The sequence below is a fragment of the Perna viridis genome, chromosome 1 (assembly GCF_037379345.1).
Source record: "Perna viridis isolate PV_CMFRI_1.1 ecotype Kerala chromosome 1, ASM3737934v1, whole genome shotgun sequence".
NCBI lineage: Eukaryota > Metazoa > Mollusca > Bivalvia > Mytilida > Mytilidae > Perna > Perna viridis.
In genome coordinates this window covers 28,783,753-28,844,700 of record NC_142445.1, presented here as the reverse complement: position 1 = coordinate 28,844,700, position 60,948 = coordinate 28,783,753, and the positions used below count along the sequence as shown (strand labels likewise).

The window sequence follows — 60,948 nt, the reverse complement described above, 5'->3', positions numbered from 1 at the left end:
GGAAAAATGCAGGGACTTTATGTATATCAATAATTAAGTGAGTACATCATGTATTCCTTGGGAAAGTATTTTTTTATCAATTTAAACCGAATTAAGATCGGAATTGATATAGCAGCTCGCCAGAGCCGATAAGTTCGTAAAGTTTTTTAGCATATGCAACTTTCCCTGACAACGCGCCGCGAAAAAGTTCTATTGACTTACCCCGTTAAAGTTCAAATGCAAAAATTTAGGCCCCCTTTACAATTATTTTTAAAATATCAAGTTTAATTCCTTGTAATTTAGCGCCAATAAACAAAACCAATTAACAATTTTTACACACATTTTTAACACTAAATATGTTGATTAATTTAGTTTGAATTAACAACGATCCAATTAAAAACAGTTGGCCTGTAACCTCTTATCAGGACCTGTTACTGGTCATTTACTTTCGATATCCAAGCAACCGAAAATACCCGGCCTGTTTTGCAACACCAAGGATTTAATTTACAGTCTACCATTAAAATCCTTGAATACACGGAGAATGAAATTTTTAGTTAAACGGAAATGGCCGAGTATTTTTTTATTGAATTAGAGGACTCGATGCATTCATCCAAACAAACTGAATGTTGCGCAAACTGGCACACTGCTACGATCCAGGTGAATTTTTTAGTGATATTTTAAAGATTAATTGAATGTAATTCGTAATCAGAAGGTGAATTAAACTTCAATCAAAGACTTTGACGTTTCATGTAACAACAGCTATTCAAAATTAAAAGACAGCGTCTAAAAGGCCCGAAGTACCATGAACCACGCTCCATAAATTGGAATTATAACTTTCAAGTTCTTATGGATGCCGTGGGGAACTACGCAAGAAAATAAACAGAACGAGAATACAACGACATTGATTCTCTGTCAAAGTGGGTAAAGACCGTGAGGTTTTTAATTTTGAAACGTATGAAAGTTTTAAGAAAGTCATTGACTGTCAACGATTGCTACATCAGTTTTCAAAGACCTCGATGTAGCAAAAACATTGTCTACTACACATGACAAATATGTTGTCGTACCAGCAGACAAAACCCAAAACAACATTGTTTTTGTCTGCAAAACGTATTACATCCAATGTTTATTATCAGAGGTAGATGCGGAAAATATTGTCAGTAATAAGACCTATAGCTGCCACTTCACTCTACAAAGAAGCGATAGTGGGAAACTATGTGATATCCTCTTTGGTCTCTGTACCAAAGACGATGAATGTGATCTACCTACTGGATTCCTAATCATCACAAGAATCCATATAAACAACGCTTCATAGCTGGATCTGCAAACGTCTTTCAAGACTTCTAACTTCTATACTCACAGCCGTGAAAGAGGGACCCCAGTCCTACCACGATATTTGTTACTATCGTATTAATCCAATGCATGTGCATATCCAGAAGAAATTCAAAAAAATCTTATGGAACTCCCAGTTCAAGGCACCTAGAAACAAATATGTTGTTCTTGGTAGACTTAGATTCCTCACGCTTTGATAAAAAAAAATAATTCCAAATCATCTTCGTAACATACCGAAAAAGATGTTTAAAAATGCTAAAGTTTTTGATCGACAACATATTTTTCCAGTATGGCGGACGCGTTTTTCAACAAACGATAAAAAATATTACAAACACTGGATAGTCAGCATCATATCTTAACCTATACACTTAGAGATCGATGGTATAGGAAACTATTTACCAAACGATACGACAAACGCGATGACTTTTCGTTCCCTATTGTCAACTTTCCTTGCATCTGTCGTAACATCCCTTTAGCACCTGTGTATGTAGTTTTCATATCAAAACTCATACGTTATGCCAGAGCTTGCCGTAAAGTTCTACTCAAACTTTTTGTATCGCGCTTGACTTCTTACAATTAGGCTTCTGTAACATGTCTGTTCCCGGGTTATAGGTTGCTACAAGAATCACTAAAGAAGTTTTGTGGTCGTCACCATGAACTCGTGGATCGTTGCAATGTATCCATCTGCACCATGAAAACTGATTTGTTCAACGTGTCAGTTTTCCTTTCCTCTTGATTACTCTTTCATTTATTTATTTTTAATCAAGGAGTTAAATATAATCTACAACAAAAATCCTTGATTTAATTTTAATACAAATGTATACATACTAAATTTCTATGGCATTCTAGATCTCCAAGGTTACTCTATAGGCTTATAAAAAGTTATTTATATATTTTTAAAAGTGTATTTAGTATTTATATATCATGTTTGTGACCAAGACAAAAAAAAAGATCTTCTAGAACCCTCCTCGGTCGGAATATGTGTTCTACGTCAACGAAGTCACACCGGATATGACAAACATCGCATTGATAGCCTTTCTCGTGACCAATACTTGCAGTATCATTTAGCATTTTAAAGTTTGTGCGGTCGACCATTTGTCAAATTTAATATCAGATTGTCGACACTGACTGTATGTATTCTACTCGAAGGATGTAAATTTAAAAGGTATTCGTTGGTCAATGGTAAATTCAGAACTGCTCCAAAAACAATGAACATACGCCCCTTCCGACACCGTGCTGGCTCGCTATTTTCTTAAACAGTGCAATCTCTAGATTGTTGTACAGGGAACGGAATTTAATCCCTTTATGTTTTAGGAATATATATTCCTTTCTTCTTTTGCCTACCCTGAACTTGACCTTTTTATAAGCGACTCGACTGGTGTTTCCAAAAAAGACAGAAGAGGACGCTTACTTACTTACTGCCCTTTACGCCACTGGCATGTAGGGCAGCAACGAAGTTCCTCCACTCTTGTCTATCATTGGCAAGTTTCTGTAATGTGCCCCAAGTCTTCTTATGTTCTTTGACTTCTGCTTCAATGGTGCGTCTCCAGGTGATCTTTGGGCGTCCTCTCCTGCGTTTTCCCTCAGATGTCCAGAATAGGGCTGTTTTTGTGTTGTCTTTTGGGTCTTTTCGCAGGACATGTCCTAACCACTTCCATCTTCGTTTCATAATGATGGTGGCCATGTCTTCTTGTTGGCATCTATTAAGGAGGTCCTGATTACTGATCTTAAGAGGCCAAAATATTCTTAGGATCCTCCTCAGACTCCTGGTGTGAAAGGTTGAGAGTTTGTGTTGGTCTAACTCTGTTATCCTCCAGCACTCTGACCCATAAAGCAGGATAGGCAAGACGCAACTGTTATACAATTTTAGTTTGGTGCGGATAGTGTACTGTCCTGATCTCCAGACAGGTTGCAAGCTATTAAATGCTCCTCTTGCTTTTGAGAGTCTAAGGTGGATGTCGCTCTCCGCACCTCCATCAGTTGTAACTATACTACCGAGGTATGTGAATTTGTTGGTAAAAGGTAGACATTGTTCGTGCAGTTTGATAGGTGTTGGTGTGTTTACATTCAACATCATAACCTCGGTTTTCTTTTTGTTGATGTTTAGCCCAATTTGTCCTGCAAAATTCTGAAGTTTCTTGGTCTTTTCTTGTATGTGTTGGTGGGTGTGAGAAAGCAAAGCTATGTCATCGGCAAAGTCTAGATCTTCCAGGATGGAGAAGGTATTCCATCTGATGCCTCTTGGTGTATCTTTCGTTGTTTGTCGCATCACCCAATCAATGGCTATGATGAAAAGTGTTGATGACATAACACAGCCTTGACGGACACCAGTTTTTACATTGAAATACATGTCGCTGTTGTTTCCGACTCTGCATCTGAAGTTTGTGTAGAAACTTTTGATGACATCTATAAGTTGTTGTGGTATTCCGTATGATCTAATTATTTTCCATAAACTTTCTCTATGTATGCTATCAAAAGCTTTTTCAAAATCTATATAGTTAATATAGAGTTGTCTCCGCCATTCAGTGCTCTGCTCAATAATATTATGTAGCGTGAAAATTTGGTCGATGCAGCCTCTACCTGGTCTAAATCCAGCTTGTTCTTTTCTCAATAGTTCATCTACAGATCTTGCAATTCTTTTGATGACAACTTTGGCTAGTATCTTACTTGGGATAGAAATCAAAGTAATACCTCGCCAGTTATTACAATCATTTAATGATCCTTTCTTTGGTAATTTTATGATGGTTCCTTTGTTCCACTCATCTGGTACTTTGGTCTTATTCCAGATATCTTGGAAGATGGGATGGAGAATTTTTGCGGATAGGTATGGATCGTTTTTAAAGAGTTCTGCATTGAGATTATCACTACCTGGTGCTTTGCCACTTTTCAGACTTTTGATTGCTGTTATGATTTCAGATATTTCTGGTGGTTCTATATCTATGTCAAGCTCTACTTCTGCATCTTTAATTTCCGGTTCTTGAGAAGGTGGTGGCCTGTTAAGTAACTCTTCAAAATGTTTTGTCCACCTTTTTTCTTGAGCGCTTTCTGAGGTTAATATGTTACCCTGTTTGTCTTTGACAGGTAAATTTGGAGATGATCTATTCTTCCCACATATAGTTCTTGTAATTTTGTATAATTTACTCTGTTCTCCTTTCTGTGCTGTTTCTTCTGCATTATTTGCTAGCTCTTCCATAAAATTCTGTTTGTCTGTTCGAACTAGTTTCTTAACTTCTTTTTGTATTGAGCTGTATTCTTGTTGGAGTCTTTCTTTTAGCCGAGGTGATTTGGTCTTATCTCTTTTGGCTTTAATCTGTCTTCTATTATTTATTGTTTTCCAAGTTTCAGGTGTTATCCAGTCCTTATGTTTTTGCTTTTGTCGCAAACCTAAACACTCTTTGCTTGTTTTTGTATATATGTCGGTTATTTTGTTCCATTTTTCATCAATATCATCCACAACATCTTCCAAGATATTTAACGCTTCATAGCAATTCTTGAGTGTTATTGAAAAGTCATTTTTTACCTTCAAGAGGACGCTTATCCACCGGTAAACCTAGTCCATTTTCCCAGGACCCAGTTTTTGGTGGGCTCCGAATTGCTAATTTACTTTTTGTTTTTTTTATATGTATTATTTTGGTTATTTTATGTATTTTGTTGCGTGTGTCTGTTTTCCCAGTCTGGTCTACATTCTTTTGATCTCCGCTAGAATCTTAAGGCCATGTGAGCTGATGCTGTCACTCTGCGTCAAGTCATTGCCTGTAGGTGTCATTGGCATAAACTTTTTCATACAAACTACTTGAACAATTGCAATCAAATATGGTTTGAATGTTCCTTTTTTATTTGCTAAAAAAATGCCCGCCATTACTAAAGATATACTATAGAGGTCAGACAGAAGCTTTCAAAAGCTTCTAAAACTGTTAGATTTAGCAAAATCTTAACATGGTTAGAAGTGCTCAGCATGATGAGATCTGTCTGTGGTCAAATTTTTGTAGTACTCTGTTAAGCCTTGTTGGAGTTATTGCCCTTTTTCAACATTTCTTTTCACTAGATTATTTATGTTATTACTTTAGAAAATCTTTTTCCTGGACACTTCCAGACCAATTAGAACCAAACTTGGTATGAATGTTCCCTAGGTATCCTCAATAGAACTGACACTGGGATTTATGATTCACTGTTACTAAAAATAGAACATAGGGGTCATATTGCAGAATTTTGCAAATAATGAGTTTATTGGACCTATGTGGAAATTATTAGGAAGATCTGTTGACAGATGAATAAGAACTATAGGTCTATATTTCTCTTCCTTAAAGACTACTGGGTGGATTGAAACAAAACTTAGCATGAATGTTCCTCAGAACAAATTTAATCTGTTTTTTTTTCATTTTGTTGTTTGTTTCAGCTAACTCCATGTTTGGCTGTGGCCACTCAAAGTTGCAATTGAAACCTTATGGAGAAACACATTTTGGCCTATATCTTTGCTTTTACTAAGACAAAAGTGATAAAAATAGGCAGAAATAATAAAAGGGTTAGCTTTAAGGAGGTAGACCTAGGGTAAGGGACATAACTTTTGAAATCAGTGATATGTTTGTTTCATATTCAATTTCACCCCAGCTTTTCAAGCTTTCCTTTGAAACAGAAAGAAATCAGTCCAAGTTACTTTGATGCTTACATGAGATTGATGTAAAATTGATGAATACAAACGTTCCAGTGATTTGTGAGACTTGTGTCCCTTACCATAGATCTACTTCCATAAAACCCAAAAGAATTTTGTCTCCACTTGATTAAACAAGATGGCCTTCAGAGGCCATTTAAGCCTCTGATTGGCCAGTTTTCAAAGATCAACTACTCTGAACCTCTGGTGCCAATGTCTTGAAACTTTATAGGGTTAATGACTCAATACCTTCTACAAACAATTCTTTTTAGTGTGGCTCAGGTGGCTCATTGGGTGGCTGTGGCCACTCAAAAGTTGCTATTGAAACCTGTAGGCGAAACACATTTTGGCCTACATATATTTTGCTCTTACGAAGCCAATAATGTGAATGACCAAGCTTAGCAGAAATAATAAAAGGGACTTCAATATCTGATAAAATTTTAGTTCTGCTTGATTGAACAAGATGGCCACCAGTGGCCATTTAAGCTTTTAATGATCAAATGATATGACCACATGATTTCAAGTTTTTCCGGTGAGCGATTCACTCTCTCTAGAGCTTATAGACGTTTAAAATTTTTAAAACAGCTTGGGCTAGCAGGCTCGTGGAAGTATCAAACTTTGTGAGGTTAAAATGCAGCTAAGGGTTTTAAATGTAATTCTACCAGATTTGCAAAAAAGAAAACGCTTGATTTTGTTACGTACATTAAGTATTTTACTATTGTGTATTTGGTAGGGGTTAACAATCCACTGGTGCCCATGCGTTGGTGCATCATGATCTTGTAATTTAAATTGATACCTGGGCCTTTTTATGATTTTGATCCAATGTCTCATTAATGACCACAAAAAATTTTGTTTCTCAATCACTGATCCATTTATCTGCTTTAGATTTGCTTCAAGTGTAATGGATTAATGCTATTCAATACCTATTGACATGTCTTAATGCCTTTTTTTGTACTTTATTGAAAGAGTAATCAAGGGAACCAAGGTTATAGGGGTAATCAAAAGAATGTAATCCAGGTAAAAAGACCAGACATGGAAAACAGACATACACAACAAAGAACATAAAGTAACTAAAAGCATACATACAAAGTAACAAAAGCAAATGAGCAGCTCAGACTCCACTAGTAAAAACTGGGAGCATGGACCGGTAGGATAAACATCCTCCGCTTTTCTAGAATCTTTTCTTGAAAAGTAAATGAAATAACACAAACAAGCCATGTCTGTAAAAATGGTGATACGAATCAGTTCATAAGCCAAGAATTGTGATATGTATCAGATTGTGGCAGAGTGAAATTGTTACATCCCTAGTATTTGGATTATATGGGTGTTTTTGATTATTTGTTATTTCACCCATAAAACTTGAGCATGTTCAGGACACAGAGGTAAAAAAAAGGTTTTGTTAGGGAGAAGGAAACAAGCATATTCTTATTTATTTTATTTTTTAAGCCTTTTTCATATCATTAAATTTTTTTTGCCTTATGGTGAAGGTAGAGTCAGTCATTGCATTGATGAACAAGTTCATAACACTTGAATTGCCCGAGAACAATGATGATTTTTAAAATTCTTGAATTAATAGAACTCTACTCTGTTAATAAGTTCCATCATTATGAATAATGTGATAAACAGAATTGTTCATGAAAATAAATATTAACAAAATTGAATTGATATCCTGAAAAGCAAAAATATGTAAGTATCCATTAAAGTAAATTAGTTGGCATTGTTTTGTTACCTAAAGATTGCCAATAATTTTACATGTACTTGTTAATATTTTTAGAGACATCAAATGCCCAATATGTCAGACCAAACATTCCAAGTGCCTGGGATTCCCCCAGATCTCAGAAAAGAGGAGACAATTCACCAAATAGCTGATTCTTTGGAATACTTGAATAAAATGGCGAATGATGTATTCCGAGGAATTAGTTCAAGAGTGGCAGGCAACAGAGCAAGAATCCAAAAGATCAATGACAGAGTCAACTTAGCCCAAGCCAAAGTCGAAAAGATAAAAGGTGGCAAAAACAAAGCCACAAAAGTATTCGCTTTATCAAAATATCCAGCAAATGTGAATTTAGAGGAGTATAAAATACTCTTTCCTAGTCATAATAAAAATGGTGTTAATGATGTGAAAAGACCTCATTACAAAGTGCAGGCAAAGCATAAACCTTCTGATGATAAAACATTGAAAGAAAAGTTACAGTTTTATAGTGTAGACTTTAATTCAAAGAAGAAACAAAAAGATGATGAAAATGTACTTGAAGGTCTTGGTGGATTGCCAAAGTCTGTGTCATCAATCAGTTCCCTACTGCTGTTTAATACTCCTGAGAATTTGTGAGTACCTCAAATACAAGGTGTACATGTACTTATACATGTACATTTTTATGTAAATCATAAATCAAAATCTGTCTGCAGTGTGTCTTGTCACGGAACTTTAAGATGCAGTAAGTTCTTCAGAAGGAGTTTGTCACACTGTCACAATTTTTTTCACATGTCCCACCATTTAGCAAAAAATGGTAACCGAAGGTGCCACCACCTTTTTTTTTTTGGTCATAATGTTTTCATTGTTTATTTTTCAAGAATGTACACCAATGAATAAAGACAAAATAGTTGACCCATTGAAACAGTATAAAAAAATCTTGTTCCCCATTCAAGAAAAAATCTTTTTACTCTTTTACTTAGTTAGCATTAAACCTGAAACCTTAACCCTCCCCCTTTTTGCCTTAACACAATGTTGTAAATCATAAATTAAAACCAGGGCTTGTTCCAAGAGTAATCAAGGGAACCAAGGTTAAAGTGGTAATCAAGAGAATGTAATTCAGGGGCAAAGACAGACATGGAAAACAGACATACACAGCGAAGCACATAAAGTGACTGAAATCATACAAAGTAACAAAAGCAAATGAGCAACTCAGACTCCACTAAAAACTGGGAGCATGGACCAGGTGCACCAATTATGTGTATTGTCATTATTTGATAGCACTAACACATGTATTTTAGGCCATATTTGTCTACTTGTGTCTTCTATAACCTGATAAACTCATGAAATTGGTCTGCAGAACATTAAACAAAAACACGATTCTCTACAAAGCTCCAACTGTGACTGAAAATTTCATAAAAAAACAAAAAAGTCAATAATATTATAATTTTGATATTTATTTACATGTAATATTTGTATTTGATATTTGTGTATTTTTATGAAAAAAACTGATATGACATGCATCATGTAATGTAAACAGATGTTGCATGTGTACATACATGTTCTTGTACATGTATTTGTCAGGGAAGCCTTAAAAGCTTTCTTCATGGTAAATGCAAATACCTGTAAATCTGATTAGAATCTGATAAGAATATTAGACAGACAGCATGGCATGGGGGTTTTGATCAATTAGTGAGAAATTATTATCTGAAAGACATTGATTTTATATAGGTCTTGTCTACCCTGACCGTCCATCTGTTTGTATACAGCCTTGGTGATCTTGTGATAGTGTGAATCCCTTCAGTGTTGGAAGTCCTAGTTTTGATCGATTTCATGGTCGTTAAGCCCCTCTGCCAAGCATGCAGCAAATAAGAGAATAATGACAGGTTTATTCAGAGTCAGAATGTGGTGTTCTGCCTACCTGCATGCTGTTGCTTCTGTGAGCTGGAGCATTAAAAATCAAACTAAGTGTGTTGAACTATTGCAAAGCAAGGCCTATTTGATCAATCCAGTGATCTTTTCGAGAAATTCAATATAATCTGCCATAGGAAATACACTACAATACAGTGCTCGCCTTGAACCACTAGACCAAAAGCCCAGGGCTGGTAAAATGATGTAAAAGTTTTTTTGGGGGCTTGTTGAATCCTATACTGTGCTCTATGTTAGTCATTGAGAATTTTAAAGAAAAGAACTAACAAGTAGTCAATCATCTGTTATCACAAAGTACATGTACATTTTATGTGCTCCTGTTAGTGGCCATGTTATTTACATGCATCTAATTGGATTGAAACTTGTATAAATGTGTACAGTTGGATGTGCAAGATACATTCAATTTCTCCTAAATTTATTTTTTCTTCTTTTTCCACTTAAGATGAGGAATATGATATGAATAACTGACATGATGTAGACTTTGAATTATATATACTGTGAAAGTGTGGTGGATACCAATTTTTGTTGATTATGGAATAAACACAATTTTGTGGATTTTTGAGGTTTTCAGTATACACATCAATGGGAATCTCCTTTTCAATGGGAACCAAATTTCGTGGTTGGACCTACCCACGAAAACCATGAAAATTGGTACCCCAGGAATAATAGTACTTTTACAGTAGTGTATTCTTTAAATATTTAAGTAGCACTCCATCTAAGAATTGTGCAAAATGTTATTCAAGGTTGGAAAGCCTGCATATTTTTATTTTTTATGTTTTGTTTAAAATGCTTAAGTAAACAGACAGTAACATGTGGCTTCTTGTATAATCATTGTTCATAATTAATATGAACTATCTAGAATGTACTGTAGAATTCAAAATAAACGGAAATACATTTTAACTCTGTAAATGAAACTAAAATACAATAGAAACTGCTGGATTTTCGATGTGAATTATCTCCTAAGAGCAGACAGATTGGAATGAATAATCATTTCTGTTTTATCTATAGACCTGTAAAGCATCTTAATAACAAAAATAAAATTTTGTAGCCTTTTTTAGGGTGTATCACATATTACAGAATTTGCATGATTCTTAAGACTGCTACTTAAAACAAAATCTTACTTTCAGATACAAAAAGTATGTAATGTTAGATCCTCTTGGCATTGTAACAAAGACACGAGCCGCAATAGAGGATGAAGATGATTTAGCCGATGCTCCAAGCACCATAGCTCACAGAGAGGAGATGCAGAGACTACAGGCGGAGAATTACTTCTACATGCCAGATATTGGAAATGTCCCAGAAATAGCTGTACCGGATTTCTTACCAAACTTACTGGGTAATATGTCTTAAATAGCAGGTTATTTTAAGGAAGAATGGGTAAAATGAGATATTTTTCATGGGCCTCTTTTGGTATTTGTGACTTGTAAGTTTTAATTTCTTTTTTTTACTGGATATATATACATGAGTAGTGAAGGAATATTAATCAGACACTTTTGTTGAATATTAATAGCTTTTTTCAGAAGAGATCTGACACATGGCAAGTCTACAGGGACAGAAAAGCATGAAATACATTGTAACAAAATTTTAAGGAATACTGACTTTTAGATTAAGTTAACAAAACAATTCGATAAAACCATTTCTAATGCAAAAAAAAAAAATCAGCAGTCCTTTTCACAAAAGTTCATAAGTTTACAATATAATACTTTTATCCATTATGACATCATAACTTCTGACTAATTTACACACTGCTGTTCCTTTGGGATATTGTTTTGTGGTCTTAACAAATAATTGGCTATTTTTTCTATTTGCAATATTAAGAATGCTGTACTGGTGCATATAAAATAATAAACTTAATCTCTTTCTAGGAGTGGCAGATGATTTATCATACAGTGCTGACCAAGGACCATCTATTGCACCATCAGTGTTCGGATCCAACATACCTGACCTACCCTCGGTTGTTCCAGAATCAGAAACAATACCCTCCGTACCAGACATTGTTCCTTCGGGAGCCCCAGGTCCTGCAGATTCTGCCCCTCCTCCCCCACCTCCGCCAAGTGGGGCACCACCACCACCCCCACCCCCTGCACCTCCTGCTGGAGCACCACCACCACCTCCTCCTCCCCCACCACCCCCAGCAGACATGCCTCCTCCACCTCCACCTGCTCCTCCTGGAGAGGATGGTGGAGCTGCTCCTCCCCCACCTGCAGATGTGCCTGCAGAAGTTTCTGATGGTGGTCGTTCAAGCTTGATGGATGCAATACGAAAAGTTGGAGGTGCAGGAAAAGCCAAATTAAAGAGTGTGTCAGAGAGGAAGGCAGAGAAAAAGAAGGAAAAAGAAAAGGCTAAATCTTCAGGAGGTGGAGAAGTTAGTTTAATGGATGCTTTAAAAAACAGACTGACAGACAGAAGAAAAGGAATTTCTGGTGGGGGCGGTGGTGCTAAAAATTCTGGTGACAAGCCAGAAAGTAGTCAACCATCTAGTAATAGTAGTGGTGGTGTAATGGACATAATATCTTCCAAAATTCCTCCTCCTCCTGCTCCACCAGGGGGTCATGATGAGGAGGATGATTGGGAGTAAACTTGGGTCAAGAAAATGTGATAAAAGTTCTATATATTTACTTGTTAAATGTTTCCAAGTTTGTCATGCTGTTGAAACAAACACTATTATTTGCTTTTTCTTTTCATTAGCACTTGGTTATTCTAGTAAGTTATATCAAAAGGACTGTGTTCCATTAAATGTGAAAAACTGTATTGAAGAGAATGATGTTTATAGTACATATACTTGGAATAGACTTTATTTTGTTGAGCAGTATTTTTGGATTGACATAACTTATTTCAGAATTTAAATTTCTGGTTTACAGTAACTTGAGAGCACAAACCAAGAAAATTTGAAGGAACTTTCGTTCTTTTTTAAAATTTTGTTGTATCTTTAAATATGAATCATAGTGTTTCAAGGAGCTTTTCTGTGTATCCTGTATTGGGTAATTTTCTAATAAGAAAAATAAACCTTATGTCACATAATGTGAGGGATGTAGATTGTAATTTTGTTAAATAACAAAACAAATACTTAATCCTAATGAAACAAATACTCTCACTGTATTAATTTCAAGTCAAGAGTATCAAAAAAATTTATAAAATTAGAGTTACATGAAACAAATGCTTTTGCACGATTTACAGTAACACAAGGTCCAAGAAACTTTTCATCTGAACCTGTATATATGAAGTTTTATGGGCTTTTACAATACATAAAATGTCTGTTTTTATTGACATTTGCCTTTGTTACTCTGTTAACTGTAGTATGTGTAAGGAGCATTGCTTTGATCATGCTTGGCATATATTAGTAGTACTCTTTTAATTGATTTGTATGGGATGGGAGTATGAAAAAAGTCAGTTTTGTCTTACTGGTATCACTTATATGTGAACTTTTTACCAGTCAGTAATGTTTAATGAAAGTAGCTTCATTATCTTATCTTGGGTTGTCATTCAAAACTGATTTAAGTTGACTGTTGATTTTATAGCCTTAAGAGAACAAAAGCATTAATTGTCTTGTTGCTGTAAGTTAATATTTCAAGTGTAATTGTTGAGCATATTTATGTTGAACATGTAATCGTAGAGCATATTTATATTGAACATGCCATTGACTTGAGCATATTTATGTTGAACATGCCATTGACTTTCATCATTAGAGAATAATGTACTGTAATTATAAATGTTATTTTATTTTGTTGAAGTACTATATGATTGTTGAAATAAAATATGAAATATGTTATTTATGTAATACTGGTAGTAGTGTGAACCTTCTTGTTCTCATGGTAGCATGCTTGCCTCAAGTGTGGGAGGTCATGGGTTGAATCTTCACTGGAGTGAGTCCGAGTCACACCAAAGACTTTAAAATTGTAGTCACTTCTTTTCGTATAGTAGCATACTCGTGTCAAGTGTTGGAGGTCATGGGATAAATCACTGCCCGAGTCACACTAAAGACTTTAAAAGTGGTAGTTATTGCTTTTCTGCCTTACATGTGATGGAAATAAAGTGATGATCAAGCGATCAATGAGTGCTTTGTAGTTTTGTGAATTTATTGAGTAATTTTCCTATGATACGAATTTTACCAATTCATTTAAGTAGCAGTCATTATAAAAATCAGATAGGAGGTGATTTATGCATTTAAAAAACCCAACAAATACACTCTTGATTTCTAAGTCAGAAACAGTTACAGACCACATAACCAGTTTTAGTTTGTCATTTGTTTTTTCCACTTTTGAGATATAAATGATATAGATTTTGTATGATATTTTAGTAGGAGGTGAATGTTTAGTTTTATCAAAGATAGAAACCTGAAGGAGTATTGTTACTTAAAAATGTATCATATGTAGATCGAAAAAGCATTGTTTATTTGGTGGGTTTTCTACACCATGAATCACCTCTACCATAGGCAGTTTCTGAATTTTACATTTACAGGAAACAAGCATCATATGTAGATTATTATTTTTATTGCCCAATACCTGCAAAGGGAGATAATCAAGCCTTGTATATTTAACTAATTAAAGAAATATGATAAATCTTCATAGAAATATTAGTTAGCATATATAGGTGTGCATGAAGAAATTTAGTTTGTTCGATGCCTGCAAAGGTAAATAATCAAATTGAAGGGTTGAACATATGAAAACATTCTAGGTGCAACTCTTACCACTCAGGAATTTGAAGGATTTTTTAAAAAAGATTGGGCATCATATATATATGTGTGTGAAGGTCTCCAAGAGAGATAATCTAACTCCATTTAAAGCAAGGTCAGCCAGGTATTCTGTTTTGTTTTAGCTTTCACTTAAATTGAATTTACCTTGGCCCTGAGACTCCATGTACATGTATAAATAAGGCAACATTACATCTTTATTATACCCCCTGCTGACAAAGTATGGAGTTATATAGAAATCACAGTGTATGTTTGTTCATTTGTCCACTTATCTTGTAAGGACAACTATCAAATTACTCGCTGGATGTTAATGACACTTTATACCAAGGTTAGGGATCATATATCATATATATGAAGGAATATTATTTACTCAAAAGGGAGATAGTCCAGTTTATGTATTCACATATTTTAACCTCATTCAAGGGTTTTTTATTTTATAGGAATGTAGAGTATCTCATGTACTATAGATGTCCATGAGGTAATATAGTTCGTACCATAGGACTTCAAAGGGAGATATTTCACATATTGAGGGACTTGGATGAAACCTAATAGGAGGGTTAGGCACCAATTTAAGACGAGTGTAATAAATGGCGATTTTAAGACAAAAAGGTTTATGAAATATTTTAGCCTTTCTTATATCAGATGCTAAGTGGTACACAAAGTACTTGATCCAAGAATAAATACTTTGCAGAATTTATTTTGGCCTTTTAAAGACAAATCATTTAAAATATGCCAAAGTATGCATCCTTTAAAATCAATGCTATACAGTGTGTTGATGGGCTATATATATATATATATAATTAAAGGTTTCTTTATTTAACATATACTTCATTTGAAGGTTTGAGTATTTTCTTTGTCTACTTGATCAGGGTGTCTTTAATTTCAATTGCTATCACATGACCAAACAATTTTGTAGTGCTTAAAAATTATTTGATATTATGTGCCTTTCAAGTAAATTGTTAAAAGAGTCTCATCCACGCATTGATAATGATTAAAGAAGTTAACATTCTGTTAGGGTAAAAATGACTGTGCTCCTAGTCCAAATACCCTGTTTTTATCTTGGATAAAGTCACACAATAACTCATAGTCAACCATGAATTTTTTGTCTCAGTTTTCATAGCTGTCTTTTTTTTTTCGATTGACCTAAAAGTTTGATTGCAATCATATTTTTGCTGTTTCTTCCTTTCTTATAGTATATAGATATTCTGATCACTAAAGGCCATAAAACATACAATATAAAAAAAAAAAACTAATACATTTTATTCAAAAAGATTGTGACCAATTACCATAACATATTTTAATAAATTAACATCAAAATACCATAATATAAACAAATACAGTGAAAAGTGTCAAAACAAGTCCTGAATAATCTGAATATTTGTCTAAACACTGAACTCCAAACAAGTCTTTTTAGTCACGATATAAATGAAAATATATTATGAACCTTTGTAAACGAAACTAATTTTAAAATTCAAAAGGGACCTGTATTTAGGCAGTTTTCATTGGAATAGATCAGACTTATACAAAAAATAATTTTTCAAGATTTTTAAATCAAATAAGACATAGAAAGAACTTCAGTTAAAAATGTACCAATTGTTCAGATTCATTAAAAACATAGATCAAAACTCCTAACCAAATGTAAAATATCGAAGAAAAATTTTGAACTCCAATGATATGTACTTGTAACAAGTGAAGTTTTGGAAACTAAAATAAACCACAAATGAAAAAAGACTATAAGTGGTCAATAACAGAACTAGTACCAAATTGGCAGATACAAAAAAAATGGTAAGTTCTGCAGATCATTGACAAAAAGGAGCCCACCCAGCATCCCCATTAAATTTACTTGTAATAATCCCTGAAAAGTCTGCTTTATTGTTATTTTTAGGTGTAATTTTGTCATTACAGAGGATGGCTCAAGAAAGTAAACTGCATAGAGGTAGACTTTCTATTATAAAGATTTAAAATCTTTGTTACACTCTGCCTCTTCATGTAAATTATTTTAGTACATAAGGGGATGACCATTTGATACTGACCAGAAGAAAGGCAAAAGGGGGGAGGGGGTGCTTGGAAGGTTTCGTTGGTTAAAACATTTATTTTTCACATTAATCAAATCTGATTATTTTTTTTCATTATGTAAATGCATTACGCTTGGATAAGTATCAACATTTTTCAAAAAGGTTGGACAAGTGGTCTTTATATAAGATGGTAAATTTTACATGGAATGCACTATAAAGGAATAATATAATAATTTGTCGGAAAGAGTGAATAACCAAAATTTGATCACAAGTGCTAAAGAATGTCTGATTTAAACCTTCAAGCATTCTTGCCAATGGTAATCATATTTTGATTATTCACAATAAAAAATTAATGATCCTTATTTATAATCCAGATCTCCTGTATAACTTCTTGCTTTTTCAACATAAATTAAATTTTGTGATTGGCAGATTGTTAATTGCATTATAACATTTTAGTGTGAGATTAACCGCAAGAGTGAAATTACCAAATTTATTTCAGTGCGAATTATTGCAATTTTTTTTAAACAGAAAACATTCAAAAAATCACTGCAATCTACATAATAAATTTTAATCATTGTCTTTTAATGCAGGTTACTTCTGGGTATATAGGGGTTTGACTGAAAAATATAAAGCAGTTATCTGGTCTACAGAAGAGACTTGGTATACCGTATATAGGTAAAAAAGATACAGATCAATGAAAGAGCAGTGCAATACAATGCAAGTACAGAGGTCTAGATAGCTTTTAAAATTGAAAAACTGTAATAACAAATACATAAATGTAAAATTGTTTGATGGATTGGCTGATTAGAAAGGTCACCAGAACAGAAAGTAGAATGGAGTGTTGTTAGATCCTACATGCAATGACTGAATGGAATAATCAATAGGTCTAATTTTAATTAGATTGATGTGAAGCAATGCATCCAAATAACATTCTGATAAACTACAAATGAACACTGTATTTGCTAAATGCATTTATCTTTGACACCAACCATTTTTTATACTGAGGTGGGATTATTTTGGAAAAAATATAATTATTCCAAATTTGAGCCAAAAATTTGTTTACCCATCCATGGAAAGAAAAAAATAATTATGAATCAATATTTCCCCCCAAACTTTACAATGTAGATTTTCAAATCAACTTTGGCTGCTGCTGAAAAAAAGAAAAATTTTTTTGGTGCTTGTGTGAAAAAAAATTCTAACTCAATATATAATCACAGCCCCCAACCCCCCTCAAGAAAAAAATAGTCTGTGCCTTACCCTTATTTAAACATATATAGAAATAAAACACCCAAATGAATTAAGACCAAAGAACTTTGAAAAAAAGAAATGTTTCAGTTATTGATATGGATATCTTTTTAGGGGCACACAAAACATGTACCTTCCTTATCTTAGTACTTTTAATGTAAACAAACTAACAGATAAAAATGTAATTTTAAAATATATATAAAAATGACAAATGTGCTACAAATTTTATATTTTAAATATCATAAAAACTAAGTTTTATGTGATGTAGAAAAATACAAATATCTTTAAACTTATACAGATTATATATGTATGGATTATTGTTGATGCACATAGAATACAGGAATGCAGGACTAGTTTCTTATAATAAGTAACTGCATTAATTCGCTGTCTGTGTGACATATAGTAGCAATATTAGCGATGTTGGAAGAGTTGTGCATACAAGAAATGTTGACAGAGTGATTCCTAAGAACCTATATACATACCAAAACTGTATGTGGAGGTAAAACAACTAGAGGCTCTAGATAGCCTGAATTGCTCACCTTGCCAAAAATAGTCTTTTTAGCCATCTAAAGTTCAACTCTTGACCCTACTGTACTATTGTAACAAGAATCTCTTAATCAATAGAGAGTATCAAATTTACACAAAGCATTGTGATGGCCAACCCCTGGTGTTGATGCAATTTGATTTCTGCAATTATAGAATAACTTTCCTAAGGTAGCCAAATGCCTCGTCTAATTAGTGGTGCACATGATTAAACTGAAGAGATTCCTTGACCCACAACTCATTCATCCATTAATGAATCTTTTTGAAAATTTTGGCATAGTTCATCCCAGCATACTGCACAATTTCACCCCAGCAGATATGAGCCAAATTCTGCAAGTTGATCGCTATGGTCTATTTTTAGAAATGGTGGCCATGTTTTTCGCAAGATAAAAAATCCCCCAAAAAAGATTGTTGAAAATACCATAAGGAAAATTCATGCAAAACTTGGTAACAATCTGTCCAGTACTTTTAGAGGAGATGTTTGAAAAAGTTAACAGACAACGACAAACACAAAGTGATAACAATAACTCACCTGGCCTTTCGGCCGGGTGAGTTGTTAATAAAAATATTAAAAATACAAATTCTACCAAAATAAGACATTTACATTGGTCCCAATAAATGCATCGATTAATCAATCCCTTTTTCACTAACCTACATAACATCCTACTTATACAATAAGGTGATATATATTGTGTACAAATACTAGCATTGTCATACATTCATTTAAGTGCTTCTATGTCTACAAATCAAGGAAAATGTGTATAGGGTGAAGCACATAAAGAAAAGAAACGCAGATATTTTATTACATTGTCCAAGTATTTTTATGGCATAACCCCCAGAAATAACATTAGAAGTGTTTGTAAATATTGCCTTTTATGATACTGATTTGTAAAGTTAAGTTAAAATACACTATGAAAAAAATGGCGGGAAAATATTAAAGAGATGATTTCAACTCTGTTCCATTATCCATGTTTTACAAAACAAAGCTGTTTATGCTCATAAGGAATAAATGGGATTGAATAAATAGTTTGGATTTGATCCATCATTGCATTTCAAATAAAATATTTAGTCAATATTTTTTTTGTCTGAGCCATTCAAATATTTATAGCCCTAACACTTAACAAATAGCATCATATGATTAGTATCATAAGCTTCCCCATCATACCAGTCAAACTCTCATGAAAAATACATATAGACGATGCGAATACCTACTGCCAAATAATAATATGCATGTTTCTTTCCTATTACATTTTTTAAAAAAAAAGGTAGGCAGGGGTTTTAAACTGCTTTACATTTTTTTAAATTGAGTCTTTTGGTGAAATATAGTGCATACTGACAGATAACAACAATATTTCCACTGCCTCGTCATCAGTAAATGCATAGTAAAATCATTTAATATCAATGGTAATGAAGACAGATGAATCTTTGCAACAATTGCACAAAAATATGCACCATATTAAAAGAACAAAATAAATTTGAAAAATTGCACTACATTATTCAAATAAAGATTAGGGACTTAATTATCAATAACGATGTTTTTCATAAGTAAATATAACAATAAATTTTGTAAAAATTTTGGGTTCTATAATTTAAAAATAGTTTTTAGACGTAGCCAAAAATGACTTTATGAGTAGGGCATTCTTAAATTATAATAAACTTGGATATTTTTTACTGCATATGAAAGAAAGATATGGCACTTAAAATCATAAATCATAACAATATATGTATTACATGTCAAAAAAATTAACACCACAATTGTAAAATGGAATTCAATACATTAAAAAAAGAGGCTCCCAGGAGCCTAAATTGCTCACCTTGTTAAATTTTTGCCTTTCAAGGTCAAATACTCTAACAAGGAGTTGTCCAACAATTTTGACTCAAAGAACACTTAGGTCCAACTCATCATAACGACCATTTCATCAATTGAAAGTTTCTTTCTATATATTGAAGTTGTCAAAATATTGGTTGAAAACAGCTTAAAACATATTTTTTCGCCTTTCAAGGGTAACAATACTAACAAAAAGTCGTTTGACAAGTTTAATCTAAAGCAGACTTTAGTAGGCCTTATAATAAGGACCAATTCGGCAATTGAACAAATTTGGCTAAGCCTAACAGTTTTGGAGATGTATGAGAAAAAATTTTGACTGACTCTTTCATTCTGTTTTTTTATAACATGGCCCATATTTTCAAAGGCTCAAAAATTCCCAAATCAGTTCTAAACTAGATACCCAAGGAACATGGCAAGTTTGCTTTAATTGGTCAAGGAGTATCAGAGGAGAAGATTTTTTGAAAGAAATAACATTAAAATTAGGGATAAAACATTGAAAAAGGGCAATAACTCCAACTTGGCTTAATAGATTATAATGAAAATATGACCACAGATAGATCTCATCATGCTGAACACTTACACCAGGTTTCAGAATTTGGCTTAAACTAATTGTTTATAAATGGGAAAAACTGACCCTATGTTCTATTCTTAGTTGAAGCGGCCGTGTATCAATTCTATGCAGAATATCCAAGGGAACATTCCTAGTATGTTTGGTTCTAATTGGTCAAGTAGTTTCAGAGAAGAAGAATTTTGAAAAAGTGTTAACGATGGTGGACGCTAAGTGGTGGTAATAGCTCACATGGCATTTGGCAAAGTGAGCTAAAAAGTAATGTTTGCCAACTCCTTAAATTATTTCTAAAAAGTCGAATGTTAACATATTTAATATTTAGTTGTTTAACTTATTAACTGTCTTTTTAATTCTGCAAATGTCAGAAAAATTGTCACAATGTACCAAAACATGGAATATAAACAAACAGTGCATAAAAATTGAGCAGTCAAATGGATATTTATTTGATCTGCTTATAACTTTTATTTCTCTCTGGCTTAAACTTTAATAACTTGGCATAATTCTTTAATACAGTTTTCCAATAACAAGATACATCCTCCATCCTAAGATGATCCATTATAAATTTTTTACCCCTGAAATGAAAGATTGTTATTGATAAAAATAAGACATGGATAAATGGTTTAAATTAAGAATGTGTCAAGCTTGAGTATTGCATTCATATACTTCATGTTTCAACATTTGTGATCATATCCAGCTGCAGTCGGTACATCATTTTAAAAAGCCTCATCTTCAATTCTCCCAAATTGGGGAAAACACTTGATTTCATTACATATTCATTTGCAGATATTGGCCACATGCTTCAACAAATTAGATATTTCTTTCATAAAAGCCTATTGCATCAAGACAATGTTTGACAAAATATTAGTGTGTTGAAGCATGTGGCCCATATGTCTTGATTGAAATACCACCTGTAAACCTCCTAATATCATAAAAAAAATTTTGAAAGTGCCATAGAAATCAAAGTTTTGAGACACCATTTCGACACATAAATGTTGCAACAGCTCCTAAATATTTTTGGAAGTCTTTTTAACACAAAAAATGCCAATAAGTAAATCTCAAGATACTGCCATATTACTAAAGGCTATTCAACTGTCATGTAGTCAATGATTCTGACATGCTTCAAAGCTCTTTACACCACAGCCATGGTAAAAAAAGTGATAAACACATGACCAACATTTCGTGCAACACAAAGGCTGTGTCTATTCAAATATATAAAGAAACTAATCATATTGGAATCGAAATAAATCACAAAATCTCCATGTTATCATTGTTTTACCACAGGCTGGCCATTCATGTCATTATCTAACAATGGCCAGCATGTGGTAAAACTGGAGTTTCCTTGATTTATTTCTTAAATAACATCAGTTCTGAGGATCACATCTGGCCATTTTAGGCTTGCTATCTTGACTGCCATTATTCTGTTTATATTGAGAAAGATTCCAGTATTTTGAGTGGTTAAAGTAACAACACTACTGCTATCAAGAACCATGCATATAAATGCAAGAGATAATTTATCACCAAATTTAAGTTACCTTTCAGCTATTTCTTTTACCACATCATCATTTTCTTTAGCAAATAATAATAAATCTCTGAAATAAAATGACACCAAAATTAATATATGAACTTCTTTGTGCACTTTGCCAAGCTAGATATACCCCAATCTTTCCCTACTTGTACAGGAAGTTGATAAATTACATAGCAACCAAAACTGTTTACAACAGATGCCCTATCTATATAAAACTACACATCAAATTTGAAATCTGTCCATTGGAAGCCGAGATATTTTTGACAAAAATTTTTCCATCTTTCCATGTGATGAAAAATGGTGATGTCCTAAGACACAGGAAGTTGATATTGAACAAAAACCAAAATCACTTACAACAAAGGCCCCGTCTATATAAAGGCATGCATCAGTTTTTAAATTAATCAATCCATTGAGAGCCTAGACAAATGAATGGAAATTTGGATGGACAAAATTCCAGGGGTTAGAATCTGTAGTGGTATGAGGTCCAGAACCCTAAATGTCTGATCTAGGACTTTTAAAATTTCATCTAGCTAGGTCCCCGACCTTCTATCCTTTTAATTAACACTTTTTTGTTAACTTTTGATTTTTCGAAAAGGGGGAATTGCTTTAAAACTTGGAAAAGTCCAGAATGTTCCGCTCTGGATGTAACTTTGAACTCCCGGTATTATGACTATCTTACCTAACATCACTAAGATCCTTCTTTACTGGTATATAATGAACCCAAGGTTTCATGGCAGGGTAGAAAAATTCCAACCATTCATCACCAACATGGAAAACAACACTATCACACAGGAATAAATGTTTAAATCTAAAACTGGCTGCTACACCTCTAAAGTTAAACAGATATCTGAAAGACAGAAAGGATAAAAGTAATCTGTAAAAATTGAAAACTAAAGAAGCAAGTGAAAACAAAAAATAAAATGATGATTAATACATGTATTTGTTAAAGTTTATTTTTGCCTTCAAAAATTAATATTGCCCCCTGTGAAAGTTCAAATGTGAATAACTCCCACAAAACTTCTTGTAACAGGCTACATACCATGTTCTCACTAGTTTCATGATGTTTGGTGAGTAGTTTCAAAAGAGTTGCACTAAAAAAAGTGTGACAGACACAAAAAAATCAATATGTCTCCCTACCAAAGTAAGGGGAGACATAATTGCAATAAATGCACAGGCATATACTTTTACTATTTTCCTTTATACATGTGTATATAACTACTTGTGGGATTTTAAAAATAAAAAGCTTGCACTAAAATATCATACATCCATTACCTTTTATTCTGTGTTAAATACAATAACCTTTAATTGTAAGTATTTGTAAGAATTAGGCAAAACGGGAAAAATCCGAAGCTTGCATGTAAAAAATCCACTGATCTGACAAAATAATTTCACTCAAGGATGCTTTCTATATTTGAACAGACCATTATTTGATCCCTGCATCACTGGATTTGTTCAGAAATTTTTCAATAGAATTTTACAAAAATGAGGTTTTTCACAGAGTTATCTGCCCTTGAAATGTTCATTTTCAGTGCATTTCAATGAAAGCATAACTCAATTTACCCAAGTGATATGGAAAATCTAGTCTTTTTCTATTGATTTTGATGGTGCAAATAATCAAAATGAACTTTCAAAATGGTGGGTTCTTTTATACCATGTTTCACCCAGTGCCTGATACTTACAAAGACTGACACTTAAATGCATAATTAAAAAAAAAAAACAAAAATGCAAGGAAGTTTTCTTACATAAAAACAAATATTTGAACAACATTGGAAGAAACACCAGAAACCAGAAGTTTAAAGAGGAAGCTTTTTTCCACAAAAGCAAACATTTGAACAAGATTGGAAGAAACACAAAAAAAAACATAAGATTAAATTGTTTTGGTAAAAGGGCATGTTTTGCACATTGAACATATTTTCAACATACTTATAATCACAGTGATCTTCAAGTTTGATTTCTTCAGCTGGTTCTTCACCTAGTGTATCCTTCAAAGACAAAAATATGAAAACATACATACCGGTAAAGAAAGTCATACAGTACCACACCCACAAACCAGAAGTGTTTTTCTTTACTGATATTTAGTTTCTAGCATAGATATTAATTTTAATACCAAATTAAGGATTTATATATTCAAGGATTTCCTTTTAAAATTCTGTGTATTTTCTGAATACAGCACTGTGAACCAAGGACTGAGAGACTGCATTTTATAAATGTCATTCTTCATACCTGTAGGTTTTTTCAAAGTAAAAAGAGCTTCACAGATTTTAGTATGTTGCTCAGTGTTGGGTCAAGTGTGGACAAAATACTAGTTTAGTAAAAACTAAAAACAGTAATCAAGGCAACCAAAGTTATAGCGGTAATCAAAAGAATGTAATCCAGGGACAAAGACCAGACATGGAAAACAGACCTACACAACAAAGAACACAAAGTAACTAAAATCATACATACAAAGTAACAAAAGCAAATGAGCAACTCGGACTCCACTAAAAACTGGGAGCATGGACCAGGTGCACCGGTAGGGTAAGAGTCCTCTGCTTTTCTAGAAACATCCACCGAGTTGCTCATAAAAAGTCAAGTCTGGGGAAGACAAACAAGGAAAGGAAAACTATGACCCGTTGAATAAATCAATTTTCATGGTGCAGATGGATACACCATAATGATCCACGAGTTCATGATGACGACCATAAAACTTCTATAGTGATGATTTCGATCTTGTAGCAAGAAAAGGAGCCTTAAAACCATTGAACAACATTGCACACTGTATGGCCTGCTGTTTTCATTCTGCGACTGTCTATACTTTCAATTAATGCTTAATTAGCTGAAGAATAATGCCAAAATACTACTTCCTGCAATTTTCTTCATCATTTGTCATCTTATACTTACAGCTTTACTTCTCCAAGATTGATTTTTAGTATATTTAGCATTGACGAGTTCTGGTTCCTTACGTGACAGCAAGATCAATGGGTCTCTTTCATCTGTTGTTCTAGATCCTCGGAAATAACCTATGTTGTATTTCTTTTCCCATGGCCACTTCTCAGCGGCCCTGAAAATTGAACAAAAGAAAATAAAAACATCACTGGTTACTTAAAATATGTATATCTAGTACTACAGACTTTTAAATATTCACAAAACACTCTTTAAATCTGCAAAATTTACGTTCAAACATTTACCATAGAAGTAAATGAAAAGGCATACAGATGTCTTTCACCTTGTGTGTATGTGAGTAAGCTGAACAATCTACTTGAAAGAAAACCTATCAATTGTTCCATTCAGTCACTTCATATCACTTGATTCTACTTCCATTCTGATGACCTTTCTGATCAACCTATCAGATTTCACAATTTTGAAAGCATTATTCAAAGGGAAAAATGCAAGGATTCTGAAAAGGTAATCCGAACAGAAAATAGAATGGAGTGTTGTTTGATCTTACATGTAGTGACTGAATGGAACATTTCATAGATCTAATTTTAATAAGATTGAGGGTTGAATAACATAATTACATAATGGATATAACTGTTCTAGTAATTTAAAGCATGACATCAATTAGTACAGAGATGTTGCAAAACAACCATCTCAATGATGACCTACAACAACACATTTTCAGTGTGATAGATATGTTCATTGCACAATTCTTTTTAAGATTATTAATTATTATTACTATCTCTGCTTTTTGAGGACCTGTACAATGAAGTTTAATTGTTACCACAGGAAAATTGTGTAGTTTACCTCTTAATTTTCTATCTAATCATATCAAATGTACATTTCGAGAGAACTGAATGAATGAATGCATAAAAAGTGTCCATTATGTACCAACTACGTATTGTGCATGGGACACTGGGCAAATGAATCATGTTTGTGTATTATGTTCATTTCGCACTTGTATTGTGCAAATCTAGATCATAGATTAGGAAACATAACACAATTTTGAAGGCATAAGAGCACTTCATCAAGTATGAGTCAACCTTTCATGGGCAATAACTCCTAAAAAGGTAATTTTGACTCAAAGAAAACTGCTAAAACATAATTTTAAATAAAGGCAATAACTCTAACAAGCAGTTATCTGACAACTTTGATCCTTGCAGACTTTCGTAGGCCTTATCACAAGGATCATTTCAGCAATTGAAAGTTTCTTTTTATCTATAGTAGTTTCCAAGATTATGACTAAAACCTGTAAAAAAAAAATGTCATTTATCACCTGTCAAGGACAATAACTCTAACAAGAAATCGTCCAACAATTTTGATCCAATGCAGATTTGTGTAAGCCTCATGATAAGAATCATTTTGGCAAATTAAAGAATTTGGCTATACCTAATGGTTTTTGAGATATATGCATGGTTTTGAGATATATGCGAAAAACTTCTATCCGACCCCTATGTTATATTTTTAGTAACTGTGGCCACGTTTTTCGACAGATCAAAAATCCTCATTACAGTTCTATGCACAAAACCTTCAGGAACATTCAAACCAAGCTAGGTTTAAATTGGTCAAGTAGTTTCAGAGAAGATTTTTGAAAGTAATAACATAAAAAATAGCAAAAAAAAAGTTGAAAAAGGACAATACCTCCAACATGGCTGAATAAATTTGCACGAAAATTTGATTACTGATAGATCTCATCATGCTAAACACTTTTTCCCTCATCAGAATTTGTCTAAACCTAATGGTTTTTTAGATATATATGCGAAAAACTCCTGTATGACCTCATGTTCTCTTGTTAGTAACGGCGGCCATGTTTTTTTACAAAAAAAAATCCCCACAACAGTTCTATGCAGAATTCCCTAGGAAACATTCACACCAAGTTGATTCTAACTAATCAAGTAGTTTCAAAGGAGAAGAGTTTTGAAAAATTGTTAACAACAACATATGACGACGATGCTGGAGGTGAAGTGATGGAAATAGCTCACTTGGCCTTCGGGCAGATGAGCTAATAAATAGGATAATAAATTTGTTATCATCAATAATAAAAATATAATACTGATGCAAAGAATGCTTGAAGCTTTAATTCGTCAACACACTTGTTAAACCTGTGTGTTCTTAGTCACCTGTGATCATAATTCGCACTCTTTCCAATTAATTATCCTATTATTAATTTTGGCAGTATCAAGAAAACTCCTACACCATTCATATATAAAATATCAAATCTTAAAACATCATTTATTTACCAAATTCCTGTAATAGTATTTTAAATATAAGTGAGTTGACCTGGGTGAACTAAAAATAGCAATGGCTGCCAAGTTTCAAGCTTGATCTATATAATTGACACAACAGGATACCCTAAGGATGATGATGACCAAGTTTGGTAAAAATCCATAAAGTGGTTTTAGAAAGAAGATTTTTCAGTTAATGATGAAAGATGATGATGGACGCTAAGCAATGCCAAAAGCTCACAAGGCCTTAGGATAGGTAAGCTAAAAAAGGAAAAAAAGAAAAAAGCATCTCACTGACACTAACAAAGAACTCTTTTCACTTTTTCTGGCAGCAAAAAGGTAAAAAGAAATGCCTCTGTCTCCTGTTGGTATTCATGAAAAAAATGCCTGAGATCCAGAAAATCAACTCTGAATGGCAAATGTCATAGTCCTGCAAATTTATAATAGAACAAAAACCATACTTGGGAATAATAACTCTTTGCTCATCCCATCTACCAAGTCCTGTGGGATATATAGGCCACACTGCAGGCCCACCTTCCCAGAAAGTCCATGCAGGATACATAATATCCCAGTTTTCAATGTCCTAAAATACAAATTGAACAAATTTCAATTAAAATACATTAACACATTGATAGCTGTTGTTTAGCAGGTTAGAATTTAGTACTTTACTAAATTTGAAAATAATTTTGCATTAAGATACAGAAAATTACAACATAAGGAGATGACAGGCCGAGTATACTTCAATGGTAGATTCTCATCCAACTTTCACAAAAAAAATATGGAGAAGGTGGTAGGAATTTATTTTTCATTTTTTATTTCTTACCAGATAATTGTAACTATTTGAAGTATTGATATGTTCTAAATCCATAGCTACATCAGTTGCAGAGAAGAAACATTATTTTAGTCACCAAGAAATGAAATTTTGTGTGCTACAGTATAAACACCGACACGAAAAAAATCCTGATTTTAAAATTCTGCCCTTTACTTAAGGAAAAAACAGGTATCGGTATCTGCCATCTGTATTAAAAAAAGATTGGTGTCAAAACAAGAAAAAAAAATTTGTTTGTTTCCTATTACATCTTTGAAAAAGAAGGGAAGGAAAGTAAGGAATTTAAAAATGTTTACTTTTTTTTTCATATTGAGCCTCTAGGAGGAATGTTCTGAACTGAACAGTTCTATTAAAAACTGAAGGGTACACTGTTTTTAGTTGGAAAAAATGGTGAGCAGAACCATAGGAAACACACATTTTTTTATTTGGCCTAATTTTTTACATCCATGTACAAACTAACTGTTATACAGTTGAAGACCTTTGTCTTTTTTTTTTTTTTTGAGTAGCACTTGTCTGTGTGTTTATCGTCTAGTTAACCACAAATTTAATTTCCAATAAATGGCAACATTTGAAACATAGAGGCTATAATACTTCAATTCAAGGATTCAAAGCTCAACTAACTTACATAAAATTTAGCAAAACCACAAAAGATAAATAACCACGATAAGGCCAAAATAAACAAAATATCCTAGATTCTCATCCCCTCTTGACCCAATTTTTTCACCTTCCCCAAAATTTTATTTTGAATTTTTTTCCCCCGACACAAAAAAGGTCCTTGCATCTTGGAAACATAGGCTATATTTTATCCTCATGTACAAACTACAGTACTTCCTAAAGGAGAAGACAGGTATGGGAATCTGCACTGCCATTTTGATGATGGAGGCCAAAAGGAAAACTTTGTTCGTTTAGGGTTTCATGCCTTTGAAAAATAGTGTGTGTGGTTGGGGATTTCTTTATTTTTAATGACCATATAGTAGCTTCATCAACAAAACTTTTGATCACTAAGATGCTTTGAGTTTGATATCAGAATGTCACAAAATTAATCGTTTTGCTGATTTTTACAGAGTTATCTTTCTTAGATGTTGTGTACCCCCTTAAAGTTTTGGGTAATTGAGGAACATTTCAGGCATTGACGTACTTACTACTTTAATGAAGGAAAAGGTAGGAATTGAATCCTGACATTTTGTTGATTGGGGCCAATTTCTGACAATGATATACTTACTACTTTACTAAAGAAGGAGACAGTTATTGGATACTGCCATTCTGGTATATGATGCCAATTTCAGATATTGGTATACTTACTACTTTACTAAAGGAGAAAACAGGTATTGGATCCTGCCATTTTGGTGATTGAGGCCAATCTCTGACATTGATGTACATCTCCATATCTGGTAATTTCTTAATTATTTCCAAAATAAAATGTTCAACACCACTACATCTATAAAGTAATGAATGTCTTTTACTGATGAGAAATCGACTAATGGAAATTAAATGTACTTTTTAACTTTGCTAACAAAGCATAATGTAATGAATCATTAACTGTATCAAGAATGTATAAAAAATTGTTTTAATTCATATGGATAACAGTATTAATAGGCAATAAATAGCACTCAGCACTGCCTCTGGCCAATACAGTAACACAGTCATCATAACAACAAAATACATGGATAATTGTGTACTGCCTTGACATAAAACTGATATATGGATGAGGCTTTGAAAGAGTAATCAAGGCAACCAAGGTTACAGAGGTAATCAGATGAATGTAATCCAGGGACAAAGACCAGACATGGAAAACAGACATACACAACAAAGACAATAAAGTAACTAAAATCATACATACAAAGAACAAAAGCAAATGAGCAACACGGACTCCACTAAAAACTGGGAGCATGGACCAGGTACACCAGTAGGGTAAGCGTCCTCTGCTTTTTTTTAAACAACCGCCGAGTTGTTCATAAAAAAGTTATGTCCACGGTAGAAGAAAGAGGAAAGAAAAACTATGACATGTTGAACAAATCAGTTTTCATGGCGTAGATGGATACACCATAGCGATCCATAAGGTCATGATGACGACCACAAACTTCTGTAGCGATGACTTCAATCTTGTAGCAACATAACCCTGTTCAAGAAGCATGTTTGAACTGCAAGAAAACGCCAAGTATTTTCACTTGTTTGAGCTGAATTTGTACATCAATTTTTTTGTCAAGTCTGTGCACTGTTATTGTCTTTATATTTCAACAAAAATGTAAAACAAAAAGGATGTTCAAAGCAAAAAAAAACCTTATTTTTTTTATTTCAAAGCAAGCGACACCCTGGCAACTTCAAAACAGTGTAATGTTTGTGACATCAAAACAGAAAGTTATATACAGTTAGTGACAGTACATTACATATAAATATTCGGTAAATGCATTTTGACTGCTCAAATAGAATGATTGCAGTATAAATATTTCTCTATTCCACTCCTGAAAAGGCAGTAAGACAAAAACTAGGGCTTTGCTTTCTAAATTTTTTCACATTTTATCAGTATTTAGTTCCTTTTTGACCTTTTTTATATAATCATATATCATATTAATCTATAGAAACAATACATTTTTTTCAACTTCAGTACGTTATACATTTTTGGTATAACATACATTATTTCATTAGCATATTACAATTTTCATAACTTCTGTTATGTGTTAGAAATAATGTAGATTCTTCCTCAAATTATTTCTCCATCCCAGACAGTGAAATAAAGATTTTCAACATGCGAGCTGTAGCAAACACTTTAAAATCTAAATTTTACCATAGAGAGTGGAAAAACAGTTCAAATCAAGAACAAGCTGAAGAAGAATAGATTTCTTCTATGAAATTTGTAGAAAACTTGAAAAATGTAAAATGGTGGGAAACCCCTCACTGTTTTAATTTAATCACCATCAGGTAGTAAAAATTCATATACATTTTCAATCACCAGAATTAGAAAGGGAGAAAAAAATTAAAAGTTTAAGAACAGAACCCAAATTTTAAAATAATCGATAACAGTGATTGATCTTCCTCAACAAAAAAAAATCCTGAGAAACAGATGGTTGAAATGTACAGCTGTTCACAGAGCATTGCATCAATTACATGTAGAATAACAATAAAGCAATGTTCAAATTTTCCACCTGAATAACAATTTCATGCTTTTCATCAGAAAAAAAAACCATTATTAGTTTTAAATTAAAAGAGAATAACCCAAAAATAGCTAATCTCATGTTAACACAGCATACACGTGAACATATATATAAAAGTTATTTCATCTTTTCTGAAACTGGCATTACTAAGACAAGCCTAGTATGAGTTTTTTCTATTAATTAAATATGTTTTTAAGTAGTATTTATTTCTGTTTAATGTAATGAAAAAACAATAGACACGACACTGCATCCAAATCGGTGACATCATCTTGCTTAAGTGTACACAGATATATAAAATAATAGTTACTTTCCATTTTGATACTGACAATATCATGTGGACTGTCTCAACAAGCCTGTGAATGGACAGTGTTCTAGGATTTTTCAGAAATTGAGGTTTCCTTGGGAAATATCCACATAAAATCAACTCCCACAGTCAACGACTGCTTTCCTAACAAAACAAATCCTTACAGCAAATGAAGTTTTCAACTTGCCAGGGAAAAGTGTAACCAAGTACCTAACTTTCCCCGACCCAAATTTCACTTGCCCCAGGTAATGGGAAATAGGAATCCTAGAACACTGATGGGTATTCATATAATAACCCAAAATTATGCAATTGATTTTTCAAAGACACTTCAGTATTTTTTTGCCAATATTCTTAATAATTTAATAGTCATTTTTTCAGCTATTCCAAATACTCAACAGTTACATTAGCCTGAAGTTAACTGTTTGGTATACATGTATGAAAATGTGCCTCCAATACATGTATCTCCAAAATATCATGTTTCCTTATTGATAGGATTTGAACTTTTAAGTAGCACTCCAGCTAAGAATCATGCAAAATGTGATACATGGTTGGAAAGCCTACATATCTTTATTTTTGATATTTGGTTTGATATGTTATATAGTAAATAGAAATTAACATGTTGCTTTTTATATAAATCCTGTTCATAGGTTATATAAAATATATCGAATGCACTGTAAAATTCTAAATTCTAATAACGCTGTAAATGACACCAAAATACATCAGAAACTGTTGGATTTTTTATGTGAATTATATCCAAAGAATTGGAACGAATGGTTATACATTTCATTATATAGACCTATAAAGCAACTTAATAAAAAAAATGTTTAGCCTTTTTTGGGGTGTATCACAAATTATAGAATTTGCATGATTCTTATGAAGACTGCTACTTAAGTACCATTCCACAAAAAAATTCTGACACTGCAAAAGGTAAAGTGATTCAATGTGAAGAAAAACCCATCAAACAAACAATGCTTTTTCAGTCTACATATGCTACACTTTCACATAACGATAATCATTTCTGTATTCAGATCTGCACTATTAAGAAAATCATACATTCTTCTCCCACTAAAATCAACCAAATGAATCCAAATCAAGACAGATAACTCTTACAAAGTGCCAATTATATACAACCTATATAATTCTTATCTCAAAAGTATACCAGCCACGTGAAAAACTATGACTGGCTATGTAATCAGTAATTATTTCTGAACAAGAAATAAAATTGAATTTGGTGGGTTTTGACATGAATGAATCACCTCCTGTTCATTTTTTTTAATGACCGCTACCTAAACAAACAATATGCTTCCTTGTACAGTCCCAATCCTGAAAGCATAAGATTTCAAAATTCTACAAACCAACACAACTTTGTTAAAAAAAAACAAAAAAACTGTTACTTTTAATTTTAAGAGTGTCTACCAGTACATACTGTAAATGTATCAATTTTGCGGTTGCTAATTTTCTTGTCAAGTGAACATATTCACGGATATAAATTTTTGCAGTTTCAAACATATTGAGAGCAATAGTGTTAAAAATTAATTTCGTGTGTACAATTTTTTGCGGTTTTCTGTCAACCCCCGAAAATAGCGAAAATTAGTAAACCGCAAAAATTAGTACGTTTACAGTAATATTTGCCTTTACCTAGCTGGAAACATACAATCATCTTCTCTATACAATTTATGGTTTATTATTTGGTAATGTGTTCCTCTTCCTTTACCTGTTGACAACTGATCTTTTGTAATACCATTTTTCCATTTATCTAAATCGGAATCTATTACACTGTATAAGAAAAATAGGATAGTATGTGTATATTAATTAATGAAATGTATAAAAATCTAAAAACAAAACATAACAAAATTATTTTTTACGATATTCTCTGAATAACCAGCAGTATTTCCCCCATGATTGTAGAGTAGCACAGCTCTTTAGACCTTTCTTCAAAACTATAACATGGAGCTCATAGCTAATACTAACTTGAGGTAGGTAATACCTACATGTATTACAAAAAGCATTATTTTCTTTCATTTTGCAAAATCATGCATATATATATATTTCCAATGAACTTATATTATTTAAAATGGTGTAAAATTAACGTGTTTAAAACATTTTAAAGGAATTTTTTACAAAAAATTGTATGGAAAAATTACAAAAGGTAATGGGAATTTTTTAGCATTTTTAAACATTACAAGAAAAAGAGTTTGGTCATCTCCAAAGTTCTTCTTGAAATACATGTACGAGAGAATGTCAGTAACCGGTAATTATTCTTTATATAAATTTATAGGAAATTTTATATATGGGTACCTGTTTTTTAATAGTTTGCAAAATAGTGAAAATTTCCAAAAGAATCCATATAAATTGTTGTAAAAAATTTCCCTTTTTAAGGCTCAATTATTCATATCTTGAAATCAAGTTCGGTGACCTAAGTAAAATTCTGAATTATGTTCATTCAAGGTCATCTTTGAGAATAACTAGAAAAAGCTATCTACTAAAAATATTTGGTAGTATCTACCTTAAAGATATCCTAGTGGTAAAAAATCATAGCACTACAGGGCAAAATGCTATATATGTCAAAAGAGAGTGTTGTATAGTCAAAGAAAAACTCTCTCTGAATAAATGCTATTACATACTTATCCACATGACTTTTTTAAAGGTTAAACATAAAATTGCATGTGTTGTCGTGCTATGGAATGGTATATCCACACTTGTACAAGAAGTCGATGTTGGAAAGCACTCGAAATCGCTTACAACATATTCCAAACCTATATAAAGCCACAAACCAAATTTGAAATAAATCAATTCATTTGGACTTTGAAATTTTCTCTATCATTTCCTTAGTGTGAAAAATGGCAAAGACCCCCTAAAAAGAGGAAGTTAACAATGAACAAAACCCAAAATCACTTAAAACATAAAACATATACCCCATCTTCATAAAGCCACAAAAAAAATCCATCCATTGGAAGCCAAGATAATTGTGACAAAATTTAGAAAGATGGATGGTATGACTGAAGGACAAGGTGATTCTAACATACCAACCACTTGTTGAGTCACAGAGTATGCATGTATAGTTTCATTTTCTCAACCTTGTATTCAATATTAAGGAGATAGACTTAGGGTAAGGGAAACAACTCTTGAAATCAGTGATATGTTTGTATCATATTCGATTTCACCAAAGCCTATCAAGCTTTCATTTGAAACAAATGAAATCAATCCAAGTTACTTTGATGCTCACATGAGATTGATGTAAAATGCTGAATACAAACGTTCCAATTATTTTAAGAGTTGTGTCCCTTACCCCAGGTCTATCTCCTTAATTGATACCTTTTGTGACAAGAACAGTCATCCTGATTACAATCTTTATAGTTTTTAACTGCCTTTTCAATCTTTTTTAGATACTTCTTCCATTTCTTGTTTTCATCTGAAAAAAGTGACCTCAATAACTCAAGATATAAAAATACAAGATTAACACCCAAAATTGACCAACATGCGCAAAATCATGCTCAGTTTCCAACAGATGTAACAATTTTAAAAAACAATTTCATATTTTCTGCTTTATATACATCTCTATACATGCACATGTATTACAATATGTGGATATTGCAAAAAGCTTCTCATGTCACTAACATACATGTACTTAAAAACTAGGGATGGCAAAAGATATGAAGTTTAATACTGGAGTACTTGGTCATGATACAATGTACTGGAATACTTTGATAAAACTTCAAATTTGGTGAAAAAACATGGTCTTCTATTAGGATGTAACATTTTTTCATTATTGCTGTGTCATACAATTACACAATGATGACATCACTCAAACATCGCCCTACAACTCAAATTCAAAGACTAAACTCTTGAAATGTGTAAAACTGGGCATCTAATTACATCTGTTAAACAGTATTTTATCATTAATTCAAGAATAAAGAATGTTCATGTTGATTAACTTTACGGCTAATACTCTTTACTAAAAGTAACTAATCATTTGAGTAAACTGTTTTAAGTTGTTAATTGATAAATAATCAATATAAGAAAGGGACATTTTACACAATTGGAAACTTTTTTGGGGAAGTGCTTCAAGCTGTTCAAGCACAAATGAGTATCCGAGTTCTTAAATTGTACTTGAGAACTTGGCATTCCAATTGAGTACTGGAGTATTTGTTGCCATCCCTAAAAACATGTATTAATACATTAAATTAATATACAATTGAATTTACTTTTTGCAACACATGTAATTTTAACCATTATCTATCAATGTACATGGATTGTTATGGGTTGTGCTATATTCTATGCTAAAAACTTATTACTGTCTACTGTAAGTAGTTTAAACATATTTTATTCAGTAATAATACAATTACAATATTTATACAATCAATACAATAATTATATGGCAAGGATATGGAAACAAACAGAGCTTATACAAAGTCTGTTTTCTTATCTGTAAAGGATATGGACTTTGTATATCCTCGCTACTGTAATTGAACTTATTTTAGCAATTATTCGTCTATGTACATATTTACAGGAAAACTGTACTTACTTTTGCAAAAAATCAGTTTTTGTTTAAAGATTAAGGGTCAGTATCTGTAAGGACTAGGCAGTGGGTGAAACATGGTATGAAAAAACCAACATTTTGATAGTTTATTTTGACTATCTTAATCTTCAGAATCAAGGAAAGCAGACAAGATTTACCATATCATGCTGGCCAATTGAGTTACAATTTCATTGAAATGCACTGAAGACAAACATTTCAAGGGCAGATAACTCCATCAAAACCTCGTTTTTCTAACATTCTATTGAAAAGTTTCAGAGGAAAGCCAGTGATGCAGAGATTAAATAATGGTCTTTTCAAATAGAGAAGGTATCCTTGTGTAATATTTTATTGTTTTGATATGCATGTTTCTGATTTTTCCAATTTTGCCTGATTCTTACAAACACTTACACTTAATGGTAGAAATTCTCTTTTACATGTATACTTATTTTTGCTGATACTAAGTGCACGACAGTGAAGTTCATGAAAAGAAATTTCACATATAAATTAGTACAATTCCAGTAGTCATTTGGGGCACTCCACTGATCAACATTTCCACTTCAAATCCCATTCAATGAAGTGTAAGTGATGAAAACTGTCCTGGTTTAAGACCTATATAACTTAAGTTTGAATGTTAAGAATAAAAACAGTGCAAAAATTTACATTTAGAGTGATCATGATCTCGGCAGATGTTCAGATAGGCATAGAAAAACATGAACATGATGAAGTTGCACATGTTGTGATGCTATGCATACCCCACTCATACATGAAGTTAAAATCATAGAGCAATCAAAATTGCTGACTGTTGATAGCTGAGCTTTTTGTGACGAAAATTTTCTCTATTTTTCATTATAGTGAAAATGGCAAAGTCCCATGAAACAGGAAGTTAATATATGACTATAAATGTATATGAAGCCACACAACAAATTTGACATCAATCCATCCATTAGGGGCAGAGATTTTTGTGATAAAAATTTTCACTATTATTCCAAATAGTGAAAATGGCAAAGTCTCATGAAATGGGAAGTTAATATCAGAGATCAACAATAATTGTTTACAACATGTGCACTATTCATATGAAGTAACACAACAAATTGGGGGCCAAGATTTTTGTGATGAAAATTTTCTCTATTATTCCAAGTGAAAAATGGCAAAGTCCCATGAAAAAGGAAGTTATTATTGGAGAGTAACAAAAATCTCTTACAACATATGCCCTATCTACATTGTATATGAAGCAACACAAAAAAATTGAAATCAATCTATTCATATGGAGCCCAGATGGACAGATGGAATGCTAGACGGCCAAGGTATTCCAATATACAATGAACCACACATTCATTGAGATTAATCAAGTTTTGATTTTTGGGACATGTTCTGACAGGAACTGAAGTAACATATTACAATTTTAAGCTGAAATATTCAATTAAAAATGGGAATGTTCGCTAAAGCAGTTAAACCTCCCACTAATTTTAATGTTTCATGAAATATCGGGAGGCTCCCACAAAACGCGGGAGAGTTAATATCTATATCATATTACAAATGCAACTAAGATTAATTTCATACAAAAAATATTACTTAAAGCTGACGTGTCTTTTTCTTAGATTCTTTCTCCTACCTTTAGAGTATTTCGCTTTCTCGTGACTTTTTTCGTGTGTAGTGTCACATGTTCCATCATTTTCCGTTCCGCAGGACTCTTCGTTACTCCGTACAACGTAAATAACAAAGCAAAAAGAGAAAATACACATCAAATTCATTTTTTTTTTCAGGTCTTTCTGGTTCCCGGCGTCTGGTTCCCAACGTACTAAATTTTACTTCACATTGAAGATTTAACTTAAAATGTATCTATATACCTATAATTAAAATGTCATCAAAATAACAACGAACTACTTAACATGAATAAAATTCAAAATCACAGGGGCTCTCTCCCACAATTAAATATGCAGCCCGACAAATATACAAAAGTGCTTATAGTCAAAATCTTTATTTGAAGTCAATGTAAAACATGTAAAAACATTTATACGCTCTGTTGAGCGTTCAAAATCGACAAACATATTAACACGAAATAACAATACAGACACATTATCATAGAGACTATGAGAAAATACTCAATGTGTTTTAAAATCATTACATATTATAAAGTAATAATAAAACATATCGATAATTTGCATATTACAGCCAGGCAGAACATCTGCATCTGTTGCCATCCCATGTATAAAATAATTTTAACAAATGGAATACATAAACAATCTGTTTCCAAACATCATGGTTTTTTTTTTGGTAACTCATTCCAAGTTATTGCTGCTAAATATCTAAATGATTTCAAACCATACTGTGTTTGGAATTGTATCATTCATGCTCGGAGCATTGCTATTGATAGAAACACTTATTCAGTTACATGGTTTAATATCAACTAACCGAAATAAAACTTTATAACAGGTGTATGAAAGAGAGTTTAAGTTCAAGACATTACAAAGTCTTTAAAACGTTCTGGCAATTTGATTGTACGTTTCGGCATTGATTCATATAGTCATTTGGGTTTTCTTTTTCATAATCTATTTTCCCCTATCAAAAGAGATTACATCATCGTCGTCTTTACGGTTGTCACTCTTGTGTTCGGTAAAAACATTTAACAAATGAACTGTTCCGTTGTGAAATTGTCCCATCTTAAATTTCGATTGTCAGTTTAGATCCTTCCATTTTCACGAATCGATATGGTTTATCTTTAAAATTTTTGAAGGTTTATTCTGCTTTGACTGTTTTTTGAAGAACAAGATTCCCAACATCTACATTCGATTCGCGTGTTTTTTCTACGATTGTCTGCATAAACTTTGCCTTTTTCTTTCATTTCACTGTCTTTTCGTCTTATCGCGGTAAAGAACATAAAGTAACTAAAATAATACATACAAAGTAACAAAAGTAAATGAGCAACTCGGAATCCATTAAAAACTGTGAGCATGGACCAGGTGCACCGATAGGGTAAGCGTCCTCTAGATCTGCTTTTCTAGAAACACCCCGAGTTGCTCATGTTGCTCATAAAATCAAGTCCGGGGTAGACGAAAGAGGAAAGGCAAACTATGACACGTTGAACAAATCAGTTTTTATGGTGCAGATAGATACACCGTACCGTGGAGTACTTCAATATGCTAAAAGAAATTTCGGAATTTCTTTCTTCCAGTCATTTTCGGCATTTGCTGTTCGAAAAGCTTTCAATAAAGTTCTGTTATTTCGATCAACCTCACCATTCGTTTGCGGCCAATACAGAGTACTTCTGTTATGCTTGATTCCATTTTCACACATATAGTCTTCAAAATCTTTGAATACGTATTGTCCGTTTTCATAGAAATCGGAGTACCATGATGACAATATATTTAACGCATGAATGATTTTTTTCAGTCGTAACAGATTTCAAAATAGCCACTTCTTGCCATCTCGAGATACATATTTGCCTGATGAAAACGGTCCCTTCAAGTCCGCAACATGCATCTTGCCACAGTCCGTTTGGCAATGGCGTAGGCTTTGCAGATTCTGACTTCAGTAACAGTGCTACCAATTGACATGGTTTGAACGGTTTAACTAGTTTTTCCGTATCGCAATCTCCCGGCCACCAAACTTTTCCTCTCAGTCTTGTTTTTGTCTTAACATTTCCTTGGTGTCCCTCGTGTGCTAAGTCAAGTGTCTGTTTTCTCAGATTACTCGGCATCACACTTCGCAAACGTTGCATTAAAACACCATCAACTACTGAAAGTTGATTATGAAAACGAAAATACAGGTTCGACCTGGAAAAATTTCCATTTAAAATCTGTTTACTGTCACTATTCTGCTTCAACAAATCACGGATTGTCTCAAATTTCATTGCGTTCGGAACTGCCTTTCTCGACACGAAACACGCGTACTCTTCACCAACATTTCTGAATTCTCCTTTTACTTGAGATAGTCTCGGAAGAAAATCTGCTACATTGGACATGGCCTATATTGTACTTTGAACTTACACTACATCAAACGCATAGCAAATCTCTCGATTCGCGGTGACGGCTTCGATTTCAAATTATTTCCAAAGGTTTATGATCACTGATCAAATTGAATTCTTATGCATATAAGTATAGATGGAAACGTTCACAACTACGGCTAACGCTTCACGTTCTGTTTTAGAGTATCTTTGTTCAACACTTGTCAAAGTCCTGCTTGCATAATGTACGGTCTAAAGTAACCATCATTTTGTCTCTAGGTCAAACTTGCTCCTAATAATACCGGACTAGCATCTACTATAACTTGAGTTTGGGCATCCTTGTTATAACTTACGCTAACGTTTACTCGCTAGTAACGAGTTCAGCTCATCAAACAAATTTTGATGTCTACAGGTCAATTCCCATTGATTACTTTTCCTCGTAAGCTCATGTAATGGCGCAGATACAGTCGATAAATTCGGTATATACCACAATAATTAACTAGTCCAAGGAAACTTCTTACTTCGGACACGATGCTTGGATACCTTGCACTCGTAACTGCTTCGACTTTCGATTCTTCAGGACTTATACCTATCGCTGACAAAACATGTTGAATGCCATTTTATCCATGTCGATTTTATATTTCCCTTTGTTCAAATTTAATCCTTTCTGACTTAAACATTCGAAAATTTTTCTCAGTCCCTCGTCATGCTCCTGTTTCGTTGTAGCATACACAATTATATCATCCGATATCTTTTGTTGACCATCACATCACATCCATCTAATGCCATTCTGATGCAATGCTGATACATTTCTGGCGCACACGATATTCCAAACACCAACCTCTTAAATAGGAATAATCCAACATGTGTAGCAAAAGTAGTAATGTTTCTCGATTCAAGCTCTAATTCAACTCTTTTCATATCAACACAGATTCTTATATCCAAACAATTACGTTTTGGAACAACGACCAAAGATGACATCCACTCGATCGGACCTTCTACACGTTCAATTACATCTTTAATTCACTTAATTTCTTTTTCATGGATTCCCTTGAATTATAAGGTAACCTTCTTGCAAATTGCACTACCAGTTTCACGCTTCTATCAACATGTATTTTCAATTGATAATCTGTTAAATTTCCTAATCCAGAGAACAACTCGTGGTATTTTGATAAAATTTCACTTTTACGACCAAGAAGTGGCGAGCAATTCTCCTCAATTGTCATGAAATTAGCACTCTTTTATTTGATTCTTCATACATAATTTTAACAGAAATTTTCCTTTTAATTTACTTTTGTGAACCATTTGCGAATAATTTCTTATCAGCGGTGAATTAAAGGACATTTTTCGGATTTGATTTATTCCAAATTTTACTATTTATAATATTACAAGTTGCATCAGAATCGATTAGAAATAGAACGGTAACTTCTCCAATTTTTTATGTAATTTCATTCTCGGGCGTACGATCCAACGAAAATGTGTACTCCTCGAAATCGGAACTATCCTTCATGTACCGAAATTTGAACTGTGTCTTGAAGATCATTGCTGGTAGCTTCCTCCGACTTTCAACTTCTGACTTCTACATTTCTTCGCAAAATGTACAATATTTCCACATTTGTGGCGTTTCTTATCCATTGCAAACGTACTTTGCTCTGCAATGTGTTCATGTTTACCAAATCTATAACATTCAAAGTTGATTTTTGGTCTGACATCTGGTGTCCTTTGTTTATCATCTCACGGAAATCTTTGTCTATCTTCTCTCGGATATCTCGGTTTAGCTTTCACACGGTTAACAGTGGCGTCTTCAAATTCTGCTGACTGTTGTTATGCTGCTTCACTAACTCTTGCAATATATTGTAACTACTCAATGTAAGATCTCTTCGCAAAAGCCTTTCCGTAATTTTGATGAATACAATTGGTCAACAACTTAGTCTCTAATTGCATTATTCTGTATATCCAAACAAAATGTCAATACAGTAACTCTTGGATATGGAATACATTCAACAACATATTGAAAACCATCTCTCATCGCCAAATTGTAGCAGTCATGCTCGGAGCATTGCTATATTGATAGAAACATCCATTCAGGTACATGGTTTAATATTAACTAATCTAAAACTTTATAACAGGTGTACATAACAGTGGTCAGACTTAAGACAGATAGCCATTAATGTCATTACGATTTGCAATGACTCTCCAGAGAGTAATAAATCTAGTAATTAACTTTATCTTGAACTATTGGACTTTAAGTAAACACTAAATGATTCACCTGCTTTATCATATCTAAAATTTTTTGACATTTATCAGACTTCGTTCTAACATCGTTGGAAATTTTCAGACCCTTATATATATATATATATATATATATATATATATATATATATATATATATATATATATATATATATATATATATATATATATATATATCTCAGTGATGGTAATTTATATATTCAAATAGCTGTTCACAAGAAAGATCATAATCTTTATAAATAATCCTCAGAGCTCCTTCTTGATTGTTTTCTATTTCCTTTGAATTTCTTTTTTTTCTCCGTAAAAATGCCATGAAAGAGGACACTAATTAAAATTTGATAATATGAAATAATAATGGACAGTTTAACGACCTAATTTATTCAAATATCTAGCTTTTATCAATGTATTCTGTTTCCTTGATGCCTTTTACATATTTCAGAAATATGTTTAAATTATCAAAGTTTGATTCATAATTTATAGTGACACCAACTAATTTTACATCTTATACCCTATTTTATTACCTTTAAATTAAAAATCAATATTTCTTATCAACTTTTTTCCCAACTGCTATAGCCAGAACCTTGTATGGGTTTGCTTAAATAAAATTGTTTGATTACCAATCCAACGTTTTTAAACTATCACCCTCCAAAATCTAGACATTTATTGGCATAAGATAGAGTGCTGCCATCTGCATATTCATATACGGTATTAAAGAACTGTCCTTTATAAACTGGCAGTAGTAATGGACAGCATTATAGACCACTTTAATGTCCTTCTTTAAGGAGTTTTCTATAGTAAAATGTGCACTCGAGCGGACGATCTGTGAGGATCAATTTTCAACATAGCGGACACCTAATTGTACAGTGAGATGACTAATGGTCTATTATTGATTGTCTGTCATACATAAACTAGTTTGACTTATAATGACAGCTTGTCTGAGACCAAGGGATCGGAAGATGCAGATGAATCAAATGTATACCTTGGAGAAGCGGCAGTGGACCATGGGTGATCGGAAGTGGACTTAGATGGGGACCATTAACAAATGAAGGGAACATGGGGACCCTTGACCTAGAAAGGATACCCTTAATGGTCGGGGCGGAAACGACCCCATATGATTTCCCTTAAGTGTCCTAATTAGGTTCATCCAATGGTATGACGTACTAATTATTTTTTGTGTAATTTAATTTTTTGTGTGTGATTTCTTTATCTTTTTTTTTGTGATAACTTTAAATTTATTGTGTAATTCAATTTGAATACTTAAGTACCAATCCACTCAATATGGTAAAGTGATTTATGGTGAAGAAAAACCCATTAGACAAATGATGCTTTTTCAGTCTACATATGCTATACTTTCACAAAACAAAAATCTTTTCTGCATTCAGATCTGAACTAAATCAAGCTAAATCAAGAACGCTAACTCTTCCAAAGTGCAAATTACATGTACAATCTATATAATATTTACCTAAAAGCGCAACAACTCAATGAAAAACTAAGACCAGTTATGTGATCAGTAACTATTTCTGAAAAAGAAGCAAGACTAAATTTGGTGGCTTTTTGACATGCATGAATCACATCCTGTCTGATTTTTAGAAAGTCTGCTACTTAAGAAGATGATGTCTCATGGATTAGACAGATGTTTTAAACTTCTTTTTTCACTGGTTATTTTAATTGTACTTCATAAAAGAATTTCCCCGCGTGTCGGTAGTAATAGCGGGAAAATGTTTGTATTTAACGGTTTGTTTGATTGACCCACTAATCAGGTGGGACCTAATAGGTGATCTTATAGGTGTGTAGGCACATGTACATTCAATTCTAGCCGCCACTCAGTAGATGCAGTTTCAAGCTTCAAGTTAATTAGTTAAGGAACATATTATTCATATTTTTGTTACCTTGTTTTTGATTTTTTATTGATTATAATAGAAAGTTCAGCATATTCAAATTCAATGCACGTTCTCGCGTTGTCCCTATGAGACGGTCTATCGAAGGGTAATTTTTGCTTGGGAAAACAGGTTTTCAAAGTTTTTTGGCCTATGAATGGTGTATCTCTGGTTTTTCCTCGGCATGCATTGGCCGTTGGTTACGGGAAAGGACTTTCTTTTGGTATAAGTATTGTACAAATAATTTTGAGAATTATTATTGTATTATTGATGGATATTAAATAATAAAATCCGGTGTCCAACGTATTTGGCGGCTAGTCGGCAAAATAACAGGATTGTTTATTTTGTAACAAGAAGGCATGTAATCTACTTAATGTATCACTTGTGTTAGTTGTCATGGTTATTGGGATATGCAGATGTGCTGTCACATGCGTTTTTGTTTATCATGGTAATTTAGGGAATACTGATTTTAAACCGCTTTTTATTGTACCTTATTAATACACTACAGTTATAAGGAGATTATAACATGTTGTGCAATGTTAATATTTCTTTTGTATAATTCAGTTTAAATAAGTAATGTTTCTATTTTGACCTATCTATCGTCTGAAGATTATACTGACAATCGTTTGTTTTCATTCAGTTATGTTTACAGTCACAGGTACTTGGGGTCGGGATACTTTATTTATTATTATTATTATTATTTTATTTATTTTATTTTTTATTTTTATTTTATTATTATAATTTTTTTTTGTTTTGTTAAAAAGAAAAAAATACGAGATCATGTGTTATAACAGCAAATAGTTATACTATCCATATGAAGTTTTCTGATTCTTGGGGGTCGACTGTAATATAAGCCGTAGAAGTCTACGCAATGATCCTTGCGATGGTCTAGAATAAGGAGAACACCTGGTTTTACTACGATGGAATAGATCAGTTGAAGTTTGGTATCCAGTTTAGTTTTTCTAAAATGACGTTTCATATTATATCTTCATGTAAAGATCGTCTTGCGTTCTGGACAGGCCGTGGACATCTTGTAAACGACGGTCTTCTTCTTCGACAATTAAGAACAAAATGACAACAATTCTTTTGGACTCTTACTTTTAGGACATTTTTTTGCAAGTATCGTAGCTGAAATTCCTTCTACACTCTTACTCCCGTTTCTGGGAGAAAGCAGAGGACGCTTACCCTACCGTCGCACTTGGTCCATGCTCCCAGTTTTCAGTGTAGTCCAAGTTGCTCATTTGTTATTTTTTATTTTGTATGTATGATTTTGGTTACTTTATGTTCTTTGTTCTGTATGTCTGGTCTTTGTCCCTGGATTACATTCTTTTGATTACCACTATAACCTTGGTTCCCCAGATTACTCTTTTGGCTCTTTACTCTCCATTTCTATCTTTTGACTCTTATTATTGACTCCAACTCCCGACTCTTGAATGCTACTCTTGTCTCTTTACTCCAACTCTTGACTCCTACTCCGAATCTTTACTCCAACTCTTGACTCTTACTCCGACTCTTGACTCTTACTCCAACTCTTGACTCTTAATCCAACTCTTGATTCTTACTACCGATTCTTTACTCTTAATCCAACTCTTTATCCTTACTACCGATTCTTTACTCCAACTCTTGACTCTGATTCCGACTCTTGACTCTTACTCCAACTTTTGACTTATTACTCTGACTCTTGACTCTAACTCCCAATTATTGACTCTAACTCCCGAGTTTTGGTCTTGATGTTCTAGGGAGAAGTCTTTGATTAAAGTTAGATGTAGAGTTAGTTATGTGGTTAGGGCAAGATACAGGTACTTGTTCCGGTTCGGAGTTCTGTTAAGTGTAAGTGTTCGGAATAGAATTAAAGATTTTGCGTTAAGATGAAAGAAACTGTCATGATAAAATAAGAGCTAGGGTTAGGGTTAGAGTTTCAGATAAGGTCTAGTGTCAAGAAAAGTGTTAAGAGTCAACCGTTAGATCTAGGCTCAGGTCTATGGTAAGGGTTAAGTTTATGATTAAGTGTAGGGTTAGGGTTAGGATCAAATGTTGATGTTTGTCTAGGGCTATGGTTAAGTCTAGAGTTAAGTGTTCGTTCGGTCTTAGACTTTATCAAAGTCAGACCTACAGTTAGTAATGGAGGTTAGGTTCAGGTCTCGATCGGTACTTGTTTAGTTTCGGGGTTATGTCTTGAGTCAGTTTTAGGAAAAGTGTTAGAGTTAGCGAGCGGGTCGAAGAGCTAGGGTAAGGTAAGAGTTTCAGATTAGGTCCAGTGACAAGAAAGAGTTAAACGTTCGATCTAGGCTCGGCTTAGGATTAAGGGTGTGGTTAATTATAGGGTTAGGCTTAGGGTTATGTTTAGGGTTGGGGTCGTTTTGGTATCTGTCTAGGGTTAGGGTTATGGCTATGCCCAACAAAGGTGAGAAATGGTTTATCGATTAGATTACGGTTCGAGAAGGAGATGCACTTTGAGGTAGTAATAAAGTTAGTTGAGAAAAAGGGTTAAGGTTAGGGTTAGGATTGAATTTTCATAATTGTGCCGGGTTACTTGCGTCTATCGCAGGTTTGGTATTGATTAAGGCTTGGTTTTAAGGGCTTTGTGTTATGAATGTTATTGTTAAAGAACCATCTAGTGTTAAACCTAATGTCAGGTTAAAAGTTAAAAGATAGAGATAGAAATAGTTAGAGGTTTATTGTTAAAACTTATTGTAATAGAGTTAGATTCAGTCAATGGGTTAGGGTTAGGAGGAGGAAGAGCAAATTGTAGGTGACTGGAATCAGTAGAGTAGAGTTAATAGTCAAGAGTTGGAGTAGAGAATCGGGAATAAAAGTCAAGAGTCGGAGGTAAGAGTCAAAAATCGGGAGTAAGAGTCAAAAATCGGAGTAAAGAGTCAAGAGTTGGGGGTAAGGAGTCGGGAGTAAGAGTCAAGCTTCGTTAGTAAAAAAAACTCAAGAATCAGAGTCGGGAGTAAGAGTTAAGAGTTGGAGTAAAGAGTCGGAGTAAGAGTCAATCGTTGCAGTACGATTCAAGATTCAGAATAATAGTCAAGATTTGGAGTAAAGTGTCGGGAGGAGGAGTCAAGAATCGGGAGTAGGAGTCAATATTTAGGGTCAAAAGAAAGAAAGGGGAAGTAAAGAGCCAAACATAGGCCAAAAAGGAGGGTAAGAGTGTGGAAGGAATTTCAGACTTGCAAAAGTAGTCTTAAAAGTAAGAGTTTTTTACAAAAAGATATAATATGAAACGTCATTTTAGAAAAACTCATAGATTCCAAAATTCAACTGATCTATCCCATTGGAGTAAAAGCAGGTGTTTTCCTTATTCTAGACCATCGCAAGGCTTACTGCGGAGTCGTCTATCAGACTACAAAAACGAAGCAAACAGACAAATACAGTCCACATATACATTCTGTCCAGCAAAAGAGAACCTTAGATAGACAGAACTGGTTTATCGGACTACGATACATTGATGAGAGATCTATACCAATATGCGTTGACGAAAGAAAAAAAAACAAGATACTTTGATGAAAGGACTACGCCAAACCCTTATACTCCCATTACTTGGTCCTTTTTAAAAATCCCAGAGACGTTTCATATGCCATGACCATGGTCCAACAAATGTTCATCAAAAAGACAAACTACTTTATGAAATCGTACGCCACCGCAAAACCATACAGATATTTACTGATCGACATAAATCAGGGTACTCCCGAAAAATTGAGATTGAGAAGCAACATTTTCCCATGGGAAAATCAGGATGTGTTCTTGGATGAGGAAAAGTATAAATAGGGATGGAAAAGGATGTATGGTCACTTCTTTGCCTACTCGCATAGGAGATGGACGCACCCGGAGCGACAAAGATTTACAGGAGAGTTCCCTGCCGATGTATTCATTTAGAAGAGGTCACCAGTCGTGACGTTGTTTACGTACAATGGACGGAAAATGTGCACAATGTACATCAAGGAATGAACTGACAAAAAAGTGAGCCATCGAAAAGATCTCATGGTAGATCAGCTGAAGGAAATAAAAAAAATCAGAACAGAAAACAGATGTTACGCATATAAATGGAACTGTATAGAGAGGATTCCAGCACAAAGATCGTGTTTCTGTTTCGGAACAATAAATAAAACTGTATAGAGAGGATTCAAGCACAAAGATCATGCAGGTGCATTGCGATCGTAAAAAAGAGGCACACCATCGGAATATACAATACTAGTCAAGGCCAGATCGAAGCACCGTACAAAAGCTCTTGTTTAAGAAACAACGACCTTAATAAATCAAGAAAGTTACAAAAGCTCAACCAGATGTATTGGAATCATATTGATCTACATGACCTTATATAATGACAGGATATTTCATCCAAAATAGCAGGATCGAGCTATATGGATAAACATGTAAAATGATAGAAAATCAAGTCCAAAGACCAGAAGTCATGTAAACCGAGAAAAAAAGGAGGTGAATGTCAAATTGAGATAACTCAGTGGAAAAACAGCTTTGACACCAACGACACTGGGACGGCAAGAAGACTCATATTAAGACCAAAAACCGATACAGCTTCTTCACACGGGTCAAATCACATCTGTTTGTAAGTGACTTGAAAGCATATTGGACTACAGTAGTAAAAACTCTTTATGATAACAAACATCAAACGGTCATTCAAGGTTAGCTTACACAAAAAAAAAGAGGGGTAGGAAACAAACTACGAATGAAAATATGGAGAGAGAAATAAAACCCGTAAGTCAATGAGTTACCAATACGCGTCATGTAAACATCGAAAATATTAAAATTATCGAAAAAAAGTTGCTAATTAAAAACAACAGAAATGCCGTACAACTTTTAAAGTTCGGAAAAGATTGTACACGAAATCATGGGGAGACAGGTTGTATAAAACCTGTACCAAAATTAAATCGGTTTACCCAGTAGAGCCCATAACACGGAAAACAACGATGAAATGTAAACATTGAATAGGTGATGAAATAGACGACAATAAAAATGTACTTATAATACACCAATACACCATTCAAAGGATCTTAACGTTCCGATTGTAAATATCAGTTGCATGAAAAGAAGTTAGAATAGATTGTCAGTATAATCTTCAGACATTAGATAGGTCATAATAGAAACATAACTTATTTAAACTAAACTATACAAAAATATTAACATTGCACAACATGTTATAATTTCCTTATAACTGTAATGAATTCATAAAGTACAATAAAAAGTGTTTAAAATTCAACATAAAGCACAATTAAACTTGCAAGTTAAAAAGGAAGTTTAAAACATCTGTCTAATCCGTAAGAGATGATCTACCTTTTTAATGCTCCCGTGCAGGTCCGCGTGTTAAAAGAATAGGCCTGCAGCAGCGCTAAGCTTTACGTAAAAGGCGACTAAATAGTGCTCAGAACCCTAGCCGGGGGCTAGGGCGCTTTGCCCACAGAGCAACTGGGATGTGTGCCCCAGGTGGTTGAATGGGGTACCCCTGGCGTGTTACATGCTGGGGTTGTCAGGCTATAATACGGAAAACCTGACCGCAAACCATAGTGGTGCACCGTGTTGGGAAAGATGCCACGTTCGTCGCACGTTCAAGAACCCTACTGTAGTATTCTCCCGGAGTAGGAACCATAGGGCTCCGCCACAGGAGGCTAAATTGCCGGACCCTACCCACCTCTCCCTATTTCCAGTGGCAATCAAAATTTGTCGATCCCATTGTCCTTGTGTCCCATTCCTTTTTCATTTGATCATCATTTCATGTTCATTTTATCATCAATTTCATGTTCATCGTCTGAATATAGCTGAAATATTGCTGCTCGGACGTTTAACCCCAACAAACAAACAAAAACAAAACCTTTTTAATGAGTATTCAAATTGAATTACAAAATCAATTTAAAGTTAACACAAAAAGATAAAGAAATCAGATACAAAATAGCAGGACAGTAATTTCTAATTCTGAAGAATAACAAAGAAACTAACAGATGTATTCATTTTATCCATTCTAACATTTGAAAACTGATTGAATGCAGTCTCCAGATACAACAGTAATGAATACAGTATCAACTTGGGTCAGTGGTCTAGTTCTTTTAGAGTTTATTCCTTTCTTCGATATTATATGATGAAATATGTCAAAGAGACAACAACCCCAACGGGTTGAAAAATGTGAGCTCAAAGCCACCCATGGGTCTAGTGAATGATGAGAAAACCACCACAGCACTCTATATAAAGTAGTGCTCTTGAACCGTTTTAGAAGTGAATGCTACGTTTATTATTTGAAACACTTGAGTTTGACCTACTGATTTAGCATTAAACACTTGCAAATTCAGTCTACATTCTTCTACAGTTTGCAATCATTATGTTAAATAAAAGCTTGACATCCTCACGGAACTGGGGATTCATAAAACTGTAAATCACTGGGTTTATGGAATTGTTTATAAAATACGACTTCAAACAAAACTTATAAACAACTTCAGCTGCTGGCGACAGTAGTTCCTCAAAATTCTTAACGATATTCCTTACTACCATTACAGTGAGAAAGGGGAGGAAACTCAGCACAAAAACAACTGTAACGATCCCAAGCATTAGCGTTATTTTTGACGTTGGAATATTTCGCTTGGGTTTTCCACTCACATCTTTTACAACAGTCGACTTTCGGGAAGACAGTTCCACGGGTGAATCCTCCGAAGCTTTTTCAACATTTGTAAACGACGTATCGTTAGAAGAAACCCTTTTATTGTCATTGACACTGCACTTTGTTTTTACAGACAAAATTCCTTTCCTCTTTTGCCTTCTGATATATAGAACAATTTTGGTATATACGATAGAAAAGAAAACCACACAGCTAACAAAATACAGGAATAACGACCCATAATACAAAAGAGGATATTTCGTTCCTTTCATGGAGTCGTCTGTCGAGCAATCGACAGCTTGGATCCCTTGAATACCAATATCCTTTGTTTTCTTTCCAAAAACAACGGCAGCAGGCCAACATGTAATTATTCCTATGAAGATAGCCAAATAACAAATTCTTTTCGCTTTATCTGACGTCATTTGTTTTCCGTACTTACATATTCTACTATGTCTATCTATGGCTACAGCCATCAAAGTTACAATCGATCCCATCGTCGATAGCGACTCTACTGTTCGGAGAGCTTTGCACGCACCGGAAGCGTAAAACATGTACGGGTACCGCAGATCAGCAATCTCAGTTGGCATTCCAATGAGCACCGTAAGCATGTCTAAAATCGCCAAGTTGATGATGAAATAACTTGTCGAAGTTTTCGATTTCTTTCGTGAATATATCACTATGACTAAAATATTTCCAAAAAGTCCTGTAAATATCAACAATCCCATATAGATCATTACTGGCAGATACCGCAAGGCTAATTCATCATTAAGTCTCTTCAAAATTATTTCAGGATTCGCTGTTGAATCATTACTTGAATTTCCAGCCATACTTGATATGTTAAAGTTTTCCATTGCCATGTAAACCGTATCTATTACGTAATCCAGACTAACTTTTCAAAAATGTGTTGTTTTTTTTTCCATTAAATCCGTGATTGGTTCCGAATAACTATACTGTATGATAACCTTTCAGTATCCGGTTAAAAGTTCATCATTCCGCTGTATTCGCACGGTACACATGATAGATGTATAATGTATGTACAGTGTGTGAGTTGATCCAGGAAGTGGTCTTTTGGTAATTGCTTTTAAAATGACGAAGACTTTAAAACAGGAAGTCATCTTACATTGAAAAGAACTTACCGAGTTATCTTGGTACTTTCGGCAAGTAAGTAATTGAAACACTTAAAGCTATCCCCCTATCTCACTTTGATTTATATTGGCTATCTATAAACGTTTTTTTCTTCCTTGATCTGATGAGGCTAGTATTAGAAAGCTTTGATCGTGATACATTTATATGATATATATTTCAAAATTGGGTCTTAAAAGGCATAAATTATCTTTTAATGAAGAAATGTAATTTCCAAAAATCTGGAAAGAGGCCATCATTGATGTAGATTATGCAATAAAAAAGACCCCTGATGCTGTATGCATATGCCCCTAAAACGTTGCCATTTCTGTTTTTTTGAAATAATATTATATTGTCAAAAAAGTCAATTTTGGGTCACAAAATTTAATTCTGTGTCAAAAAAAAATTGTGAGTTAAAATTCAATTATGTAAGACAAAATTCAATTCCGTGTTACAAAAGTCAATTCTGTGTCACAAAAGTCAATTTTATATGCAAATTAGTTTACAGAATCCTTTGGCTATGCAAATGAATTCAAAATGTGCAGCATCATGTACACGTGTTTTACAAACTTAAAGCATTCACTGCAATTCAGTGGATAAGGTACGAATGTGCACGGTTATAATAAAGCACATCTCGCCCGACCTTTTCCACTCAACCGAATTTCTTGTGTCATACATCTGTATCTTGCAAAATATCGTGAGGGAAAGTGGAACAAAATAATCTTTCGCCGACTTTTACAGATTAACAAACTTCACCGCACAACATATTTCTAACATAATTTTCTAGGCTAATCTGACGATTGATTTCTTTTTCCAGCAAAATTTGGGACAAATACATTAATACAAATATTCCTGTTAAATTTTAACAAATTTGGTTACGATTAACAGGTCGGGCAAAAGCATTTTATAGTTGAGTTGAACGATGTCAGGAAATGATCTCGATTCGCCAGGGAAAATCCCAATAAATCGAAAGTAGAAAAATCGCGTATTTTAAAACCTGTTTTATCTAACAATTCTCAAGAAACGTATAATAGCAGTTTTAGTAATTTCAAAAGAGTAGAATGCAACTTAAAAGATTTTTTTTTTATTTCAATTTAAATGGCCTTAACCGTCCTGCGTTGCTTGAAGTAATCGGAAACCTGCGTCTGCCAGACCCGCGGTAATTACATGTTTATCCAATGAGAAACCTTACAAAATCGTGATGAGAGAATTCATTTGTATATCCAGATGATTCTGTAAACTAATTTGCATACAAAATAGACTTTTGTGACAAATTCAACTTCGAGACACAAAATTGTCTTTTGTGAAAAAAAAATCAATTTTGTCACACAAAATTGACGTTTTGTGACACATAATTGAATTTTGTCTCACAAAATTTTGAATTCATTTTTGTTGAACAAAGTTCACTTTTGTCTGTACAAAATTGAATTTTGAGTACAAAACCACAAGAGTCCCATTCAACGCTCCGTAAATGAAACCTCGCATCACGATTTTGTAAGGTTTCTCACTGGATATAATAACCGTGTGTAACCAAATATCCAAAGGTTTCTGTAAAATAATTTGCATACAAAATTGACTTTTGTGACACAAAATTGACTTTTATGGCACAATACAGACTTTTGTCTCACAAGTTGAATTCTGTCTCACTAAGTTGAATTTTGTCTCCCGTAATTGACTTTTGTGGCAGAATTGACTTTTGTGACACAAAATTGAATTTTGTCTAAAAAATGAATTTAGTCATTACAAAAAGAAGTGATCATAAAACAAGTCTTTATAACACACAAATGTAGTTTTGTACGACAAAAATGATTTTGTTATGACGGAATTCAGTTTTGTGTACACAAATTTGATTTTGATTACAAAAAGATCAAGTCCCATTCGGCGCCCCGTAACACGCAAAACAATCTGTCACGCTTGTTAGTTTCGTACATTTCAGAACAGCAGCATTGATAAAAAATGGAGCCTTTTTTTTGCATTTCATCGTTATGTCGATAGGGTTTGTTCAACAGAAGACATTCTTATCGCATATCCTTCTGGACGAAAATGGCAATAACGGGAGATATAAGCCATTTTTTAATGAAGGATAAATACTCTAGGGGTTTTGACATTGACAAATATGTAAATTTAAGCGAGTTTTTGGTGAGGTAGGGGTATGTTTTTTATTTTACGCCATAACCCTAAGTGGTACTGTAACTTTATGACACCATTGTAAAACTGAGACATTGGGCTAGATGTTGATACCTTATATGTCAATTAACGTCGTTTGTAGAAATAAGTAGAAGTTCGAAGTACCAAAAAAACGTAAAACATGGATTCTTGCCTCAACGAGGTAGCCAAAAAATACAAAAATGCTTAAAAAAATTCGTAAATGGGAGGTATAAGGGTAGCCGAAAATCATAATTTTGTTTATAAGTAGGGGGAGTGCATGTGGGGTCATTTCAGGCCACGTACCATACGGTAGTTGTAGCTAGACGAGAGGTAAATGTATCTAATGGCAGGATTGAATTTAACTATTGCTGCTCATGTTTGAATAATTTGACAGACAGTTTCGACCTGCAGTTCGGTATATTGAATTTCCCGTCTAAGTGTTTTGTGGTCATTCATATAGGTGCTCCATGAACCCGAATAAGACGCAAACTGATGCGCTGCTCCGATGCCACGTGACCTATTGTGTAATTGTTGATTTAATGACATTCTTAATCAGAATCATGGTGAATTAAAATCAAAGTTAATTAATTAATTAATTTAAAAAATTAATTATTTACAACAACAAACTGGTGTTTAGATACGTTTGACATCTATCCCGTTTTTTCCCTATCCCTTTTATATATTGACGCAATGTTTCTGAAAAAAGTACGGAAAAATACGTTTCCGATATCTCGGAAACCTAGGTGACCAGGAACTTGAAATTAAAACAGTGGTAGAGTTTAACATTCTGAACAAGATAATGCAAAAAAGAAAAAAGAAAGAAGAAGAAAAATGGAAACGAATACGCAAAATGAAATATCATTTCCAACGTTCACTTTTTACATATGTAATATATTAATAACCTACTTTATATCAGTCAATACGTTATATATGGACCCGTTTGAATATATTTCCGAAAGTGTTATGTAAGCAAGCTATTTTCACTTTTGAGTAGAGTATAAGCTATGATATGTTAAAACTAGTATCTAAAGTGTTAGAATCAAATTTTGACAGAATTGATATGACCATCATTAAATAAAGGTATTCTAAACAACTAAAACAACACAAAACAAAACAAACAAAACAAAAACAAAACAACACAAAACAGGTTTTTGCAAGCGGCAGGAGAACCAAAGAAAAGCTTTTATTTGTTTTGATTGTAGAGTTGGGTGACCACAAATTTTCTAAAATACGAATGCTACTTAACGTTCATGACATAGTTCTGTTTTATAAGAAAGAAAACATTGAAGACACTGTCTTGTTATTTGTTTTTATTCTTATCACGATATATCATTTCCGAACAACGAACTTCTGCATCAGCTAACTTGTACATGTATGTTGCCGTAGAGGTATCCGCTGTGCCCGACATAATCTACAAATGTAAATTGATATACACAATACATCTTATCGAAATCATTATGTTTGGGTGACATATGCAGTGACGGATCCATGGGGAGGATGCAGGAGTTAATTGGCATCCCTCCTTTTTATTTGAAAATTTGTCATTTTCGTCTGTAAAATTGACAAATGGCGAATAATGTCCTAGCACCCCCCTATTGGGGGAACCCCGGCTGGCACCCCTCCTTTTCAAAGAGTCTGGATCCACCCCTGCTATGTTTGTTTAAACCAAACATTATCCGCACAAAATCTTGCCTAAGAAGACAATTGGAGAATGTAGTTTACAGAACTTTTTTTTAACCATAGGCCAGGTGAGCTTTTGCCATCACTAGGCGTCTCGTCGTCGTCTGTCGTCGTCAACATTTTTTCAAAACTCTTCTCCTCTGAAACTACTGAACCAATAAGAACCAAACTTGGTATGCATGTTCCTTGGGGTATCGTTCATAGAACTGATGTGGGATTTTTGATCCATTGAAAAACATGGCCGCCGTTACTAAAAAAATAACATATGGGTCAGAGAGTAGTTTTTTCGCATATATCTAGAAAACCGTTAGGTTTAGTCAAATTCTGACATGGGATAAAATGATGTTCAGAATGATGAGATCTATCTGTGGTCAAATTTTCATTTTGATCTGTTAAGCCGTGTTGGAGTTATTGCCCTTTTTTACGTTTTTTTGCTATATTTTATGTTATTTCTTTCAAAAATCTTCTCCTCTGACATTACTTGATCAATTGGAACCAAACTTGGTATGAATGATCCTTGGGGAATTGTGCGTAGAACAGATATGGAAATTTTTGATCCGTCGAAAAACATGGCTGTTGTTCCTAAAACTGGAACAAAGGCGTCAGAAAGTAGTTTTTCACATATATCTCCAAAACCGTAAGATTTAGCAAAATTATTGATATCGCTGAAATGACCCTTATTATAAGGCCTTCAAAAATCTTCAGGGATCAAAGTAGCCAGGCGACTCCTTGTAAGAGTTATTGCCCTAGAAAGATTAAAAATGACAGGACCCCAACCCTTTCACAGAGATCAAGTACGTTGGATATTCGATGTTCGATATTCGACATTCAAACTTTTCAATATCAAACTGAATATCAAATGGTAAAATTTTACCGTTTGATATTCATTTCTGGCTACTTTTAAGAATGTAAACTCTAAATGAATATCAAATGAATATCAAACGGTTATCTTTTTCTGTTCGATATTCGTTTGATATTCGTTTCCGGTTTATATATTGAATATAGAATGGATTTGAATATCAAAATGAATATCAAACAGAAAAAAATCCTGTTTGATATTCATTTTGATATTCAAATCCGTATTATATTTATGGCAATCGAAACTACATGTACTTAGTGAACTCGTAAACAAAACAACAAAACAAAAAAAAACAAAAAACAAAACAAAAAAAAACGTAGTGTCTAGTGTAACCGGAATGTTCATTTTATAAACGGTTCATAATGTAACCGTCTAGCTTAAGGCCGTCTTATAATATAACGAATTCAGCGATCGAATTGCTAACATATTGAAAAAAAAATGGAAAAGTCTCCTGTCAGAATAAAAGAGGATGTTTTGAACGAGCTTAATTGCAACAACGGAAATGCATTCAGAAAGATATTTAACGAACGAAGAACGAACATGAAAGCGAATATGGAACCCAAACGTTTTGTATACGTATCGCTAACGATCTAAACGCACAGAAAACATGTAGTTAACGAATGGAACGACCGCATAGCGAATGCATAACGAATCTACTTAAATTACATTGTATTTTTGAAAATAGAATGCAGTACTTTACTTCGAAAGATGGAGCAGAATACAATAAAGAAAACATTAACAAGTTATATTCTCATGCAAAAGTGAATAAAAAAATAAAAATTGCAGAATCTTCAATGCATATCGTGCGAAATCGAAAAAATAAAAAGAAAAAAAAAAGAAAAAAAAAACAAACGAGTGATAATCTAATATACGGGAATATCTTGGTGGTTTGTTGTTTGATTATAATATTTTTCAATTAGATAGAGCTTGTCTGATCACAAGTCCTACTACATGTTGATTGATTGATATGGTCTCTTTATATAGTATTTTTAAAAGTATTCCATTGGTACGTTAGATTCACTCTCTTGTTACATGATTGATTGTTGGGGTTTAACGTCCGAGTAGCAATATTTCAGCTATATTCAGACGATGAACATGAAATGGATGATAAAATGAACATGAAATGATGATGAAATAAAAAATGGATGGGACACAAGAGCAACAGGGTCGACACATTTAGATTGCTACTAGAAAAAGGGAGGGATGGGTAAGTGGCGGAGCGCAAAGGTTCCTACTCCTATCGAATACCACAGCAGGGTTCTTTAACGTGCGAAGAACGTGGCATCTTTCCCAACACGGTGCACCACTATGGTTTGCGGTCAGGTTTTCCGTATTATACCCTGACAACCCCAGCATGTAACACGCCAGGGGTACCCCATTCCACCACCTGGGGCACACATCCCAGTTGTTCTGTGGGCAGAGCGCCTAGCCCCCGGCTAGGTTTCCGTGCACTATTTCGTCGCCTTTTACGACAAGCGTAGCGCTGCTGCAGGCCTATTCTTTTGACACCCGGACCTGCACGGGGCTTCTTGTTACAACTCTTCCATATAACACACCTACATAAATGTACATCAGTGTTTGAAAATTCAGTATTCAGACTTTCAAACAACATTTGGTAGAAAAGTGTAATAACACTATTAGTTATTTGGACGATATTTTGGCTTTGAACGACGTTGACTTTAATATTTATACTAAAAATAGATATCCCGTAGAACTGTGTTTGAATAACGCCAATATCAACAATAAATGTCTGTTTCTTGAACTTAGTATTCATATCGATAATGGTACACTTAATATAAAATTTACGATAAAAGGGACGTCCCCTTTTACCATCATATCACAACTGGTTCGATTTGCTCGTATTTCGTATTTATAACAATGTTTCGGATGTTAATGAAAGGAATCTTTATATAAGGTTTTCGATATCACAAGCTCGTAAAAATATTAACATTTTTTTACCCGATACGAGGAAGTCATTCTCAAATACTGATGTACTTGTAAAAGGTTAATACCTGCGGGTATCTCTCACCCTTTGTTCTACTATCACACAGCGCGAAAAGTTCGATACTCACCAAATAAGTTAAACTGTTTACTAAATCGTTGAATAGGCTCATTCGTAAGGGAAACAGTTATTATATTGTTGTAGAATCGTTAAGGATAGCATTTTTTGGTATTAACATTGAATCGCTCATAGGGTATTTACATAGAAATCAAAACACTATATTTAAAAGCAGATTTTGGCATGACATGGGTTGTGTCCTTATTGTATGACTTATGAAGTACCGTAGTTCCCAACCATGTATGGGGAGAATTGGAAACATAACTTTTTGTAGGTTACAACTGGTTTGGTGCTGGCATGTCAGTTCACTGCTAGTAGTCCTTATTGGAGTGGCTAAATCATTATTATTTTTAGGAAATATTACATCCATTTAATGTGCACCTGAAATCTTTTGAAATAGGAATTATGATTCCAACTTTTGCGAATAAAATAACTTTTTTCGTGATATGTCAATTACCAGGTCGGTTCAATGATGCATATTGTTTAAGTTAGGAAATATATCCTAGGTTTGGTTTAACGAATACTGCTGTGCCTGTAATATGTCTGTTTAGTTTTCATGATATGAAACCAAAACATAAAAACCCTTAAATTTTTGAAATTGTACGCATTTTCACCAACAGGATTAATTTACCATAACGACTAATTTAATCGGTTTAATTTACTTTACAATCCAACTGCAATTTGACAACTGAATAAAATAAAATATTTTACAGCATGAAAAAGAAACATATAATTATGCGTTTTTAATAATTCTTTTTTTTTTAATTTTGTAAACTTGCGGTCCATTTGTTATTCTATTAGAGTTTTAACGATTTTGTTTCATTGATTAAGCTGATGCTTCATAGACGTTCATTTTTTGGAAATCTTTTGATTTTATGCAATTCGTGTTTTTGGAATATAACGACATTGAAAATAAAAATCAATCAATTTAAATTGGCTTGTATATTTCTTGGAAACAAAACTAAAAAAAGGGAGATCAAGGAAAGCAGGATTGGAGAGGTAATGAAAAAGAACATAATGTAAGTAACGACTAGATAAAGAAACAAAAATGTATTGATTAGTATTGATTGATTAGAAGTTGTGTATTTTTTTCTTTTGCGCGGATGATCATGATTATACTACATTTGAAAAGAATAATATAGCAAATAGTTCCTGATACTTCAGGTCAATTGCAATAAATGACCTTCGGCATAATGAACTATTTGCTAATTGACATTTTGTCAATTTCCTTGAATTGCTTAAAATAAAGCGCATTGATTCGACAAAATAGTATTTCCGTATTATAACGTAATTCTTTTACGAACTGGGCTTTATTGTAGGCTTGTATTGTATAGTGAACAAAGCGGGACAACTCTGTAGATTAATCTGAAATTGACGATGTTTGTTGTTGATTCTGTTTCCTCGGCGAAGTATTTTTTTTCAAAAGATTACCAATTCAACTATTAATGATCATGAATACTGAATTATTGTAGAAACTTGCTCTCTCATTGATATACCCTATTATGTAGACGTTACGTGGATCCATTTCGCTGTTAGGAGTAGTTTTTGCTCTGGCCTACACTAATAAGAAAGAATAAAGTTCTAATGCAAAATCCTACATTTTTCATCTGTAAAAATTAAATGCATATTTGAGTTTAAAAGGTTAACGGTTCTCTAAGTTCTAGGCACCCATCTTATCTGTCCTTTGAAGTTATAGTTCAATGATTATCTTTAATATTTGCTTGTGTAACTGTGTCTCCCAAAGTAGTAAAGATGGAATTATTTAATTTGAAATTACATTTGCACAGCTTTAGAACCTATATTATGTCAAAATTTCAATTACAATCAAAGTTTTGAGAATGGTACAGTTCAAATTACATACTGCTTTTTTATTACATGTATTTTGGAGTCCAGGATGGTCATTATCTTTTTTTTCCTTAAGCTCTTTTGTTTTATTCATTTTCAAAAGGCATATTAATGTATAATTATCATTATTCTTCACTTTGTACATCTTCAGTAAATTCAATATATTTTCCGATACTGTCATGTGTAGCAAGTTATTTTCAGTTTTAGTAGAACATACAATATAACTTTTAGCTTTAAATTATCAGAATTAAATTTTGATACTATTGCGTTTAGGACCAGATTGGAAAAATGTATTCCAAACAACAAAAAACCAAAAACAACACAAAATAAAACAAATACAAAGCAAATAGAATAAAACAAACCTATTCAAGGGCAGATGGTAAGCAGATTAATGACCTGGAAAAAAGCTGTTTTTTTTAAATTAGATTTTGGTGACCTAAACTTTTCTTTACAAATTCTAGTTAACGTTCATGACGTTTTTTAATCAGATATTTTTTTCATTACAAATGCAAATGTCATGGCATGTCTTGATTTTTTACATGATTTTCAATCCCTCTGCGTCATACATATATCACTTCTGGGTGATTCATTTCTGCACACGTAAACTTGTATAAGCATGTTGCCGTT

The 60,948-nt window shown here is 33.5% G+C and overlaps 3 protein-coding genes across 4 annotated transcripts; 1 reads left to right on the top strand and 2 right to left on the bottom strand.

The window, feature by feature from the left end:
- The first annotated feature begins 2,317 nt into the window (after positions 1-2,317).
- On the top strand, positions 2,318-13,344 carry LOC148628206 (WASH complex subunit 1-like). Of its 2 annotated transcripts, none has more exons than XM_088584622.1 (4): positions 2,318-2,473; positions 7,731-8,281; positions 10,703-10,911; positions 11,441-13,344. In XM_088584622.1, exons 2-4 carry the CDS (start codon positions 7,740-7,742, stop codon positions 12,151-12,153), a joined length of 1,464 nt encoding a protein of 487 aa, XP_088440748.1. In that variant the 5' UTR covers positions 2,318-2,473; positions 7,731-7,739; the 3' UTR covers positions 12,154-13,344. The 2 variants fall into 2 exon arrangements, with proteins under 2 accessions (XP_088440748.1, XP_088440738.1); XM_088584612.1 differs by having other exon boundaries at positions 2,320-2,438.
- Positions 13,345-15,501: 2,157 nt separating this feature from the next.
- LOC148628205 (protein O-glucosyltransferase 1-like) lies at positions 15,502-37,889 on the bottom strand. The gene is made up of 10 exons (XM_088584599.1): positions 37,547-37,889; positions 34,731-34,827; positions 33,054-33,191; positions 29,262-29,397; positions 27,592-27,713; positions 24,870-25,029; positions 23,913-23,971; positions 22,669-22,836; positions 21,997-22,053; positions 15,502-21,036 (listed from the first exon to the last, which is right to left on the bottom strand). Exons 1-10 carry the CDS (start codon positions 37,683-37,685, stop codon positions 20,904-20,906), a joined length of 1,209 nt encoding a protein of 402 aa, XP_088440725.1. The 5' UTR covers positions 37,686-37,889; the 3' UTR covers positions 15,502-20,903.
- Positions 37,890-49,822: 11,933 nt separating this feature from the next.
- LOC148628204 (orexin receptor type 2-like) lies at positions 49,823-51,775 on the bottom strand. Its single transcript, XM_088584585.1, has one exon. It carries the CDS (start codon positions 51,463-51,465, stop codon positions 50,308-50,310), a length of 1,158 nt encoding a protein of 385 aa, XP_088440711.1. The 5' UTR covers positions 51,466-51,775; the 3' UTR covers positions 49,823-50,307.
- Positions 51,776-60,948: the final 9,173 nt, after the last annotated feature.

Bases quoted from the DNA above. Each gene is read 5' to 3' on its own strand.
- LOC148628206 (XM_088584622.1), top strand. From the start codon at position 7,740: ATGCCCAATATGTCAGACCAAACATTCCAAGTGCCTGGGATTCCCCCA. The intron at 8,282-10,702 runs GTGAGTACCTCA...TCTTACTTTCAG, and splicing joins TTTAATACTCCTGAGAATTT to ATACAAAAAGTATGTAATGT. The intron at 10,912-11,440 runs GTAATATGTCTT...ATCTCTTTCTAG, and splicing joins TTTCTTACCAAACTTACTGG to GAGTGGCAGATGATTTATCA.
- LOC148628205 (XM_088584599.1), bottom strand. From the start codon at position 37,685: ATGAATTTGATGTGTATTTTCTCTTTTTGCTTTGTTATTTACGTTGTA. The intron at 33,192-34,730 runs GTATCAATTAAG...TTTCTTATACAG, and splicing joins GACTGTTCTTGTCACAAAAG to TGTAATAGATTCCGATTTAG. The intron at 21,037-21,996 runs GTAACTTAAATT...CTTTCATTTCAG, and splicing joins GTAAAAGAAATAGCTGAAAG to GGGTAAAAAATTTATAATGG.
- LOC148628204 (XM_088584585.1), bottom strand. From the start codon at position 51,465: ATGGCAATGGAAAACTTTAACATATCAAGTATGGCTGGAAATTCAAGT.